The sequence below is a fragment of the Schistosoma mansoni genome, chromosome 2, assembly GCF_000237925.1.
Source record: "Schistosoma mansoni strain Puerto Rico chromosome 2, complete genome".
Classification (NCBI taxonomy): domain Eukaryota; kingdom Metazoa; phylum Platyhelminthes; class Trematoda; order Strigeidida; family Schistosomatidae; genus Schistosoma; species Schistosoma mansoni.
The window spans coordinates 20,644,351-20,716,439 of NC_031496.1; the positions used below are offsets into that span (position 1 = coordinate 20,644,351).

The window sequence follows — 72,089 nt, forward strand, 5'->3', positions numbered from 1 at the left end:
AAGTTGAAAGGCACATTGAATAACGCCATGAGTTGCAATAGTAATAATAATAATTTATTCTCAAATAACATTCTGTTACATGGAGCATGTCAGTTTACAGACAAGATCAAATTGTTACAAAAGATACAATCTTCACTGTGATGGGTTGCCCAGTTACTTCGATATTTTATAAGGTACGTTAATTATGAAATTATGGGGAACAACGATTCTCACATATGAGTGTAAATAATATTAGTAAGATTCGTATTGTCAGTATGACAGTGGGCACGCTTTATGGAGTTTGTGTTGGGACATGCAAATGATGGTTGGGAATAAATCCACGTAAAGTTGAGAGCTTTTAGAAACCGTGACCCCATATCCCTCTTGAACATCCGAAGCAATAATGATGGCGCAGGACGAAGTCATCTGTCCCACATGTGTTTTCAGTGACATATCTCGAGGGGGCTGAAAAAGAGGGTAAGAAAACGAAAGGACGAGAAGCGAAGCAGATAATGTTCATGCTGATTGAAGTTGAGTCATTTGTGGAGGAATAGTCAAGGTATGACTACTTATTCTAATTATTTGTTATTAGGACACATTTTAAGCAAGAGCATTTTATTAGGTTAAAGGAAATAAGCATAAATAAGGTATAAGTGTATAAAGAACAGTATGAATGGAGGTGGTTTAAAAAAAAGCTGAAAGCATAGGATTATGTGTAGTTTTGAAATATAGTACTGAAAACAGTACTCTGATACACAAATGTCTATCTTTCTCTTTTGTCGAAGCTATTTCAGCTCATTTTTATTTTTATTGATTTTATAGGGTCACGAGCAGGCTTCGTTTGTAGCAGATTGTCTATTTTTGCTTGTGATAATATTACTCGGTGGGAAGCGAAACCGGTTCAACGTTACAAACACGATTTAAAGAGGCATTTTGCATAACAAATTTGCATCGATACAATTGGTTCGTGACATACCACTTGACCATAAGGAGCCGTAATTTAATATGTTTCGCCCCACTGGCATGGGTGGACTGAAGCGATCTCCCATCATCATGTTTGCTGGTGGGCAACACCACCCTGTAAGATCCAAACCTAGATTCCAATAGGTCTGGATGTGGCCGAATAACGGGGGAATAGGTTTACAGACTCGTGACCCAAATCAAAATCAGAACAAAGTGTTTTGGGTAACAACGGTTCTAAATTTCATCATATATACAAATGTACAAATTTACCTAAACAAATATTACCACCCGGTTATTCAACCAAAAATTGATACCAAAATACTCAATCTTAATTACAATGAATAGCAAAGTGGTAAGAAATATATGAAAATTACCGAAAACACCGAAAGGTGAGTGTTATTCTATCCTTTCTGGATAGATCAAGTAAGATTCCCTTTGAGCGGCTATTTTATAACACAAAGTGTTTCAATATCTGGGAAAGTGCTCCAAATTACAAACAAAAATGCACGATCCCAGTCAAAATCAAACCGCACAATCAAAGAGCGTGCAGTCAATATGGCAGCCGCCAGAATAATAACAATTAAAACAAAGTAAATACAGTTCAGTAAGGAACATAGAGACTCAATAAAAACGATAATAAAACCAAGAAAATTAAACGTTACAGACTTAATTAGCATCAAAAAAGTTAACAATATATACAAATAAAGAAACCACAAGGAAGAAATCACAAATGTATGCATGGAGGGATTTTTACTTTCAAAATGGATCTAACACACCCTCCCTTCTTTTGTGATATTAGGCTCTCTTACGTTTGTAGTGTGTATGAATATTGCTTTAATCTAAGCTTCTTGTTGGAATATGCTGTCTCTACCGGTTCCATGTTACAAGCTAATGAGATGGTTAAGGCTGCTTTATTGTGGGTTAGATATCCATTTAGTATATCACACTGCTATGAAGATAACCAATGGTATGAGTTATAAAACATAGGTCAGATTATATGTGGTTTAAAGTTGGTAAAGATAAATAGCAGATCAAAGATTATGAAAGAGTCTAGAATTGCGAAATTTTCAGAGTAAGAAAACAAAACATTGAGCGACTTACAAGAATCTAGGACATTATGAGCTTCTTTTGATCGGCCATAGTTGACCAACATCTATGAGATTAGTGAGTTATCTGTCTACTTGTAATGGCAAAAACATGACACTTAGGAAGGATAATATAATTTTAACCACTAGAGATATTCAAAATCTGAAAGTGAGGGGTAGGAGCATAAGAGTATAACTAATAGTCAATGGATAGTGAGAGAAGGTAAACCGTGTGCTCTATGATTTGTATATATTCGTAATAATGACAATGGGGTCCATTATATTCAAGATCGGTTTGGATATTAGGCGGTCGATAATAAAGTGCCTCATCGGTTGGCGGAAGCTCAGGGGATAGTTGATGAAGCTCTTTAGTGTCTAGTGACAGTGTTATTAGTCTTTTGAATTTGTTGATAGCGTCACAGTTACGGGATATGTATTGGCGACCTATTCCATTAGTAAACTATACCGCACCGTAATGAAACTTACAACGCATTATTTTTCTATGTTTTAATGCAAGCTATGTATCTGCGTTGTTTTTCAGTCTGTAGACTGGGTCATGGACCATGGTTATGCAGAAGGTTAGAAATAAGAGAGAGAAATATCAGATCGTTCCTTAGCCGACGGTACCATAAAGGTTCTTTGAAGAGGTGCTTATACCTATCTGTGTAGTTGAGAGTGGAGTCATATACTGACACTTGGCGTGTGAAGCGTCTTTGAATATCTACTCTTATCTTGTTTGTGGTATTCATCTTTGGGTAGATAAAAGAGCTATATTCAAGTGAGGGTCGTATACATATTTTGCAAAAGGTAAGGTTAGACTTTGTTGTGCAGAAGTTTTTTATTATGAAACCTATTGGCCGTTTAGATTCAGAAATAATAAAAGAGTCATGCATAAGATCCAAACTAAGGTTTGGCTGAATAATAACTGTCTGGGTAGTTTGGACACTCATTATTACCCCTATGAAATCAGAACAAGGTGATTGGGGAAATAACGGTTCTAAAGTTCATTATAAATACAAATGTACATTATTACTTAAAAAAATATTACCACTCAGTTATTCAACCAATAATTTGTTTCCTCAATAATCAATCTAAATTACAATAAATAGACAAATTGACAAGGAATGTAAGAAAATTACCGAGCGCGCCTAACAATAGGTGTTATTCTATCCTCTCTGGATAGAACAAGTAGAAATCCGTTCAAAAGATAATGGTTTGTTACCTTGTAACATAGCGTTTCCAATTCTGGAAGAGTGCTTCAATTCGCAATCAAAATGCACAATCCCAGTCAACTGAAGAAACACAACCAAATAGGGACACAATCAATATGACTGCCGCAGAGATTAGGTATCAACTAGAACAACATAAACATAGATCTGAAAGAAACATAGAAACTCATTGAAGGTGAAAGAAAAATGAGAAAACTCTAATACAATAAAATATCACCATTTCAAATGACATCAAAAACACTGACAAAATGTACAACTAGAGAAACCAATAAGAACTAGTTGAGAATGCATGCATGGAAAGATTTTCACACTCAAAACCTTCAAATGGATCTTACGCCGGTTCACAAAATCCCTCCTTACTACACAAGCCAGTCCGATAACTTTGGTCATGGATCATTATACAGCACAGTCCACGCTAGAGAAACGAGTAGGACTTACAGCAGTACGCCTACCCAACCTACCTACGTTTTTATGACAAGTAACTAATTAGAATCTTCAGGGATACATACCTTACGTATATCCCTACTAATTATTCCGTTATTCGTACGAACGATTGCTTTCCTAATCTTTCCGTCGTCACCTGTTTCACAGCCTTCAACTATTCCTAACGATCACTTTCCACGGGTCGAAATGTCCGAAGCCACAATTACTACGTCTGTCTTCTCGGCTATAAAAGTAGTCTAACCGTCGTTGAATCAATTCCAGCTCAGCAATTTTGTTGGATAAATCGTGAGTAAGTTCGTCAGCACTGTTACAAGCTATCAACAGCTCAGACCACCGGTGACTAGCATCCTCGGCACTAAAGTTAGCTGATGACTCCAATAATCCGCGTGGGTACTCAAAGAATACCGCCATGAGTATGCGATACTAATCAAATCCAGAAGCGGTGGGGTCTCGAATTAGTCTAAGCTCCTCTGTTAATCGACTTTCGTATTCAGCTTGGAGGCATACTCCGACCGCTTTTTCAATGTATAAACCGTGTTCCACTAACTTTTCACATCCGTCAATTAATCGAGAGTGGAAATCCAACTGCTCTTTAAGACTGAGGATTTTGTTTTCCAAATCAGTTCGAAGCATTCTCGTTTCGTTTCTTTGAAACATTTTTCTAAAATATAGCAGTCATTAAGGAGAGTCTGGTAAGCATCATGATCTTGTCTATAGTTACTAAGTTCCATTTCAAGAATTTTTATCTTTATCTGTAAATTAAGATCCTTTTGACCTCGTTTGTTAGCTTTCATCTTCATGTCATTTGACTCGCCTCTTATATGCCTGGAATCTAGCTCGGTCGTGGTGTCGGTCCCTTGATAAATCATGTCATGTAGGTAAACCCCTGTAAACTTAGCGACACAATCAAAAACTACCTTCAGTTTCTCTGAATTTTTTTGGGTAGGACACTGCATGATGAGGTAAATACCAACGAGGGTGATAATCTGACTTCAACTGTATTTGAAGAACTTTCTCCTCATGGCCCGTAGTAGAGTTGCCTTAGTATACCTGGTGTGCAGACTGTCATCCTTCAACAACCTACGTCTGAAACTCTGTAGTCTACTGTTTGCTACTTCATGATTCCTGACTCTCATATTTAAATTCTTTTTCCACGGTATCGGAACTACAAAATAACCATTTTCGAAGCACGTGTCCCTTTTCACAATCTGTGTGGCCGCATTATTTCCTAATGATACTGATTCGTCACTTGAATGGACATCGACAAACTCCCCATCATAAGGCTTGCGTACTTGATCTTCTAATGTCTGTACTTTACTGGTATAGTTAACGACTCTTTTCTTTAGGTCGGGGCATGATGCAGGTTCAAACACAGCCCACCCTAACAACGATTTCGCAGCCTACGGGGTTTTCCTCCCACCCAAGCGCTGGCCAAACACCCAATCGGCCTCATGGTAGTCGCAGTCAGTCAGCGGTAGGACTTCTCCAGAATATAGACTATCTGATGGCACATCACCTAAATGCAGTCGGCCTATGCCCTGGTATACGAGACACAATCAGAGCTCCATCGATCGTAGCATGCTTGGACTGATCTAAGGAGTATACTTCAAAAGGCGCCTTAGTGACCTTGTGGCTCTGTTACCACCTACGGTCTGGACTACCACTGACGCCTGGTCCTCCTTCAGCTCGAGCGATCTCAAGCAGTCTGACATTATCAACTCTACATCAGAACCATTATCCAAAAGAACCTAACCCACAATTTCAGCATTTCCCGATCTCAACTGTATGGGGATCACTCCTAAACACATGTGATTACCTAGTGACCTAGTAAATCCACAGCAGTTTTCCGTACCAGGTTTATCCTTCGAGCTTCTGGCTGTCGAACCACTGTGCAATAGTGAGTGATGTTTCTTCGTACACCTGTCAACGGTACAGCTCTTCGTCATTCTACATTGATTAGCCTTATGTCCTTGCTTAAGACACACAAAGCAGATACCTTTTCCCTTTACGTGAGGCCATCGATCTTCCACCGTAAGCGCCAAGATATCGTGATCTCAAATATATTACGTCAAGGAATCATTTTTGTTATAATCGATGATTGAAGGTCCTTCTGGCAGGCGCTTCTTTCGAGTCTCAGCGTGTGGTTGAGCAATGCTGAAGTTTGGCATCGCTAATCCCACTGATGATTTTGAAATAGTAACAAAAGTCCCAAAGTCCTCTGTAGGTACAGTTGTTTTCCATATTTCGTTAGCGTAAAAGACATAAAACTTTGATTAAAAGTGGGAAGACCGGGAAGAAAAAATGCAAAAAGAAGACTGATGAGGATGATCAAGTTTTGAAGCCTGCATGGACTGATGACGATGATATTTCTCCACAAATATCAATCCGGTTTGTTCAGTCGTGTTAATTTATTCTTTAGGCCTCCACGGGCCTTAGACGTGTTTGCTAAATTAGATCAACTTAAGAACGTGAAATCAGTTGGCTCCGATGATGAAGGGGACTGTGTTTACGCTCGGAAATCTGCTGCATGTGATGAGAAAATCTCTGAAATACTTTCCTACGGAAAACAAATAGGCGTTAAAAGACTTAGTGATGTCAATCGTGAGAGAAGATCAATGGCTTCAATTGTATCGACTGAGTTCAATACACACCACCGTATGCTTTTAACTGCAAGCGTAGACAGTACTATGGCGTTTTTCAAGGTGATACTGACATACCATAGGCCTTTCATAACGTTTAAAACCACAACCAACTATTCTGTTTTAATTGTATTAATCTTTATTAGCTGACTGGGTATTCACGTATGATTTAATTGTTAGGTTATCAGCTGGCATAAGACATCAACTTAATCATTAGTTATAACTGGATTTGTTCTGACGTTTTTGACAGGTTTACTCAAGTTTTGGCGAATATCGTGTCAATATCGACACGCTTATAATACGTAACTTGTGTAGCTTCACTGGGTTTTATTTCATGAGGAAAATTTTATGTTAGCTCTATTATTTACGTAATACGTTGAGAACTTCATCTTGCAAAAGAAATGGTAAATTACTGGTTTCCAAACCTAAACCACATACTTTAAACAGCTGGTTGATGCGGTTAACCCTCTAAGTCTGGTTTGAAATCTGTATTTTGGGTTATAAGTTTATATTCACTTTTCATGTTTTAACTCCTTGGATGTTATCAGGTTGAAGTTATTCAAGCTCAGTTATCGACAATAAACTCGTTCCTTGTAATTACTTATTGATCTTTCGAATACTTCACCATTAGCCCTGGTACGGCCGAGAGGAGGGAGATTCAGCTCTCCCTCTCCAAATGCTCTCAAATGACCATGTGCATACAACCACTACTAGGAAAGTCCAATTCACTGACTTCTTGCGGTGGGGGTGTTGCTAATCTATTGCTCATATCTATATGGTGCCTCCTTGTACCAATGTTTGTGTTTAAATAAATGAATATAATACTTTACCAATGTTGAGAGTTTAAGTTCTACATAAAATATAGAGTAAAATCATGTGACTAAAAACATATATGGTGAACCAAACTGTATATTCAGTGCTGAATTTATAAGTATTGGTTGGGATACCTTTTGAGGCTCATATTTGTATGTGTATAGTTTGTTTTACAGAAACAAACTTAGCCTCTGTCGAAATAATAAGCATATATTACAGTTTCAGAAATTAAATTTATTTTCTTTTAACTCGTTTGAGCAAACCAGTCACTATGTATTTGATGTGTGGCTAGTGAAAGTAAATGTAGTTAACCACTGAGGGTGACAATCAGCTTGCTGACCGTCAATTATGTGATATGCTTGCTACATATTTCTGCTTTGAATTCACTGAGTATAAACCACCTATAATTGTGTTAAATAAAATATTTTGTAGTCTACGCTGGTTTTCTGTATTTGGTTGTGAATCGCATATCTGGCGTAACGTGACTCGTCTGTGTATAATAAAGCGATCGAGTACAATCTCGATCACCGGTCCCATTATCGTATAATAGTAGTTTAACGTAACAAGAAACATTTTTTTCCTCCGTTGTATCATTCATTATCAAATCGATTAGTAGGCCCCTAAATGCCCTGGTACGGCCGAGAGTGGGGAGAGTCTGCTCTCCCTCTCGAAATGCTCTCAGATGGCCACGCGAATATATAGCCTCTGCCAGGGAAGTCCTGCTCACTGCCTTCTCGTGGCGGGGGTGTTGTTCACAAAAGTGAGAGGACGAAAAGCGAATGTCTGGAGCTTTAACCGGGTTGGTGGACAAGGCGAGTCCACCTAGGGGAGTTGAAAAACCCTGATTCCAAACCAATGGTGCACATGGGCTCCAGTATCCTGAAGGAACAAATGGCGAATGAACCAGTTATTGGTCACCGGCTACCATGGGACTGCATCTCCTCACGATGCTCCACTGCCTTGTGGATCAGGTCTTTCGGTCAAAGGCTGCGGGTGTGGGCCCCTAAGAAAACCACCTGCTTCAGTTTGGGCACCTGGGCAGTATCACAGCCCTCACACAAATCGAATGAGATTTGTATGGCGCATATCTATCTGGTGCTTCCTTGTACCAATATTTATGTGTTTAAATAAATAAATAAATATATAAGTTCATACTGCTAGAAAATCAGCAGATATCTGTACAGCTCTCGCAAAGATATTGGGGAGACATATCATAGAGTAACATCATTTCTGGGATTCGAGTAGATCAATGCTTGAGTGGAGATTCAAGCACCCATTTGGTTTCGTAGTCCCATTATACCTGAGATTTAATCATAAAGGAACATCGACGTCTGCTTCGTGGCACACATCACCAAGACAGTCATTTTTAAAACGTTTTGGTTTCGTTATAAGAATCTACATTTTATTCTTTTAGTTTCACAGCCTGCATATGTGTAGATGGATATACATTTTTGCAGTAGTTTTGAGGCGCTTTTCTTAATCTTAGGTAAATTACTTCAGCTCGTCAGATTCAAGGTCTGCGTTCATATCTTCCCAAACCTTTGAATCGTTGAATTGATTATCGAGTTCCAGTTTTGAATACTGCGAATATTTATTACAAATTTTGTAAGTCATTTTCAGTGATTTTGCCGCTTAAATTATCAATGTTGCTGTACCTTATAGTAGTCTCCTTTGATTATGGTTTAATTACACGTTATAACCAGGGGATATCTAGTACTCCCAAATTCTAAGTGATTGCTGTCACCTTGATCTAATGGTTGAAGCAATATATCGTATTCATCGATTACTAAAATTCCATAATCCAACGAAGTTTAATTATCATTTATATTGTCCTGTTGAAATATAGGTTGATGGCTCGGAAAATGCCCTACTGCGTGATCGTGTGTATGAAAACTTTTCTCTTTCCTCAGCTAAGTTCACAGCTTGCGGTGATAAAGTTATTTTCACTGGGAATGTTGGTTCTTTTCGTGTAAGTAGGTTTTAATCTTAACTGTTTTAATTTTTCCTGGTTTTCTGGCCACATTAATTTTTTTTTGTTAATTTGTAGTTAAAAATCGGTTATTAGATGGATAGTGTCTGTGTTCTCCAACTTCCTCATACATATTTACTGAGACGTTTTGATCTGTTATTAATAAGTTACTTATACTAAGTAGAATATTGATTTCACTCCCAGCTGTTTATCGGTACAAATGAGCATTAAAATGAATATGCGCTACACAAATAAGGAAATGAGATAGTGAGGGAATAGGGGAAGGAAGATTATAGTCTAATAAATAGATGAATGGAAATATGTGGTCGAGGATAAATTATGATGAAAAAAAACAAATTAGTTGAAAAAATGGAACTAGGAAGAGTCCGTTTAGTTAAAAGGATTCCTTCCACTTCTACGGAAAATGTAAACGAAGATTACGGAAGGACTACCATTGACTTCTTTTTTGAGCCATGTCTAATAATGTCTCAAGTCACTGATTTGTACCATCTGTAGGATCCAATCAAGAAGTCATGATGGACCGACTGATGACAGTCCTACACAGCCTTAATTGATTCCCAGACTTCATGTCATAAACTGGGTAACACTGTACTTTCTTCAACCGGTTTCAGCGTTGGCAAATAAAGCATGATGTGAAAGTTGTTATAATATTGATAAGAAATGTCCAAGTCACTGAAGCCAGTGTTGAAAGATAGTGACATGAGGTGATTTATGGTCATTGTACGCGAACGTACGTTGGGGAACCTCAGCTTCAATGACACTATGTTTGCAGTGAATGTCAGCAATGTTTCGGAGACAACGATAATGAAAAATAGAGTCATTTAACATTTATGAACTTGGATATTCTATGTTTGGAAAATTTGGAGGAAATACTGATCTCACTGTTGTGTTGTAGTTTGGATGCTTTACATAATCCCATAATACAGTCCTATGTGATGCATATGTATTTGGTGTCTCTTTTTACCAATATTTATGTGTTCAAATGAATAAATAAAATACAGTCCTGCTCAATGAGTTGAGAAACAAAAATTGTTTGCTTGGAATAAGTATGATGATGTTTAAATATTTGTTGGAGTGTGAAGACCGGATCAATACATTCACGACCGAAAACATAAAGCAACCCTCTTCTAACGAATTAGTCTTTTGCTGGCTTTGAACAGTTTGAACATTGTGATGGAAGTCAATCATTTGGACACAATCGGAAGTACTATTTTTTGTGGAGTAGTTAAGTTAGGTGTTTTCAATGTACACGCCTCACTGTCAATCCAGTAAACTACTCCTTTTGGTGAATTTTTCTAAAATTTTACAGCATTATTTAATACGACCTGTAGCATACTACTGACTATTGTTACCTAATTTTATGGTGATACCTTATATTATACACTCGTTTTATGGTATCAGTGTTTTACTAGAAATACTACACAAATTCTTCTTATCAAGCTGGTGTTCGACCGAATTAGACTTAAAGAAATCTATTTACTGTACCGTTTATTTCTTGTCTTTTCAAAATGAGTTTTTTGTTTGTTATCTGCATATTTGATAGATTTATAATTTAGAAACTGGGAGTGAAAGTCGTGCAAGACGATTTATTGGTTCATCGATAGACGAAACAATTACTAAATGTTTTATTTCACCAGCTCATCCAAATTTGGTAGCTCTGGGAACCAACGGAAGTGCTGTGTATCTGGCCGATTTACGAGTTAGTTTATGACTAGTTTAAACTACTTATTTCAAAATAGTAACCTTTTCTCTAAAGAAAGTAAACCATTTTCTATGCTAACTAAATGTGACATTATTAAGTTGGTTATCTAGTAATCCTATTGAGTCCTCCTAAGATGAAAGATGATTTGCTTTTCTGTATAAAAAGCGGGTCGATTATCTAAGCAAAGCTGTGGGTTGGTGTTCATAACATTTAACTAGTAGATCATAGTCTCAAACCCTATTCCACGTACTACGATTTAGGCAGCCGGATAATATCACTAGCCATCATAAAAACAATGTGACTCATGGCCGAGTGGATAAAATCTGTACTTGATAAATGAGTTACATTAATAATTTGATTCTGTTCATGTGCACGTATTCAAACTACTGATATATGAGTTCAACAAATCATAATTTTCTTGTTTCTTGTTAAATATTAGTTCGATTGGTATATCTGTGTACATAGATATATAAATATTATCCGATCTATACCTGTGGTATATTTTTTAAATTCTCAACAAAGTGTTGACAATATAGGTTGTGTGTAAGTTGTCTTTGATTTTTTTCTTTGGAAACATCAGTGCATGATATATTACAAATTTCGTTATTCATTCATCTAAGTATGACTATCAACTTGATTTGAAAACTAACACTTATTACTTAAAAGAACTAAAAATCATTAATTTTTATCATATTTCTGCATATATTGTTGTTTACCACTCACTACTATCCGTAAGACGCTTTCGTATGAAGGAAAGCTATCAGTGTTGTTAATTTTACCTTCAGGATAAAACAGTTTTCTTTCAGATAACATTGATAATAAAGTTTGTACCATTTAATAAGTAGTTGAAGATTTAAGCTCAACCTGTCTACTATCATACTGTTTATCTCTTGTGCATCATCAGTTCATTTTACTTATACATGTAGCTCATATTTTTGTCCACACGAGTTGATCGTGTCTCCTCTACAAGGGTCTGAAAATAACGGTGATTACATTTAAAGTACAATGAAATAAAGTCCGTTCATAAGTTAGAAAATGATCATCCTAAAAAGAATAAGTCTGTCTTGTTTCTCGTCATTATTTTTACAGAGCTTAGAAAAAATTTCAGTTATGAGAGCAAGTGGTTTAACCAATTCAATTTGTTTCACTCAAGATGGAACATTTTTGAATACTTATGGCGGTAAGTTTCAAAACAAAGCTTTACATTGAATAGTTTGTTTAATTTTATTTGCAAATTCCTTTGAGTAATGAAAAAGAAAAAAGAACAATATGATGTGTGTTCTTGTATATTGATTATTTAATATCAAATTGTTTCGCATAATTTGCAGTGTAAATGGTGCAACTCGCATACGCTAGGATGCAGGTATTTGGTTAACAACTACCGTGCTCATATGTAATTTCATTCTTCGATCTCATTCTTTTGAACTGTTTTTAGTGTTTTCGGAATTATTCACTGTCTCATACTTTTCTTGTTGTTCATTTCCTCTGTGTGTGTTGATATAAAGCGTCCCAGACCTTACATTGATGACTGTCTGGTTGGAACAAATGTGCAACTAATATCAGTACAATCCAGTTAGTCAAATGGTAGGTTGAATGAGTTTCAACCAGAGGGAAAGTTGAACACATAAATTGTTGGGTTAACGTTTCCACGAATTTTCATCTATACTTGTAGCATGATTTATATGGAGCCATCTTTTCTGATCGTCACTGTTATTAAAATTTAATAAAGATACTGAAGAGACAGACAGAAGTAATCATCATTGGACCTGATACAAATATGCATCTGTTCGCGTTGTCAAAGTTCATACCACCAAAAAAACAAATTGACAGAGTAGGAAATAAAATAATAGTAGTGTTCAGCTAAATAGATGCGAGTTGTACAAAGCGCACAAAATCATGAAATGTAAAATATTGTCATGCTCAGTACTTTGGTGAATTTAAAAAATGAATAGATGGTTTTCGATAAGGATGTTCTCGAACTATATCCCCTAAGTTCGCTGACCATAGATTACAGATATCCTACGAATCCTAACTGAGAAGTTTAAACCTCAACTGATTAAGAGAGTGAGTGTCATAATAAGAGCTCTTGCTAATCGGTGCTTCATTGTAATAATGATGTTTTATGTCCTATTTACCCTTTATAATTCATATAATCAATGATAACCGTTTACTACCTCATTTTAAATCCGCAATTTACTTTCGTTAGTTTTAATAGTTTTCTCATCTGGTTAATTTTAGCTGAAGGTTCTATCTATGTATTTGACCTACGAGTTAATAAAGCTAGAATTATTCATCGTTGGTTTGATCAAGCCAGTACAAATGGTTTATCTATCTCTTCTTCACCCAATTCACAATGGATTGCTTGTGGGTAAGATAATTGATCTTAACTAATCGTCTACTAATGATCAAAATCATATGAAAATTGGTCATCATTAGCAAATGTTATACTAATTGTCGAGTTATGTCTCTACCTTATAACTTCAGATGAACAACACTTTGTGTGAATTTAATTCAATACATCTTAAATATTTATTTATTGTCAAGTGTTTTGTTAAGGCATTGCTGTTGTTAGTTAATTAGTCATAGAAACTATAATAACTACATGTTGCATTTTCCTGATAACTAATTCACATAATCTATCTATAATTATTTTCCTCAATATCTGTCCAATTGTTAAACAGGCTGACTATACTATGAATCTATCTTGACTGAGATGATTGAAATGTAGATAACAGATGTCTGACCACTGTCTATTTTGATGTTTTGTACTAAGCAGTGTATGGGAGTAAGTTGGAAAAAAGATTGGAAGCAATGAGACTATGATAGAACATCAATCTACGAATTCATTAACTATTAACCTTGCTATGTTTTTGAGGTTTAAATATATATTAATCGTTGTCACTAAAATAACTGTAATTAATGGTTGGATGACTAGAAGTGGTTATATCACGAGATCAGTCGAAGTGGTTTAGATACATTTATTGCTTATCATTTAATTCTTAAACATAATACTACTTCTTATACATATTCAGTAATATAACGTTTCTATACTCTGTTTGTGTACTATTTTGATGAAGTTGCAAAGTGGATTTTAATCCTCACATATTTACTCTCTTAGAAATACTTTTCACCTCAAATAATTTCATATTATAGGGGTATAAATCACTCATTGATTCTATTCCTTTTCGCCAGTACAGATGATTTTATCAGAACATCTTGTATGTTGACATTAAACAGTGAACTAACTGTTGTGTAAAATTAAATTCTATTGTATAGCGTTTCTTCATCTATAACTTACTTACTTACTTACTTACGCCTGTTACTCCCAATGGAGCATAGGCCGCCGACCAGCTTTCTCCAATCCACTCTGTCCTGGACCTTCTTTTCTAGTTCTATCCAGTTCTTGTTCATTCTTCTCATGTCTGTCTCTATTTCTCGGCGTAATGTGTTCTTTGGTCTTCCTCTTCTCCTTTGACCTTCAGGATTCCATGTGAGGGCTTGTCTTGTGACGCAGTTGGGTGATTTCCTCAATGTGTGTCCTATCCACTTCCAGCGATTCTTCCTCCACTGAAATCTGGTTTGTTCTCTCCCACAGTAGGTTGTTGCTGATAGTGTCTGGCCAACGGATCCGAAGTATCTTGCGTAGACAACTGTTAATAAACACTTATATCTTCTGGATGATGGCTTTCGTAGTCCTCCTCGTCTCCGCCACATACAGTAGAACTGTCTTGACATTTGTACTGAAAATTCTGATCTTGGTGTTGGTTGACAACTGTTTTGAGTCCCAGATGTTCTTCAGTTGTAAATATGCTGCTCTTGTTTTACCGATCCTCGCCCTCACATCTGCATCAGATCCACCGTGTTCATCAATGATGTTGCCCAGTTATGTAAGGGTTTATACGTCCTCCAAAGTTTCTCCGTCAAGTGTAATTTGATTGGTGCATGCTGTATTGTATCGGAGAGCCTTGCTTTTCCCTTTGTGTATATTGAGACCTACTGCTGCTGAGACTACTGCTACACTGGTCGTCTTCTCCTGCATTTGTTGTCGCGTGTGCGATAGAAGAGCCAGATCATCCGCGAAGTCTAAATCGTCAAGCTGCATCCTAACTATCCATTGTATCCCGTGCTTCCCTCCAGATGTTGACGTCTCCAAGACCCAGTCGATCACCAGGAGAAAGAGAAAGGGTGAGAGCAAGCAACCTTGCCTAACACCGGTCTTTACCTCGAATGAGTCAGTGAGTTGTCCACCATGAACGATTTGGCAGTTTAATCCATCATAGGAATTCCGTATGATATTGACTATATTCTCAGGTACGCCGTAGTGTCGAAGAAGCCTCCATAGTGTTGTCCTGTCCACGCTATCAAATGCTTTCTTGTAGTCAATGAAGTCGATGTAGAGTGATGAATTCCATTCAGTTGATTGTTCCACAATGATCCGTAGAGTTGCTACTTGGTCTGTACACGATCGATCCTCACGGAATCCAGCCTGTTGATCTGGAAGTTGGGCGTCCACGGAATCCTTCATCCTGTTTAACAATACTCTGTTGAAGACTTTTCCTGGTATTGAGAGAAGAGTGATGCCCCTGTAGTTGTCGCACTTGCTGAGATCGCCTTTCTTTGGTATCTTGATCAGAAGTCCTTTTTTCCAGTCTTTTGGTACTTGTTCTTCATCCCAAATCTTACTGAAGAGGATGTGGAGTATCTTGGCAGTTGCTGCTACATTTGCTTCCAGTGCCTCTGCCGGGATGTTGTCTGGTCCCGCTGCTTTGCCGCTCTTGATTTGTCTAATGGCCATGCTGATCTCTTCAATTGTTGGTGGGCCAACATCGATTGGGAGGTCCGTGGGTGCTGCTTCGATGTTGGGTGGGTTCAGTGGAGCTGGTCGATTCAAGAGTTTTTTGAAGTGTTCTACCCACCTGTTTCGTTGTTCTTCAATATCGGTGATTACTTTGCCTTCCTTGCTTTTCACTGGTCTTTCTGGCTTACGGTAATTTCCAGCAAGTTTCTTTGTTGTATCATACAGTTGTCTCATGTTTCCCTCTCTTGCAGCCTTTTCCGCTGTCATCGCTAAATCTTCCACATATTTACGTTTGTCGGTTCTGATGCTCCTCTTCACTTGCTTGTTGGCCTCTGTGTATTCGGTTTGTGCCTTGGCTTTTTCCGCTCTGGTTCGGCTGATATTGATTGCTGCCTTCTTGTTCCTCCTTTCTTCAATTTTATCCAGTGTACCAACAGTGCTGAGGTCAGGTAGCAAAACTAAATTTATCTACTTAAGTGTTATTGATATGTTGAAACGATTGCCTCCTTGATACCTTTCCAGTTGCTCTCCATGGTAGTCCCCTCTCCCATTGAGTAGATCATGAAAGGCCTAAAACCTGTTGCTGAGGGCTATGTTGAATTTGTTGAGTTTGTCAGAATCTCGAAGAAAAGCCCGTATTAAACTTTTGTGATGTTGTCCGCACCGTTGTCCAGTGCTTCTTGAGTTTTAGTTTCATCTTGGCGACCAGCAAATGATGATCGGATGCTATATCAGCTCCTTTTCTGGTTCTCAAATCTTCCATCGTCCTCCTGAACTTTTTGTTGATGCAGATATGGTCGATTTGATTCTGTGTAGTGTGATCCAGTGAAATCCAAGTGGCTTTGTGTATGTTTTTGTGTGGGAATATGGTGCCACCTATGACCAGTTTATTGAAGGCACATAGGTTTGCAAATCTCTCACCTTTCTCCCAGTCCATGTTGTCCCATGACGTCTTCGTATCCAGTGTTGTCCATTCCAACCTTAGCATTGAGATCTCCCATCAGAATGGTCAGGTCCTTGGTTGGGCACTTCTCGAAGATCGACTGCAGCCTATCGTAGAATTGGTCTTTAGCGTCTTCATCGTAGTCGTTGGTAGGCGCATAGCATTGGATGACGTTCATTGTAATGCCCTCTCTCTTTGTTTTGAAGGAGGCTTTGATGATCCTTGGTCCATGAGATTCCCATCCTATAAGTGCATTTTATGCTTTTCTGGACAGCATCAATGCAACTCCTTGTGTATGTGGGGCATTTTCTTCTTCATGACCGGAGTATAACAGAAGTTCTCCTGAAGACAGTCGTTGTTGTTCAACCTGCGTCCAATGTTTTTCGCTGATTCCAAGCACCTCCAAGTTGTATTTTCTCATTTTTGCAGCAATTTGAAAGACTCTTCCGGTCTCCCACATTGTTCGGACATTCCATGTACCTATAAAAATTGTCGCTCTGGTTGTTTGAAGGTGCATCGGCCTCATGACTTCCGAAGGAACTCGGCTTTCATCATGAGACGTCATAATTATTCCTTCTACTCCCAGGGCAGAATTTAAATGGTTTGAATAATTTTTTCTGGTTAGCGTTTTTTTTTCTTCATCTATAACTTAATGAATAAATATTACTTGATACGCACTACCGGCTCTTGAATATTGAACAGCAAATTATAAAAGCTTTAGTTAACACAGTGACTTCATGATACGATCTTTAGAATCCATTTTTTTTGTATTATTATTATTATTGTTATTATTATTAATACTATAGTGAACAACCGACTCTGTTATTCACTAGACTGAACCACCTGATTCCTAACCATTAATCAACAAATACAGACTCACTAATTAGACTAATATTATTGTTGATTGTTATAGATTAAAAATAAATCTATGGACTTGAATAATTATAATTTTCTGTATTGTAGTTATTCTGGTCTAGTTAATTCTTAAGTAGTCCGAAATTTTACCTAGCTGTCGAAACCAAGTTTAGATGTGATGGTTTGAAAATATTTAGGTGCTGGGTAACAGAAATATATATATAACATATAGTTAAGGATTCATTTGATTTAAAAGTCAAAATAGCAAACCAGAAATTTGACGAAGGTGCAATTATTGTGAGCAATGATGTGAACTCTCTTTATAATAGCACTCCTATTGTCGAAGGTTTTGATATCAGTCATCATTCTATCAAAAAGATGTACACTGAACACCAGCTAGGTAATCAGAGCCTTAAACTTCGGCTTCGAAATAAATTACTGTATATTTGGAGGAAGCTTATATCGACAAACAACTAGAGTAGCGAAACGGTCACCTGCATCATCTTTAGTTGTAAATCTTCATGAATAATGTATGCAGGTGTACATTCGGTGTATTCCTAAACATACTTAAACTAGAAATATACCTAAAAACACACTGATGCTATCGTCGTATTATACACTACTCATTCTTGGAGAAACTGAACATTGAATCACCCAGTTTTAAGTTTACTTCAGATTAAGAGTCAGGTAGTACTGAGTCGCCTAGTTAAACGTGAAGAAAATCGATATTTCAGTATGACTTCAGTAAGAAAATAAACTTGGGCGAATATCTTGATTTTTAACCGTTACACTTCACAAGTTGTTTCTATTCTTCTAAGAAGAACACACACTTTGATAACAAACGTCAAGGAAAATGGACTAACGAACCATCGAAGAAATTTTCTTCACAAAATAGGAAAAAATGTAAAGCGTAACCGGAAAAATACTCCGAAATCATGAACGACAACAATCATCATTCCATACAGAACACAGCTGAAATTTCAACAAATGCAACCTCAGGGTATTCTTTAAAACTATTAGATACTATAAGGCAAATTTGTTCTTCCGAATATCAAAATACCGTAGAATTCACCATTTAATCGTATTTGTAAAATAAGATGTTCAGGGTGTGACTCAATATACATTGGGTAAAATTCTCGAGAAATCTGTCAAAAATATATATCGTATAGCTTCTGTTCGATCGCTGAGAAATCCAATTAAACTTGGATATTGAAAAACCAGCTATAGGTTTACTTGCTATAATATCAGACCACAAGACTGACTCGAACCACATTGAAACCGTTCAGAGAAATGTCAAAAATCACAGGGAACGTCTCATAGGAGTCTTCTGGTTAAGAGTAAGGGGATAAGGCAAACTTTGAACCGGTTGCAGAACACTCCTTCCACAAGCGAACTTTGTGAATATGGATATGATGAGGATTTTTCATCGCGCTAACACATGATGTTTCTTATATTTTTTACATTTACCAAATCTGACAATATACACCTGTCTGTTTTCCTTATTAATTCAGTCGCTCTACAACGCAGAATTACTTCGTAATAAGTATAATATATGAGCTGAGATGCTTTTAAATTCTAGTTGACTGGTACATTGATAAAACTATTATCAATAAATAGGACATCAGTACAAAGAATTTCGTTTTGTTTTCCACTCATTGGACAATTCAAATATCTATTTTGGGGATGCTAGATCCCCAGAAATCATTTGGTAAACGTCTTATTTTGGAAATTTGAATTTCTAAATTTTCTCGACGAAAGCGCCTACTTCTACATTCGATTTGTATTTCCCACTTGAAGGACCTTGAACAACATTCGTTCGTTCCCTCTTTTAGTATGCTATTTTGTGGCGTTTTCCAAGGATGTTCTTGTACTAGATATATACGCATGAGTTGTGGAATATACATTTTCCTCTGCTGAATTTGGTCTTGTCTCTCTAATTAGCAGGGCTGGCGCGTAGTGGAATAACATAGCTTGTCCTGTTGTAGTGTTGCTGTTCTCCGGTTTTAGGTGATGTGTTGATCTTTTCAAACGTAGCAATCTAGTAATACTAAGTAATCTAAATACTCGATTAAAAATGTAAAGTTTTAAAAATTTTTGTTATGATCTTCCAATTTATTTGTTTCTCATGTTTTATTCACTTTCAGTGTTGAATTTTTGTTTATTTAATAGATGAATATTAAACTAATATAAGGCATTATTTACCGAATAGTTTCATTCATTTCTTCTTTCTTTTCTTCTCACTTTTTCCTTATTTCTTTAAAATAGAATTTATCTAATCCGTAGAGTTTAATTATTTCTTAGTATAATCATTTTAAAAATATCGTTTTCAGGGCTAAACAAATTCACTTTTGAGAGATATTGTGATATTTTTCAAATATTGAAAACTCATTCTTGTTATTCATCTGTCCATTGTTTACATTAAATTCTAAAATCAAAATGAACATTGCGTGTATGGTACTTTCGTCTTTTGAATCTTTTTATTTCCATGTGATTTCTAAATATTAATCTCTACTCGATTCAATTTATTTGCGCTGTCGCGCATTTGTTTGTTTGTGTATTTGTGTAAATCTAAATCAAAAATTCTGGTCAATTAGATTAAATCTTTATGGTTTATTAAAGGGATTATCAGAAATCTCCTTATTTGATAGACTATCGATGTAGGTTTGCGATTTCGAAAGGACTATTTGTCTTGGTTAATTTTACAGTTTAATGTCTGAAATTGGTCGAATTTTAGCTATATTTTAAGTCCGGTTTGTTTGGGCAGTATTTCTATCTATACTGACCTTGTAAACAGGAGAAATATGCAGTAATTTACATGTAACAGTTTGTTACTTGCTTTTGAGTTGCGATTTCGGTAGTTAACTATCATAACATTTACTCATGCACAACTTGTGTAAATCAACTTAGTACATAAACCTGCAAGCTCGTGCTTACTAAATGTAATATTGCAGGAGATAAACTTGTCATCTCGATTCAGATTAACTACTATTTTTCGGGATAGACAATATTCCAAACCGTTTGATTGTGAAAAACCACTGATCAGGTTGATTGATGTGAACTAATTACTTGATTTGATGTAGTGTGGTTAAAGTAAAGCTAGAAGATAGATAAGAGTTAAGAAGTCGTAAGATGACACTAGCACATCTTTAAAATATTCGTTCTGAACTACACATTTTGTCCATCAGAATGTTCTTTTCTTGTTATAATTAGCATAGCCATTATTGTAAGTTTGATTCTTTGAGTATGAATTTATCAGAAAGCTGTTTGCTTTGTCTAACTAGTTCTAATACAATCATTCATACACAGGGAAGTTCTATTTTATGTTTGTTTACTATAATTTCATTTATCCTACCTTTTATGTTCTTTTATTCAACAGGGCAGATAGCGGTTATGTGAATGTTTACAAATGGTCATCTACAATGAATACAGAGAATCCACTGCCTGATAAAGCTATTGGTAATTTGGTTACCGGTGTTAATTCGCTTTGTTTTCACCCCTCTAATGAAATTCTTTGTCTGGCTTCTTCACAACGTCCGGATGCTGTTCGACTTGTATGTTTTTCTAATAGCTATAATATTTGGATAATTTATTAAAGTATCATGTGGCGGTTAAAACATTCGACTTTCACGGACTAAGTTCCAGGTTTGAACCCCGCTCTACCAATTCCGGCCTAGGCAACCGAGTGGTATCGGTAGCCCGCACACTTTGAACGTGGTTCATACCCAAGTACCTGATGAATAGGTTAATTTATTAGCTGCATTAAATTTTTTATGCAAATAATTACATAAGTCGTCAATGAAGCTGACAGAGTATACAATTATATTTTTGATGGAGACTACACAGAATACTTGAGTTTTATAAGAGTCTTAGTAATGTACCTGTCTAATAAAGGGTTAATTGATGAACTAAAGTTAATGTATTTGTTAAATCAGTATACAGGCACTGTTATCAGTGCAATTCAGTGTAAATTATTACTGTCATTTGAAGGTCAGAAGAATACTTCGACTGGTTTGAAAGGTCAACACAGATTTTTGAGATAATGAAAATAAATGGTCGTTGAATTAAAAACTACTTTTAGGATCTTACGGCCTTCCTCGTTGGCTGTTGGTGTGCGATAACAATTTGATCTGGTTCATGAATTTATTCCCATGTCAGTGGTTATCAAAGCACTAATTGTGATCCCTTTCCCCCACAAACGTGTGCGTAGGCACCTGTCTACTACTTATAAAACTATCGTATTCTGCCGGATCTCCGTCAAAAATATCTAGGCGTATATTCTCGAAGTTTAAACCATGTCCTATCCTGATAAACTAACATATCTGATGGATTCTCAACCTCTGTCATATGATACAGTCTTTTGTTCAATCATGGCGAAATTATTATTGTTATAGAATAAACGGATTCTGATTCAATTAAAAAACTGTTGATGGTATTTGTACATATGCTTCATTGAGAAAAATACTGACGTATTTTTTTGTTGATTATTAGGCACCGACAATAACTTGCCCTTTATAACTATATAGAAGTTTAAATTATAAAATATTGATTTCTGGTTCGTCAGTTTTATGTAAACTTCAAATGTCATTAAATTCAGTGTATAACACTACCTAATTGAACAAATGCACATATTACTACTAATTTTAGCATGTATTACAGCGTCTTTCCGAGTTAATGAATCACCTATATCCATAGAAATCATCCCTAATCTATGAACGTATAACTAATTTTGAAGTGTATCATTTAGTTGTATTATTGTCTCTTTACATTTTTGAGTTTCAAGTGGCTTGTGGGTGCTTGGGGTTTAGAAGTTAATTCAAACAGCAATGTTTGATTATTGCCATGAAAATGTCTTATCTCTCTCTCCCTTTGGGGTGATAAAAAGTGGTTTACATATTGCCGTTGAACTAATATCTCAGTTGATCAGTGACCTTTGAAATATTACCTTATTCATACTTGGATTTTAACACGTCCTAACTTTTTAGAATTTATTTTAATTCATATTTATAATGGTAGGTTTTCATATAGCTTATAAGTGTGCTTGGTGTTCAGTAATAGATTTTTGTCATATTAATAATCAGAAGGGGTTTTATGGATATTATAGTAATTTCAGTAGTTGAGATCATGAGTCAATTGAAGCTAGATCACCATGGAAAACCTGGAAGCACTGGATGACAGTTTCGTCCTATTGTGGGACTCAACAGTGCGCATCAACGATCCCGCCTCGCGAGATTTGAACCTAGAACCTATCAGTCCGGATTAACGATGGAGTCTATTTCAAAAAAGTGGTTGATTATAATACTAGGATAATTAAGGTTTTCTTTAAACCTTCATCATCACTTGTGTTATTCAATTAAAAATGTCTAATTATTTTATGTAACAAGATTTTATTAAGATTAGGTTTAATGCATTTGGACACTAAAATTCAACGATCAACCTTTTCTTCATCTATCAATAGATTGATCGATTTTGCCATTTTTCTTCCTATTTGATCTCTTTTTGTACATATTTATCTACAGTATGATGTAAACGAAAGTATAATTTTTGAAAACTTTCCCGCTGGTGTTGGTACTTTGAACAAACCCACATCAATTGGATTTAGTCCCGGTGGGCGATTTCTTTGTGTTGGACAGTGTAATGGTCGCGCTGCTCTTTATGCTTTGAGTCATTACAAGGACTATTGATCTGAATCTGTTACCATTGTACATAGGTACTTTGTATTTAATTTTGTTCTCAAGATTTATGTACACACCAAATTGTTTAAAATAAAATAAAGTTTTATGATTATTCGATATTTTTTTCCACTCAAGAAAATGGTCATATTATTGACCAGTACTTTTTTTCTTACTGAGAAGTATGGAGGCGAATTTAGTTCTTTGTAAAATTAACTTGGATTTTGGACAGTTTCCTGATGGACAGATAAGCTTTTTTTATTTTTATTTATTTGAAAAAAGATATATATGTCTGATAAAATCTCAAGTCACTGATTTGCACCATCTGTAGGACCCAATCAAGAAGTCATGATGGACCGACTGATGACAGTCCTACACAGCCTTAATTGATTCCCAGACTTCATGTCATAAACTGGGTAACACTGTACTTTCTTCAACCGGTTTCAGCGTTGGCAAATAAAGCATGATGTGAAAGTTGTTATAATATTGATAAGAAATGTCCAAGTCACTGAAGCCAGTGTTGAAAGATAGTGACATGAGGTGATTTATGGTCATTGTACGCGAACGTACGTTGGGGAACCTCAGCTTCAATGACACTATGTTTGCAGTGGATGTCGGCAATGCTTCGGAAACATCGATAATGAAAAATAGAGTCGTTTAACATTTATGAACTTGGATAGTCTAGGTTTGAAAAGTATGAAGGAAATACTGATTTTTGGTTGAGATCATGAGTCGATGAATTTTAGACCACCGTTAAAATCTGGAAGCACTGGACGGCCATTTCGTCCCAATATGGGACTCCTCAGCAGTGCACATGCATGATCTCGCTCGCGGGATTCCAACCTAGGATTTTTGGTCTTGTGCGCGAACTCTCAACCTTTAGACCACTGAATTGACATTCAACGGTGTTAATGTCTAACTTCAACCAATCCGCGAGATTATGCGACGCCATCATGGGTATTCACCGCTGATGAGTCTCATACTAGGACGAAACGGTCGTCCAATAATCCCAGGTTTTCATTGATTTCATTCATTGATTCATGATCTGAATTAAAAACTTAACAATTTTCATAACCCCACGCTGAGAAATACTGATTTCACTGATGTGTTGAAGTTTGGATGTTTTACAGCCAGACTAACATGATAACTTTGCTAAAAGTGACCTAAGCCGTCATGAGCTGTTCTGACTTTCACTATGTGTAGATTTATATCACAGCCATGTTATAACCAGCACACATGAATATCGAGATACACATATTTTTCGGCTATTAACGGCTCACCACGAATTGTTAGTACAAACAGAAGTTTCTATTAGTGTTGGGAAGGGCAAAAGTACTTGAGATGCAGACACTTGCTGCTGATTTACTAAGTGCTTGTCGGATTGCTTGAGTACCATTGTATAGTAAGGTAATATCATCCGAGTACTAAAAATCAAAGAACCTTTCCCCTTTTAACAAATCCACACCACCACCACTACTTATTTCTATAATTTCATCGGTGGAAAAGTTGGAGCGAAATAGTGAGACTGAACAACCCTACTTGATCTCTACTGAATGGGGTTATGCTCTGCTGTCTAATAAGAATAATGAGATGGTGAAGATTTGTAGCTAAGGTGGATGATGTAGGTGGAGTTTTGTTCTCTGAACTGGATGGTTCGGTCGTGGACCTTTCATCGTTCTTGTGGATGATCTCATCTGCACAATCGTCAGATAGGAGTCAAGTGTTCGAATTTCTCCACATATAACTTACAGCTTGTCTTGTCAATCTTGATCTTAGTTGGTTATTGTTGACCTTTAACCTTTCATTGTCTACTTTATTTTGATTGTATTTCCCATTGGTTTGATGTAATATGCCTTAGTTTTATGAGATTACTTCTAGAATATCAAAAAATATTTAACTTTTATTAGTATCATTTTGACATTAATTATAACATAACTGTTAACCAATGTTTATATCAAATAAATTTATTGGCATAACTAAAACAAAACGGTGCACAGTAATGGTAGAAGATCAATATAAACAAAATAGGATCTGACGCAAACATGTATTAATTCATTTAGTGCATTTATCATTCTATACATATCTATTCAGCAAGTTATAGTCAGTACCAGTAAAAAGCAACGAAGTGAAAATAATAGTAATACCCGTAATAATAATAAATTTAAAACCAATTAAGTGGTAAAATTGCTTGTTGTGGAATGTTACATAAGCTTGACTTTCTGCATAGCGAAATGTCACTAGAAAGGAATCAGTAAGAGGAAAATAGTAATTGAAAAAAATGGCTTAAAAATCGAAATACCAAGGTTGTGTGATAAGTGGATGCAAATCGGTGTTTCGTTCATCAGTAACGGATATCAATTAGAGGACAATTGAGTACTGAAGAACATTGAGCAGCTGGTTTGCTTTAGTTTGGGACTCATATATAGTGTAGATTTATGCAGCTGTGATTCAGTGACTTGATAAATCACGAGATTTTTTAGATCCAAGTTTCAATTGCATTTTATGCTTTTCTATATTAGTTAATCCACCTAACCGCCGTAAAATAAATCGTTGGTAATTTTTTACTTCTCCGAATTCGTATATATATGTGTGTTGATATTAGCGACCACCTACCTAATAACTGGTAACACTTCAGATCTCAGATGTATTCTCACGATGAACAACTAGAGGTTTATTATCATTTAAGGATAATTTTACTACGAGCTAAGGTCAGTTGGAATACCGTTAAAATATAGAGATTACTAAGTATTTGTTTTGTTTTGTTTGAGACTCTTCATCATAACAAAGCTACAGGAGACCAGACCCTATTTATCTTTTAAAGTTAGTTGGGAGAGATTTATTCAACTATTCAATGCTCATAACATAGTTTTTACTATTGTAACTTGTTCTATCAATAATTGAATCAATTAATGTCAAAATCCTACTTTCTAAAATTATTATTTTTGAAAAAAATTTACTGCACTCACTCTCAGTCACACTCATATAATTAGTTTCACAAGTCAACAATCGACATATACTCGCATATTTGAGAAACAATAAGTATTAACATACAACGTTAGGAATAAAGTAGGTTCTTTTATTCAAAATATAACTAATACTGCTGTTAGTGGAAAGCTTCAACAAAAGTGTGAAAGGAACAATACCAAATAATTGAAGTGAATAAGTGTTTTAATAGAAATGCGATCGACATATTAATGGTTGAGTTAAAGTATGATGCTGAATTTGAGTGATTTCTAGATTAATCTTGGCAAAGTTTTGATCCCCTTTCGGCCAATAGGAGAAGTACAAAGGGTTAAGTTATAATACAAAATGAAGGAATTTACAAAGTATGTGTATTTTTTTGGGTGGTCAGTGAATATTTCTAGATTGCTTATCAGTTTTCCTGCCTTGAATTAAAAAACATCCGATTTAGGTATTTATTTATATGACTATATGCCGTTCTACCTTGGGTACTTTTAAAAAGTTTTAAGCACAGTTACATAAAAGAATTACACATCCGGTGTCTTTTACGTATTATGGCTTTTACCATATTAACAACCATGCTGTCACCATCATAAGACAATGGTAGTCGTATTGTCTGGTTCTGACACATTTGTCAAAGAAGCTTTAGCTGTAAGCAGGATCTTTATTATCCAATACATTATCAAGGTTTTAATTGTCCTAATATTAAATTAGAACGAGAGAAAAAAGACTCGCTGCAGATCGACTTCCTGTCCCACCTGACCTCACAATGGAATATCACTACATTTTGTAATCCTTTCGATTCCTTGGTAGCAATTTTATCTCATTCGCAGACGAGTGTTTTTCTTAGCAATGCGGATTCTTGTGCTTGATCATGCGCACCTCATTAAAATGAGTCAATGTTATCAGGATCATGATGTGATATGTTCACCATCACCTTGAAACCACTTTCTTGACTCCGGTTTGGCATTACGCTCAAATTTAACCACAACTGAAATTGGGCGTCTGTAATTGAACCCATATCCAAATACCTGTGAATCAGTAAATATTCGATCAGTACGTTTAAGTCCAGGCCTAAAACTAGCCTGATTTTCTCACATTTACCGTTTGTGAGTGTCAGTTAAGCTTTGAGTGATTATCGATGCTATTATCTTGGATCACAACATTAGCCAGACTGATTCCTTTGTGATCATTATCGGAATATTTGTTTTTACAAACAGACATTCCATGGTTGCAGTCAAAACAAGATATTGTAAATTTTTACAGAACCCGAACAGAATTTCAAATTTGAATATGTAGGTTTTCGTATTGTAAGGAAATTTATAAGATAACTCTAGGTATTGAATCAGTTACCCAGACTTCCAACTATGATTTTAATCAGTTCTTGTATTCATTTTACACACGACAAAACGGTGACTTGCAATTAACACCTCATTGTGACATTAACTGGAGAACTATTTCTGTCCAACGCACGATCAGTAACGAGTTTGGACTATTTATGATCCCTACTCTCATCCGGCTTGTTGGTTACCGTATACATTTATAAAACTGTTTAATTTATCGTTTTACCCTTTAGAGTTATCAGTTGAAAATCACTTCATTATGACATCATATCAAACATTAAAACATTTAGTAAATTATTTATAATTTTCCTTAAATATAATTTAATTCACCAAGATCACCTTTATAGATAGTCTTTTAAAATGGTAAATGGCTTGATAGATAAAAAAATCATTTTTTGACTTATTTTAACTAAAATCAAATTATTTCACTGTATGAAATTAGTTCTCTTGTAATTTGATCCTTTGGATAAATGTCAAGGTGTATGTATATAGTTTTGTTTCATCATAAAATTACATTTGAAAAGAAGAATAAATTAGGAATAACATTTATTTTCAAAGATGGATAATGGCTAGCAGTGGAATCCAGGACGTGCATTTCGTTCTATTTGGGACTCGTCAGCTGGATGTACCTGCATCTCAGTTGATGTTCACTCTGGGACTCGAACCCAGTACCGTTCGCTTCTAACACCGTCGCGTTATCCACTAAGCTACTGAGTCCTGATAGCCACTTGCTTGTGCAATGGGGTGAAGTTATATTCACATTTATTTTATTATTTATTTATTTATATAAACACATAAATATTGGTACAAAAGGGCACCATTGGGAATGAGAGGCTGACATGAAAAAGATGAATAGTATCTAGAAAGAACTGAGAAGAATTGCCCAAGACAGGGTCGGATGGAAAATGCTAGTGAGCGGATTATGCTCCTCAAGAAGTGGTAACAGGAGTAAGTAACTAAGATATAGTGTAAATACACAGGTGAGTGTAAGCGGTTTTTATTTTGAAGTTAATAACCAAACAGGATTGACTCTGTTAGATTAGAATATAAATATAGTTGAAACACCAATTAAGTTTGAATACTACTTACTGTCCACACAAAAACTATTTACGCCCAAATTGAAATTTGAAATTACTAAATCATAAACCTGTGAGCCAAGAAATCGTGTTAGCTGAAAAATTTACGAAAAAAGTGATTTGTTAAGAGAAATTTGATTTCTTTAAAGATATACACTAAAACTGACTGTTCATTTTCCACAAATTTATAACTGGAATATAGTTAGTAGTGACTTTACTACTACCAACAATATGGAGAGTGATGACCATATTACTAATAAAAATGTTCGAGACATCAGTATTGTTACAATATGAGCGGGTGATATTAGGGAATTTACTTCGAATTCTTGGCAAGGATAAAATTTAAATGAAGCTTACATTCACAGTCCTATTCAAAGACCATCTTTCTCAAATTTTATTAACTCTAAAGTCAGATAAATAGGTTGGAGGTCTTTGTCAGGCTTTTGAAGATTTACAAAATATATAAACTTTGATAAGTTCAATCGTTGGAAGCATTTGACTAATTTAAAATTTCGACGTATTTACATTTTCTCTTAATCTAATTGATCAATTACAGAAAGCCCAAGTAATTTTTGTTGTTTTTTTTCTTTAAGTTTATTACCCTAAGATAACTTGTAGCAACAGGATAATTCTTCTGTTGTTCTCCTCCATTAAACTTATCTTGAACTAAAGTTTTCCTTTACATGTTTGTTCAGGGTTAAGTTAAGTAAGAAGTCAACATCACATGACGTTGGTTTTGTATTAATTTAACTCATTTTGTATTTTATCAAAGTTGATTATTGTCTTATTGAGTTGAAAATTTGACAAATGGTCTATCTGTTAAGTGCTCTGGTGCCAGACTGGTAGGTTCTGGGTTCGAATCTCGCGAGGCGGGATTGCGGATGCGCACTGCTGAGTAGTCCCACAATAAAACGAAACGGCCGTCCAATGCTTCCAGACTTTCCATGGCGGTCTATCTTCAATTAACTCATGATCTCAACTATATAAAATAGTCTATTTATTCATCGGATAAATTTCTTTTTTTTTTAAAGCAAATAATCTAACAGAAAATATTTGTAAGACTAGTAAATAGAATTTTAACTTAGTTATTTTTAGAAATTTACTCTTAATTGTTTTTAATAGAAGCTTTACATATCATGATTTATTTGACTGATTACATTACATAATGGTTTAATTTAAAGTATAATTCATTTCATCATGTTAGAAATTTTTAGAAAACTAGAGAAGATCAAATATGTCTGTTGTTTCAGTATTGTATTATTTTAATATTATGTAGGAGTTGTAATCGGAAGGAGCTACTGTAATACTTGAAGCTGGAAACCATTTCATTATAGATACAAAAATTGACTGAAGGACAATATTTATTTCGATCTTGGAAACACAAGTTAACTCTAAATAAAATGATGAACTCATTTATATACTGATTTTTACACATATGTTATGATTAATTTGCAACTACCCTGTCTAGTGAAAATACATTGAATTATTGCAAAATGCACAGTGTATTTGTTGTTGGACAAAGTTCATATTGAACCGATACAATGAAATATCGTATTGAATAAATATTACATTGAAAATGAAATTAATATTATACTAGGCAAAATGGTACATGAAAATTAAAATGTTATATTATATTGAAAAGAAACGAATTTTATAGTGAGTGTTATATCTTGAGCCAGCCTATTAGACAACAGTGAATCATCGATCGGCCAATGACACACGAAACCCAAACGAGCAGTCTAGAGTACTTATCAGTCCTGCTAACTACCTAGCCCAGCGAGTTAAGTCCAGAACAGCCTCTGCAATATGAATCATTATTCTCAAACATACTGGATTTATACACCAAACAGACAGACCACATTGTACCGTAAAATAAGAAACAACATTTGTACAAAATTCAGCCAAGTGTGGCTGTGAGTAGGGGAGCAGTAGTTAATAGACTGGGTATAACTCAGGAACAGTAAATCGTACAGTAATAGTCTACGGGTCAAAATAAAGCTCATAATAAAAGGAACATGAATATGAATAGTTAAGTTACTCAACAATTAAAAAATAGGAAATATACACACCATATTGGTCCATAAATAGTTCTCAAAAGTTACCATTCATAATTCACTTCGGGATATAATAGTGAGTAGCTATCAAACTGAATTAAAAATGAAACTAACATTGAATAAAAGTTATACTAAGTTACGAAATATATCTTACCTTTTATCCTCTTCTAACAATAGTATATTCATCTATTGTTAAACTACTTCACATACAGATTTATATTTCTGTTACGTAATTAATTGATTTAAAGATGAAAAAACAGGTGTTTGGTGGAGATTTCTAGTAATTTTATCGGGTTGAGATCATGAATCACTTGAAGCTAGACCACCATGAAAAACATGAAAGCACTGGACGGCCGTTTTGTCCTATTGCTGGACTCCTCAGTGGCAGTGCGCATCCACGATCATGCCTCACGAGATTCGAACCCAGAACCTACCAGTCTCGCACCAGAGCACTTAACTGAAGGATGTGCACTTCTGAGGAGTCCCACAATGGGACAAAACGGCCGTCCAGTGCTCCTAGGTTTTCCATGGTGGTCTAGCTTCAATTGATTCATGATCTCAACTCGATAAAAAAATGTTAATTAAGTAACTAGTGATTTCGTCTTCATCAATAATGAATTATGAGCATCATTGAATAATTTTCATAATATCTAAGTGATTACAAATAAATATTGACCAATTTCAAAACAAAAAAATATTCTTCTTTTATCATATTAGTTTATCATTAAACAGTACCAATGAACTGACAATTTGTTTACATAAATATCTATTTCTAATAAATAAAGATTTATCATTTTTTACTTGAGAAAAAAAGAGAAAAGAAAAAAAAAGAAGAAAAATCAACTTTGAATATATCAACATAATAAAGGTCAGTGAATCATGATAAAAAAAAACACAAGAGTAAATGTACTTTTAAGGCAAAATGATAAATTGAGGGTTTTAATTTTATTCCCACAATAAGTTTTGTAATAAATTACTAAAATTAATGTAGAGAAAAGAAGAGAGAATTTTCTTTTATAAATAAGTTTGTCCTTATATATACATGCATAAATATTTTTCTCACTTGTTTTCTTCATGTTGAAATTTATCCCATTTTTCAGTTTACTTTATTTATTTATTTACTTAAAAAACATAAATATTGGTACAAATGGGCACCAGATATATATGAGACACACAAATCTCATTTGATTTGTGTGAGGGCTGTGATACTGCCCAGGTGCCCAAACTGAAGCAGGTGGTTTTCTTAGGGGGTCACACTCTGAGCCTTTGATCTAAAGATCTGATCCACAAGGCAGTGGAGCATCGTAAGGAGATGCAGTCCTATGGTAGCCGGTGACCAACGATTGATTTATACGCCATTGGTTCCCTTAGGACACTGGAGTTCATGTGCACCACTGGTTTGGAATCAGGGTTTCCCAACTCCCCTAGGTGAAATTTCCGTGTCCACCAACCCGGTTAAAGCGCCGGACATTCGCTTTTCGTCCTCTCACTTTCGTAAACAACACTGGTGCCACGAGAAGGCAGTGAGTAGGACTTCCCTTGTAGAGGCTATATACACGTGGCCATGTGAGAGCATTTCGAGAGGGAGGGCGGACTCCCCCCACTCTCAACCGTACCAGGACATTTGGAAGCTTTCAGTTTATTTGTATCTATATATCTATCTATCGAAATTGGGCGCATTAAAAAACATTATAGAAAAGTAAATTGTTATTTAAATCTTGATTTAAAAAATTAAAAAAAATTTTTTTTCTTTCACAGAACCAGTATTCACTAACAGTGTAACACTGTTTTAATTGAGATTCTACATTCAGATATTTGGAAAAAAAGTTTGGTTACAAACTTGGAACACTGTAGAATATATTGAGGAATTAGAAACAGTCGTTAGGAATTCGTAAACTTGGGTGTTTTTCTAAACAACACTCATTAACAATGCTCATCTACAATCTTGATAGAAATAGTTTTTCTAGAGTTAGATTTGAATCCATACAATCAAGTGTTATAGTCAGTAATATTAGAATTGAACTAGATTTATACATGTATGGCGATTTCTTCCAATAATTTAGAACCAAAATATAATGCATCACAATGTCAATTCATTTAGACTATTAAGATTGTTACAACTTGATTGATGCAAACTAATCAGCACTACAGATTAAACATTACATTATCTGTTCATGACAATTAAAAATCAAAGTATAGATTACATAATTAAGTGTTGAATTTGTAAAATTATGAATGGAAGAGAGAAAAAACAGTCGATTCTAAAGAAATATAAAAAATATCAGCGTTCTTACTAAGTTTGGTTTAAATTTGAAATAATTCTAAGTTGTTTCACTGTTAAAAGTTATGCCAAGATTGTTGTGTCCGAAAAAGATTAAGTTATGGGTAACTATTTATGAACTGTTATTATATGTATATTCTAATTGTGTAACTAGTAAGTAACTAGATGATAGATATTTATATTTCTCTTACCATAAACTTTTATTTGACTTATTTGCTACTATTATGCGATTTACTATTCTTAGGTTATTCCCAATCACTTAGTTACAGTCTCTCAAATTCACAACTACGTTCAGCTAAATCTGATATAATTATTATTTTTCACTTTATGATGTGTATAAACCAAGTATATCCGAAATATACAATTCATTCACTAGAAGCTAAGATTGTGTTCTGGACTCAGAGGGCTGGGCAAAGCAAGAAGAATCAATAGGAATTCAGGGTTGATTCTAAGCTGCTTGTACTGGTTAACTCGTCATTGGCTTGGCACAGGGTCAAGGTTGTGTAAGTTAGGGTTTGGGTTGGCGATTTTGATAGTCAAATAAGTGTCTCAGTTCTATAAATCCTTAGTATTTATCATAAACTGCTGCAGAAATCGATAGTTATTTCAAAAATGATATTTCATACAAGAATGATCAAAACGTTTTTTCTCGTTACTAGTGCGGTGTGGGTTGCTTAAATCCACATAAGTAGTATATGACAGAACAGAAACGAAGCGCGATTGTTATGAAAATGCATGAACAATAACAATCGGAGACTATGGACTGATATTTGCAGAAGAAATGGTCAAGATTGAGATAATTGATTGATAATTTGCAACTTGTTTAAAGATCCCCATCGTATTAAAAGACTAATATTTGAACGAAGAACATTCTTTTCGATAAATTCTCCTCAGGTTCTACAATTATATATCCAAATTAATAATCCGAAAAAATGGCCAGGTTAAAGGCAGAGTACATCATTTGAAGCATGTAAATTTGCAAATTAACTATTTACTGCATGGTTGCTAGATTTTAATGAGATCGTCTGTAATTTTCGTATCAAATACATTCGATTGTCCCCACTCGTATTCTGTTCACTACACTAGGACTAATACTTTTTGAAATTTTCACGAATGTATTATAATATCATTCAAAGAAAATCAACATTTTTTTTGAACGATTTTATCAGAATTTTGATTTCAAATTGACTGTTAAATTATCTTATTTTATATAGTTGAGAACATGAGTCAATTGAAGCTAGACCACCATGGAAAACCTGAAAGCACTGGACGGCCTTTTCGTCCTATTGTGGGACTCCTCAGTGGCAGGACTTATCAGTCTTGTTTTGTTTATTTTTTCCTTTAAAAAAAGAAGTAATTGAAGATTGTATTTTCTCTTCATTATTTTAAAACATTTATAACTAAATTAGGAAATAATACAGTAACTTTAAAATTAAAAAAAATAATGCCTAAAATAACACTTTTCTAACCAAATAAAACAAACATTATTTACAAATGATTTTGAGATGGTGGAGAAGATTTGTAGTTAAGGTGAATGATTTTGATGAATTTTTGTCCTGTGAACTGGATAGTTTGGTCATGGAGCTTTGATGGTTCTTTTGATGTCGTTCAGAAGAACAATGAAAACTCCACGACCAAACCATCCAGTTCAGAGAACAAAACTCCATCAAAATTGTTTATAAAATTTAATTTTTATTTTCAGTAATTTTAATCAAAATAATGTAAATGTTTACAAATTAACTAACAACAATAATAATCTTGTCAAAAAAAGAAAAAGAAAAAAAAAGAAAAATACCGAATAGAAATTTATAAGTTAATTTCTACTTAAATAAGTAGTAGTTCTCATTTATACTAATTGCTTGTTGTTTCTTGTTTTTTTTTTGTAATTTAATTCAATCAACATTTTATCACCTGTCAAAATGATTAGAAATTTAATTAGTTTTCTTTCTTGTTTTTTTTTGTTGTCAATAAGACTTAACCAAGAGTAAGAAGAAAGAAGAAAGAATTAGGTAACTGTTCAAGAGAACGTAGCATATAAGGCAAGAGATGACATAATGAATATTAAAAAAACAATAACAATAACATATCAACAATACAGTTCCATATAAAGTAAAAAATACTTTATTATTATGTTATTGAGAATAGGTTAATGAAATCTGATTACATGAAAACTACTTATTGATTGTTTGTATTTACAAAACAATGTTACTTACTTACTTTTTCTGGTTAGCGTTTTTTTGGCGAGTTGGTTTTCTACAGGATAGGGTCGTTAACCCCATGCACAACCCCAACAGGAGGAATTACAAAACAATGTATTATGTACTATTTGTTTAAATGAATTTTCTGTCAAGATTTATTTATATTGGTTTATAAAAATAATCTAAATAATGATAATAACATATAGTACTAGAAATTTGTTCAAGAAAATATATGTTAAAAACTAGGAGAAACGAAAATCGTGAATATTTATTGAAAAAGTGTTTTAGGAAGGAGAATACACAAATTTTTGTTCTTTGATATAAGTAAATAAAAAGAATTGAACCATCATCATCATCATTATCATCATCATCATCATCATCATCATCATCATCATCATCATCATCATCATCATCGGGTACATTGATAATAATTTAGTTGGTGTGACTAATTTACAATCCCATCCTATATGGCTTGGATATGTGTTGTGTTTGTCGTCACATTGGGTTTCATACTATATATAATTTCCCGACTGTACAACTAAGTGAAGAAAAACAAAGTTTTGGATAGTCTACGGTGTTGAACAGTGACATGAAAGATAGGTGTATGGAGCTGATAACTGTTGATTTTTCGTGACTAAAATCCTAGAGATCATGTAATTTAATGTCTTGAGACGTTATCAGTCGCAGCTTAGAACAGAAGTGAGTGGTGATCGTGCTATGGTTTCCTGTTATCTTCTTCATCAAGGTAAAATGAGCGTTCTTATTTGGATGGAGTCTATATTGGTTTTATCATTATTCAAACAACTTTCATTCAATGTCATTTTTGTTCATTTACGTATTAACAATAAAGGCTTTTGATTTTTTGTTTTTTTTTAAGTGAAATTATTTAATTTTCTGTGACTATTTATTTTAGTATCCAATTATATCAAACGCTTTGTGTTTTAGTGATAAAAATAAAATGTGATCATTTCTAGATTTCTGAACGTACATGCTATTTATCTAGAGAATACAACTGAAGATTTCTATCAACTTGTCCGAAGGTTATGAAGGAATTTCAAAGATAGTACAGTCAAATATTAGCTAGATATAAAAGTAGACACCAATGTGATCAATGGTATTAGATTGTTATTTATACATTGACTTGAGAGCTTCCAATAAAAGAACTTGATTCAGATACTTAAAACATACAGCTTCTTAGTAGGAGATTTTAACAACTTAATAGTTAACATTGACTCTAGTGTTAAAGTTCCAGACTGATTGAACCCATACCTTTGGTTTTTCTGAAACATTTTTAGTTTGATTTTGTTTTCTATACGGGCTTTTATATTTTCATTCCATGTAGATGATTTTACGTCTAAGAAGCAATTTTTGTCTCCTATTGTGAACAAAATCATTCGTATTTTTTGTAAAGTAATTTTTATAGAGTGTTCAGAAGTTTTCATTCTCCATGAGTGAGTATTATTAGAACACATAATATCACTTATAGAATGATTGGTAATATATTCCAGTAGCAGTAAAATTAAGCTGAAATTAGATCATCAGTATTTAGAATTCGTAAATTTCACTATACCGTCAAATGAAGACCATATTTCATTTGAGTTTTGAGTGTTTGACGACTGGGAGGTTAACTGATTGATGATATCCACAAATATGGATCAGATTCAAATGAAGGATATAGATACTTTTTACATAAATATGACAAGGTTATGTAATTATATCAAAAAATAGTGATTCTATTGAAGCATAAATTTCGTTCAAACATAAGTTCATGTTTTAGGAAAAAGTTGAACCAATCAAAGTGAGGGATATCTGAAATTCAATTAGCATAAATTAGTTTGAATGCTTTTAAAATTTCAAAAACTAGGTCATATTGAGTTTTGGGTTATTTTATAAAAATAACCTCTGCATTTTTCCCATTTTTGGTATAAAAATTCAACAAAATTTGATTCACACAAGTGGTTTATTAATTTAGCTTTCAAGTGAATTTTATTAGTTGGAAATACCTGTAACCACGAATTAACATCAGCTATAAAATATTTGGAAACTATTGACCATTAGATAGCCTTGTTCTAGCTCAGGAATCTGAAGCAGTCAACTTCCGCGACCATTCACAAGATTGTATCCATGACCTTCAAATCTCATAAAAAGTACAATGGGATCTAATCAGTCAAATGAAACCTACGGGACTCAATTTACAAATTTTTTCGATAGGTGACGGAGGCAGATTTCCATTCAGTCACCCTAATCTCTATTCAATTACTTTAATTTCTGTGACCATTTAGGATTGCCATAACTATAAATGTAATGTAAGCATAAACATAGATAGTTTTACTACTGATCACTAAGATATTTAATCAGCTTGTGAATAGAAGTCTTAGTTCATGTAACTCATATATCAGTGGGCATTGATCAGTTTCGCCCTGAATATTTGGAATAGGGTGCATCGATAAAACTCAAACAATGAACCATACTTATTTTATTATCTTTGTTCAAGGCAAAAATTGCCAATGTTTACTTACATAATAATCTAGTTAAGTGTTCAGATAAAATAGTTTATAAAAATTAATTTGCTCGCTGAATTGATAATAATAATATTATTATTATAATCAAAAAAGGTTTTGTGAAGATTGTAGTAATTTAATAGTTGAATTCATCAATTGATTAAAACTAGACCACCTTGGAAAAGATGGATGGCCGTTTCGTCTTATTATAAGACTCATCAGCAGTTCATATTCACGATCCTGCATGTGGAACTTGAACCCTGGACCTTCAATCTCGCGCGCGAGCACTTAACCTGTAGACCAATGAGTGGGGATTCAATGTGTTAATGTCTAACTTCAACCACTCCATGGAATTGCGCCACCATCCGCCATCGTCTTCAGTGAGTTACTATCTCACAACAGACACGGTTGAACTCCACTGGTCACGGCTTCTCACTAGAACTCTAGGAAATACTTCTTGGAGATCGTCACTAGTGAGCATATGGTTATTATTATTATCAGAAGGGGTTTTGTGGAGATTGTAGTAATTTGATAGTTGAATTTATGAGTCGATTAAAGCTAGACCACTATGGAAAACCTGGAAGCATTAGACGGCCGTTTCATCCTAGCATACTCGATTCCGTGGATTGTTTGGGGTTAGACATTAACACCGTTGGATGCCGGCTCAGTAATCTACAGGTTAAGCGTTCCTTTGCGAGGTCGAAGGTCTTGGGTTCGAATCCCGTTAGTGGGATCGTGGATTTACACTTCTGATGAGTCCCATATAAGCAGGAAACAACCGTCTAGTGCTTCCAGGTGTTCTAGCTATAATCAATTCAAAAAATTCAACTATTAAATAATAACAATAATTAAAAAAACACATCTTTCTTACGTTGTCTTATTTAATTACACCATTACCACATATGATAATATTTAACATTATTTCAATATAATTCATTGAATGATGAAAATGTAGAAGAAGAAAAAGAAAAGGATAACAACTTATGTATATGTTGTTTAACCTAAGCAAATCATTTATTCATTAGATTAATCTTGAATTATTTTTTCCTTATCAATATTATTTAACTATTCAGGTCAATAAGAACAATTTCATAATGTAAACAACAATTATAACCAAAAGTAAATGTATTTTCTTATAACAATTAATTATGTTGACTACTTTAAAATACCATATTACAATTATATATATGTATACACACATTATAAATGAATCATTGGCAGTTTACATATGTAACAACATTACACATTACTTACTTACTTACTTACACTTGTTACTCCCAATGGAGCATAGACCGCCGACCAACATTCTACATGAAAGTTGAATATTTCACAGCAAAAAAAACATTTTAACAAATGACTTGTTCATTAATGATTGTGTTTTTATATGAAGAATTTGTTGATAGGTGATTTGATATTTATATTCATTTATAAATAGGCTTACTTACATTTTTCTGGTTAGTGTTTTTTTAGCGAGTTGGTTTTCTACGGGATGTGGTCGCTAACCCCATTCCAAACCCTCCTCCCTTATTCGGGCTTGGGACCGGCAGTAACCCCCGAAGGAGCTACAGGCGGAGTATATATAAGTAGGGATAATTATTCAATAAGTAATTTTCTGTTAAATAATTCTGTACACATATAAAAGTAATAATAATATAATAGGTAATAATGAAATGATAATATAATTAATCAAGTTCATAGTCAATGACAAAATAATTGAAAATCGACATAGAATATCAAATCATTTAAGAAGTAGTAACATAAATTTGTCAACAAACACCAAGATCACAATTTTCAATACAAATGTCAAGACAGTTCCACTGTATGGGGCGGAAACTTGGAGAACTAGGAAAGCCATCATCTAGAAGATAAAAGTGTTAGTTAACAGTTGTCTACGTAAAATACTTCGGATCCGTTGGACAGACACTATCAACAACAACCTACTATGGGAGAGAACAAATCAGATTTCAGTGGAGGAAGGATCGCTGGAAGTGGATGGGACACACATTGAGGAAATCGCCCAACTGCGTCACAAGGCAAGTCCTCACATGGAATCCTCAAGGCTAAAGGAAAAGAGGAAGACCAAAGAACACACGACGCCGAGAAATGGAGACAGATATGAGAAGAATGAACGAAAATTGGATAGAACTAGAAAGGAGGACCGATGACAGAGTGGGTTGAAGAATAATGGTCGGTGGCCTATGTTTCATTGGGAGTCACAGGCATAAGTAAGTAAGTAAGTAACATAATTAAAATAATTTAGATTGATAGGAAAAAGGTAAAGCTTTTTTTGTTTTTGTGTGTAGTTATTGGAGAGGAGATACAATATTGTGTGAATTCAATAACATGAGATATTAACTGGTCCTATTGAAAATTGTCTTAATGATCTGAACTAATAAGGATTAGTTCTATTTTTTTTGTATATTTACAGTTTATATGAAGTTATTTAATGAGTTATTCATGATCCCATAAAAAACCAATGGAGACATATGATTTCACTAGTACATATGCTCAGATGTGTAAATAGAAAACGAACAAACAAAACATTTATGAACATTGAATAATTTATAAATCATGTTAACATTTATGAACTTATAAACTTTATTATTTTTTTTTAGCAATCAATTGCTAATTTAATCTATTTGCTCTTTGGTTAAAATGTATCAGATCACCTGAAGAATCAACTTACTAATTAGAGTAAACGGCCTTTAATTCAAAATAATAAACAGTGAGGTTTGAAGATATGATTTGTATAAAGGAATTATCATTAGTATAAAGGGATTTGTGGCGTCTGTACAATTTTCATGGATTGAAATACCAACTGATCCTAGCAATACCATCACTGATAACTTGGAAGCACTGGACCATTAGAGGTCCAATGAGAAGCCATGACCAGTGGAGTTCAACCATGTCAGTCGTGAGACAGTTATTCACCTTAGGGAATAGACATGTCTGGCACTGAAGGCCAGATAAGTGGTCTGGAGATCAAGGATTTTTACAAGAGACCAAAGGTCGTGGGTTCGACTCCCGGATTCGGGGCCGTGGGTGTATACTTCTGAGGAGTGCTATGCTTGGACCAAACGGTTGCTCGGTGCTTCCAGGTCTTCAATGATAGTCATGCTAAAGTCAGTTCACGTTGAAACTACAGAAATAAAGGGATTAGTTTACGGAGAAACTAGCATGAACTAATCAGTCAGTAAAAGCTTGTTTGGAGAAGGGAGTATCTTTGAACTACACATATACTCATATTCCAATACAAAATATCTTCGAAATGAAATACTTTTGAAGTATTAAGTAACGCCCTAAATTTTTATAAATGCCAAATAAATTTGTTCTAGTAACTTTCACTGTGATTACCAGTCATCAGAAACTATTCTTCTTGTGTGTGTTTATATTTGTGTAAAGCTGATTTGATAAGTTCATTTCTGACGTTGGATATTTGACCTTTTTGTATATAAAATTGGTAGTTTGCGTAAACAATAAAAAGTATATTGAGTGCCAAACAATATGAACGGAAGATTTTCAGATGTCTTGAAGTATCCGTATAGTTTCCTTTAGATTAAAATTTATTCATTTTTCAAATCAAATGTTAAATCATAATTTCTTACCTGCATATTAGATCGTTCAACTATTGAGTTACATTGATAGATATATAAGAAGGGAAAATATACAGTGGATTCAACCCATCACCTATCATGATCAAAATGGTTTTACTATTCGTTTGTGTTTTTCTCTCATGTAACACAGATGAAAGTGATCATAACTGGTTGTGAATGACCTTAATTTAATTAGGACTGGAAGTTCAAGTGGAAGGTTTTACAGCATATGATAATACGCTGATTCGATTTCTTACATCTCTAAGGTTAGTGGGACAGTCAGTTTTCTGAAAAACGATGAAATGTTTAATAAAGTAGGGAATAATGTATCGAGCCTCAAATTTGTAGATATCAATGCCAAGATTGGACTTTATAGTCTCAAGTAGATTGAGTATTGGTACATAATTAATAATAAATATATTTTTCATTATATTCCAATGAATAGAAAAAATTGTATTTCCGAAGTTTTGTGACTTAATATAAGCCACTTCTTCAGAGTATATAATTGACCGAAATAAATTAACACGAGTTTAAATAGTACTATTTAAGTTACAAAACGTCAGAAATACAATTTTTTTTACTCGGTGGGATATAACAAGAAATACAATGATCACTATATCTGTAGAGCTACGATCAAGTTTATTAAATATAGTTAATAGTACTCAATAGAAATTTCTAAAATGTAAGTCCGTGTTTGAGATACTATTGTGGTCTACATATATCCTCATAAGTAGTATATGGTAATGGTCAGACATAGAATGTATTTCGGCAGAAGACCGATAAGGAAGGAACTGAAATGAAACGCGATTGGTAGAAAAATGCATAAACAATGAAATTAGAGAAGATGGATTGATATTTACAGGAGGAACAGTGAAGATTGAGACAATTGGTTGTTATTTTGCAAATTAACTGTCTGCTGTATAGTTATCAGATCTTAGTAAGATAGAGCTTAAATACACTCCATTGTTCCCACACGTGTTTTGTTCACTACACTATAGTTTAGCTAAAGTATGTATTTTCTTTTACCACTTGATTGAATGAACTTTCGAAACCAATCATTTGTCCTAAAACAATCTAAGAAAGACTGGTACTTAAAACAGCAACAACAACAAAAACAAACAAACTGCGATTTGTACAACGGATGGAAGAAGACAAAAATAGATGGCAGATAAAGATTTCGGTTACCCTTTTAAATAAAACAACAATAATAACTTTAATCAACGAATATCATGGAGGAAAATTGTTGTATCTAGAGCTTTGATCCTTACTATGCCGCATACTACTTGAACGATCGAACCCTCAACGTCGTAAGAGAGAAGATAGAAATTTAGTAAGTAGGAAATTTCATTTCCCAAAACAGTGTCAAATATGGTCCAAAAATCTCATGTATTTGTAGTCTTTGGCTGAAAGTAAATCATCATTTCGGACAGCCAATAGGCATATAGAGGGGTCATTCTTGTCCATCCAATAGGGAAGCTACACGTCGACATTCTAGAATATTCCCCTAGCAGTGATTGGATGGAATGTCTGCGTCTCTTTCTGGGCTTCTTGAATCTTCTTAGAGTTTGCCAACGAGCCATCCTTACAAAAATAATGAAAATGCAAAAATTGTTTTTTTTCTTTTTACAATAAATGATTATGTAATAAATGTTGTATGTTCTACTAAAAGAATATTGTACTCAATGAATGCGAAAATATATTTTATTGAATAGATATCACGCTAAAATTAAAACAATTATAACATTGACCAAAATTATATTGAATTATGAATAAAACAAATGATTATAATGAATAGATATGATACTTAATCTATATAGAAACATAAATATTATGATGATAAATAATTGGTACATTCGTGACTTGTAATTCTTTCGATTTGTATAGTTATTTCTGTTTCTGTTTTGATTGGTGTATAGTTTGATTGTTATACTGTTTAGGATTACTTTTCATATGAAAATGTTTGATAATATTATATTTTGAAAATATAGTCATACTTTTATAAATATGATATGGGAATTATACGGCAAATTGTAGATGAAAAACATGGTACAGACACTAGAGTATAATATTTTTACATTTTTGATTAAAATCATGTGAGATCATTATTGAAAACCTGGAAGCATTAGACGGCCGTTTCGTTGTAAATGGTCGAATTCGTGGATTGGTTGAAGTTAGACATTAACACTATTGGATGCCGGCTCAGTGATCTAGAGGTTAAGCGTCCTCGTGCGAGGTCGATGGTCTTAAGTTCGAATCTCGCCGTCGGGATCGTGGATGTGCACTGCTGATGAGTCCTATACTAGGAGGGAAGGGTCGTCCAATACCCCCATGTGTTCCAGCTTTAATTGGCTCATGAATACAACTATTAAAGTAAATTGTTTGCTGATTTATATTAGGACTAGATTTAAAATTCAATGTAATATTTTGAGATTAAAATATTTTCTTATATAATAGCGACTGTATAAAATGATTCAAAGTACCATACATATGATATTTTAGTTAAGTTATACAAAGTTGAAATATTTTATCTATCTATACAAGAAATAATTTCCAAGTATATAATATGTAATACTCATATAAAAAGTAACATAATTTATGAATTATACTGATATTTATGGAGTAAAATATAATTTTCTGTCCATCAATACCGAATTCAGAATTTTCAATACAAATGTCAAGATAGTTCTACTGTATGGGACGAAAACTTAGACAGTTAAAAAAGCCATCATCCAGAAGATAAAAGTGTTAATTAACAGTTGTCTACGCAAAATACTTCGGATCCGTTGGACAGACACTATCAGCAACATTCTACTGTGGGAGACAACAAATTAGATTCCAGTGGAGGAAGAAATCAGGAAGAAGCGCTGGAAGTGGATAAGACATACATTGAGGAAATCATCCAACTGAGTCACAAGACAAGCCCTCAGATGGAATTCTGAAGGTCAAAGGAGAAGAGGAAGACCAAGGAACACATTGCGCCGAGAAACGGAGACAGATATGTGAAGAATGAACAAAAATGGTATAGAACTAGAGAGGAAGGCGGATGACAGAGTGGGTTGGAGAATGCTGGTCGGCGGCCTATGCTATATTAGGGGTAACAGGCGTAAGTAAGTAAGTAAAATATAATTTTTCATCCCATACAATCAAACACTCAAAAAAGTTGTCATTATCCGGTGAACAAATTATTTAATATCTAATTTTGTTCATTAAACGTATTGGGAAGTTATGAACGATGAAAGTGAGATTATTGTACATTGAATAATTTATTAAATCAATAGTACTGAACTTTGGATAAATCAGTTAAGCTTCTTTTTTAATATCAGAGTACATTTAAATGTTACAAGAAAGTATATATTTTTGATGAGACTATAAATAATGAACGAACCAATCAGATTAAAGATAACATATCTTGGATTTTGACGCGAAATTCATTCATCCAATCGGCTAAATAGCGTTTAGGTATTATAGCTGATGTCAGTTAATGATGAAAACCCTTAATCTAATTCCTGACCTCAACTAACAACTGTATATTCTAATTCTAATCCTTCACACTGGTTTATAACTCTCATTCGGTCCAAGTTATTAGGTGGACACTCTCAAGTTCACTCTAGCGTCGTTCAAAGATCGTCCATAAATTATACTCTCATCAAACATGATTTCAAGTGTGAATTTATCATATTTTGTTATAAATATTATTTTTTGCTAGTTATTATCATAACAAATGACATTATGGATAACTTTAGAGTATCACTTTGACAAGTGTTTTTTAAAGTCTACTAGTATATTTGTAAAATAAACAAAAAATATATTTTAATAGTTGAGATCATGAATCGCTTGAAGCTAGACCACCATGGAAAACCTGGAAGCACTGGACAGCCGTTTCATCCTATTGTGGTTAAGCGCTCACGCGCGAAACTGATAGGTCCTGGGTTCGAATCTCGCGAGACGGGATCGTGGATGAGCGCTGCGGAAGAGCCTCACAATAGGACGAAACGACCGTTCAGTGCTTCCAGGTTTTCCAAGGTGGTCAGCTTAAAGTGATTCATGATCTCAAGTATTGAAATTACTATAATATCTACAAAACCCCTTCTGATAAGAAATATATTTGTAAAAAAAGGGAAACGTTTCAGTAAAAAAATCTACTCTCGGTAAGATCATTTTTTAAACTGTCCAATCGTAGTTATAGGTAGTTTTTATAATTAGTAGTTTAGTAAAACAGAAAAGTGTTACAAAATTACCAAAGATAATCAAACTTATTCAAGCATATGATATCAAAGTCTATGAAAATGAAGTGGTGTTGCACTATTCAGTGAAGTAATTAACGATTATCACAAAATTGTGAGTATTGAATAAAACGGGGGGTTGTAACATTTAGTAAAGTAATAAAATTACCAGAAGATAAAATTACGTAATAGTTTAGACGTAATAAGACATAATAATTTATATGATAAACATAAAGGCAACTGTTTACTTTACTAAAAAAAATAATGTAAATAATAAAATAATAATTTGCACATACAACTAGTAAAATTAGGATAGGTGCTAAAAATAGAGGATTGACCGTGACTATTTTGAATACAGAGTTTAGTTTTGAAGTGGTGAATTGCTATAGCCTCAATTGTGTACAAATTACTCATCCAAATATTTTTTGAGCCAATTCTTCCTACTTTATAGGAGATTTTGAATAAAGTTAGGGTGTGACCAGAATTAATCATATAATCAAGGATTGAACTGTTGATTGATTTGTATTCCTTTTTAGATAAACGTACGGGGTAGTGCTCGGATATTTGTTTACCAAGTGCACGCTTTGTACGGCCAATATAACCCGTTCTACAAAAGCAAGTAGATTAGTAAATGTATATTGAGGTGGCCCAAAGTAGCAGTTTACCCTTGAAACTTTCTTGAATGAGTTTCCTACTGAAAAATAAACTGAAATTATACCCACTTACATATTATCACATGCACTACTTGGAAAAGTGTAATAATTTTTTATTATCTCATTGGATGGTGCAACACCAATTCATTTTCATGGACTTTGATATCATATATTTGAATAAGTTTGATTATCTTTGGTAATTTTGTAACACATCTCTATTTTACTATAGACTGATAATTGTAAAAACTATCTATAACTACGATTGTACAGCTTAAAAAATGATCTCGAAAAGAAATATTTTGACTGAAACGTCTTCATTCATTTTTTTGATCAACCAATAAGTTTCTTTAGTTATTATAAAAATTATATCGTTAGATTCTTTTTGAGAAGTTCAATAGGAAGATAGCTTTTATGAGAAATGGATGTATTGTAAAAACTGTCAGAGAAACACTAACACAAGTCAAAGGTTTCACATCACGTTTGGTATTCGTCACCAGTATGAATTTAATACCTTCCAGGGATATAGTGAGAATTTGTAGGTATTTTTTATAAACACTATTTAAGTTTATTTCTGTAGTACTTAACGTTTTGAGTTTTTACTGGAACTATTGGGATTACCCCTCAAAAGTAGTCACTAGTGGACACAAGAGCTCGACCGAGTCGTTTATTAAGCATTTACCAGCTGATATCATTTGAAAATATTAGCTAAGTATCACGAACTGACTCGAGTCAGGTACGTAAACCGTTAGATACCGGCTTGGTGGTTAAAAGACTAAGCGCTGGCCACAAGAACTAAAGATCCCAAGTTTTATTCCCAGTTTGGCTGTGGGTGCGAACTACTGAGTGGTTTCATATTTCAGCAAAACAGCTTTCCAGTGTTTCCTGGTTATTACCGGTTGCTTAACTAAGGTCAGTCTGTGATTCGAACTATGAAGAACCTCAACGATTTATTAATGTTTACTGTTTGCGAATATTGTTTAAAAATAGTTGGATAGTTCTATTTTCTATGTTCACTTAATGACAATATGTTGTCAGATGTTATCATATCATTAGTCAATATGTAAAAAACATAAACGACTAATGTAAAGCATGTTGATACACTATTGAGATAATTTATAGCTCAAGTAATTAAAAATACAAAGTCTATCAGTTGTAGTCTTTAGGACCTTATTCAGATTGTTGAATTAACAAAGATGTGTGGAAATTATATGTGATGGATAAACTCTGGAAACTATATGCTGTAACCCTTTTACCTTCTTCCAAAACCACTCTGCATTTACATGAAATAAATCTTGATCGTAAACACAGTATGGTTCTAATGACTTAATTAGCCAATTAATAATTATGATCATCTGAGTATTTTGAAATATAACAGTTTTGACGACTAAAAAGTGAACAAAATCAAAACAAAGTTTGTAAGATAGTTTCTTCCAGTTAGCACGCTTACAGCCAAACGTATAAAATAATAACACTATTTAAAAATCAATGTCGGTATTTCGTTAGAGCTAGAGTGAGTTATTCAACTGGTGACAATTATAAGAGATCATTCAATGTTAGACCACCACTAAAAACCTGAAAGCACTGCACGACCGTTCCGTCCTAGTATGGGGCTCCTCAGAAGCGCGCATCCGCGATCTCGTACGCGGGATTTAAACCCAGGACTTTCCAGGTTTTCAAAGATAGTCTCACTTTGATCGATTCATGATCCTGATCAAAACTTAAAAACCTCCACAACCTTATACTGATATAAGAAATCTAGTGAGTCCGACTTTCTGTTTTTGAACAACCGTTGTCTTTTACTGATTCCAATTTGAATTATTTTGTTTATAGAGTATTTATCTAATCATTCTACATGTAAACACGTTAATAGATTACTTTTACAACTTTATATGCATTTTATAGTCAATGTGCAGGAAAACATGAACCTATCATCATTACTTTCAAGTAAATTTCTTGTTAATTAGGTAAAAGCATAAACACTTTTTATTCATTTTATATCCAAAAAAATATTTTAAATTCTCTGTAGGTGTTAACCTGCTTGTATTACTTCTATTTTAGTGTTTTTCTTAGGCTAATAAGGTTATTAAAAAGGCAATTTATATATTATTATGGACTGTTTAGTTGTCTTGATGACTGTTTTATTTTATAAAAGAAAATTGTTTGTATAGAAATTTTAAAGTTCAGAATTCTTTTAAATTCACCTGGTGTTATTTGCTTGTATCTTCCCATTGTTGTTTAGGACTGCAATTGAGCAATTTCTTGTTTATATATATGTGAACATCAACTCTGGGATACAGGTACATCCAGCTGACGAGTTCCAAAAAGGACGAAATGCCCATTCTGGATTCCACTGCTAGCCACCATCCATCTTTGTCCACAAGAATTCTATTGCCCATATGAAATTTATTTTAAGTTAGAAAAGTATTAGTTCATAAGTTTGTTAAAAAAAACTTTATACTAACAGAGAAATGAGAAAAAGGGTCAAGTATCCATTTATCATTGTAAAATATAAATAAGAAAAGATTCTATATTAAATCCCTGTAGCAGAAGTAAATTCCCGTCCAATAGATCATCAGTTTTAAATTTTTATTTAACTAAACTCAATCTATAAAGTAGGTTATTTGTTTTTTTTCTTATCTATACAAACTATCCTTTTTAGGGAAAAGATTACCGAGTTCAATAAAGTATACATTGAAACGTTGGATAAATGAGTATATTGATACTGATAATCTAATAAGTAACTGAAAATATTGAACTTGGTTAAATCTTTGAATTCACTTGGTATTGTTTGTTTGAATCTTCCCATTGATATTTAGGACTGCAATTGATCAGTCTCTTGTTGGCATATGTGCATCCTGTGCGTATTGCCTCGATATAGCCTTAATTCACAAGCATTATAAGCAAAGATAGATAGTGGCTAGCAGTGGAATCCAGAATGGGCATTTCGTCCTATTTGGGACTGGTCAGCTGGATGTGCCTGCATCCCAGAGTTGATGTTCACTCTGGAAATTCCACTGCTAGCCACTGTTCATCTTCGCTTATAATTAGTTAAATCTTTGTTTTAAATTCTGATAAACATGTTTAAAAGTTGATCTGGTTAGCTCATATTTCATTTTAAGGTTTAATTCAGGAAGTCAATTAAGCTTATTGCAAAAACTCATATTTTGATTTGATCAATTGGTCAATGTTTGCATTTAGTAATTCTAATCCAATGTAGCCATTAAATATTTCATTTTATTATGTGATATGTTAAAATAGAAGAACAAGTCAGAAGTCAACTACTAATAACTCATATTAGCTCAATGTCAATTATATTATGGTCAGTATATGATGTGTAGCATACAGTTATTAAAACACTATGTGGTTATTCGAAGCTACGTGTGTTCTTTTTTCTAATGTGAAAACCATATTCATAAAATGAATAACACATTGTGATGTTGTACTATGGGTTTCTCATTATTATAATCAAGTTAGAATAGTTGAAACAGCCCATTAGTTGTCAGTTAAAAAATTCTTGTTCTAGAGTTTTATATGGAATGTAACTTTGGTTCTTTATATTCGATTGGTAAACGACAAATGTTTACCAGAATAATGTTTCTTGTCGCCTATCTTGACTTGGCATCAAATCGAATATTGTATGAATTGATGAATGTTATTTTAAAGTTGAACTGGAAATGATAACGATAATTACGACTCATGATTTCAACTATGAAAATACTAAATTCTCCACAAAACCCCTTCTGACCTATAATCATATGCTCACTAGTGACTGACTTCAAGAAATATTTCCTTGAGTTCTAGTGGGAAGCAGTGACCAGTGGAGTCTTACCAAGTATGTTGTAGAGATATCAACTCACTGAAGAAATTTGGTGAACGGTTGTTCAAAATCGTGGATTGGTTGAAGTTAGACATTAACACTGTTGGATGCCGGCTCAGTGGTCTATCGGTTAAGTGCTCGCGCGCGAAACTGGTAGGTCCTGAGTTCGAATCTCGCGAGTGCGGGATCGTGGGTGCGCACTGCAGAGGAGTCCCATAATAGGATGAAACGGCCGTCCAGGTTTTCCCTGGTGGTCTAGCTTCGATTGACTCACGCTTTCAACTATGAAAATACTAAATTTTCCACAAAATTCTCCACAAAACCCCTTCTGATTTATTGGAAATTCTCAAAACAAAAGTACATGCGTATTTTAAACTCTACACTTAATCAATACTAGAAACAGTTATGGATTAAAAGAAAACATAGGTAGCAAAATATAAAATGAATCTATTCTATTTAAAAGGTACTGTTCAGTTGCTTATGAATAAAACCGTACTAATCCCTTCTGATGAATTAAAAATAATCAAATATATTTATAATAGGATTTTAAACCATTAATAGAATGAGAGGAAAGAGATCTGGCTGGTAGAATCGATTAACTGATAGTAGCATTTATGGAATGACCAGGTATGTACTCCAAAAAGGGAATATGAAGTTCGAAATTGAAAGATTAATACTTACTAGAAGTCATAAAATCATATTATAAATAATGATGAACTAACAAATGATTAGTGTATTTATAATAGCTTTTATGAAAGACAATATGAACAAGATACAAAATTAGGGTATTAAAGTGAATTGAAATCAATAAAGATATAAATAACAAATGATGGTATTACATAATCATAGACTAAAATATATTAAAAGATAAAATTGTCGTAATTGACTGAATTCAATAACTTTGAATATTGGAACCTTGTAAAAAATGACTTTCAGTGACTCGAACATGGTTTATTATTTGCTTTGACATCAATGTATACATTTCAAAGAACATTCTTAATAAGACTTTTTTTTACTTTCTATTACTTTAACCAACTGTCTTTTTCTAAACAGGAATACTAGTGTGACGTGTGTTACTGATGTCGATAGATATAAAAAGTACGTACCATCAATCGAAAGTGAAATGCCTGATGGCAGAAGGTTAAGAAGATCAAAGAAAAGAGAACGAGAACAAAGAATGATTGATGTGGAAATGAAAGAACAATGAAGTCTGAGATAGTTGATTGACATTTTGCAAATGAAGAATTTACTATATCGTTTTGAGATTTTACTAAGATATTCTGTAATTTTGTGTCGAAATACATTCAATTGTCCCCACTTGTGTTCTCGTTCGCAACACTAGTTTGTAAGACATAATTTAACTTTATTTTGTCATTCAATTATGATTATTTCATCATTTCAAAAGAAATTTTGGAAGAAAAGATCTCCAGTCATATGTATTTCGGTCACTTCGTTTCCATTTCTTTTAGAATACTTTCTGATAAATCTCATATACATTTTTTTTGATAGTAGATAGTACTTTATAACATTTTTCATCGAAATAAAACTTAATAGTATTTTAAACAAGTCTATTTTTTTGATTGAGTTCATGAATTGATTGATGTTGGAAGATGGTCACGCAACTTCGCGGGTTGGTTGAGGTTAGACATTAACACCGTTGGATGCCGGCTCAGTGATTTAGAGGTCGAAGGTCCTGACTTCGAATCCCCCTAGTGCGATCGTGGATGTGCACTGCTGATGAGTCCCATACAAGGAGGAAACGGCCGTGTAATGCTTCCAAATTAAGTTAAACTGAGCAAATGTTCATTTAAAATTCAATTACAAAACTTAAAATATACACATTCATTTTGTTAATTCTATTAAAACTTGTTTGTCTGGGTATATTTATTGTATTTCACTGAACTGTAGAATTAATTATACTACTAATAAAACAATAAAATTTTCACTTAAGTGGTAAAGCATTAACAACAACTATACATTTCATTAATTATATTACTACTGACAAGTAATGATAATACCAACAAACAGCATGTAGTAGGCAGATAGTTTTTCGTACTAATTGAGTATAAACTATGATTCGTATATGTAGTTAGTTTTTTGTCATATTAAACATTTATTAAGAGAAAATCGAAAAAAAAATATTTGTACATTCAATTAACATGTTTATGAAGAACAGTACTTGAAAAGAATAATAGTCGGTATCTGTATGTTCAGAAATTCATTGTAATTCGTTTTGCACAAGCTAGTGGCTATCTGGACTTAGTATATAAGTAAATAACACGGTGGGGTTTGGAGCGGATGTTACTGGGTTCAAGTCCCGGAGTGAACATCAACTCTGGGATGTAGATACATCTAAATAACGAGTCCAAAATAGAACGAAACGCGCATCCTGGATTCGAGTGCTAGCCACAATTCATTTCTGCTTATAATTCACTGAAATTTTTATTTAAATTCGACAATTTAACCTTCAGTCTTAAATTTCCCTCTTGTTCATTTTGCCTCACACATCGTAGGAAATTTTATTTAAGATGGTGTATTTACTTAATATTGAATTGTAACATCAGTTTTTATGCCTCATAAATCAGTGGGTATTTTTAATAACATTTTTCTGAAAATTTCTGCTTAATAAAATATCTGATTGGTACATCGCTATCTGAAGATAAATAACAACTCTCTAACCGGAATTAGCTTAAAATTCAAATTTAGTTTGTTGTTATATAACAGTAAAATGACAATCACTTTGGTAACATTTCTATCCGCTATGAACGTATACCAAAGTATATATTTTTAAAAGTCTATAAAATGTTTATCAGGTAGACTGAAGATAGTTTTAAGCGCCCATTGAGATCTAATGGAACATTGCTAAAAAGAAAGATTAGAGAAAGAATATAATTTTTCAATGAATGTAACAATTGCTCAATGATGATCTGAAAATATTCTTTTGACACTAAATTGTATATGGAGTGGATTTTACTTATATTCCTCAAGTTTAACAATCACAGCAAACATATATTCTCATAAGACAGATAGTGTATATCTTAGGTGAGGTTTTTTTCTAAACTAGTTTTTCCACTTATCAATACATTAGGTATCAAATAAAAGTATGTTCCCAACAAAAACCATGTAGGTAATTGTTAAAGATTACTTTCTCATTATTGTTCATATACAGTACATATTTCATAAACGATTAACTTTCATGGTGGTTATTTAAGAGAAAAGAAAAAAAGGAAAAGGAAAGTGGTACGTTTTCTAAATGAATATTGATGAATTATTATATGTGAAGTTGTATTTGAACATTAAATTTCTCATGTTTTTAAACAAAGAAAATTCTCAACTGGAATGAAAAAAAGACATTTAAAATATAGTTTTATTTCAAAATGATACTAATTACAAATATGGATGCACACTGCTGAAGAGTCCCACAATAGGATGAAACGGCCGTCCAGTGCTTCCAGGTTTTCCATGGTGGTCTAGCTACAATTGACTAATGATTTCAACTATATATAAATAACTACAATGTTAAACAATATGGGGATTAATATGAATGAAGTAAAAGTTTATCTTCAGTTTTGTAATTTTCTCACTCTTTGTATCTTGGGAAAATTTCAATGTATATTACTGGATCATAATTTAATTATTATTCATTTGACAGTTAGGTGTTTTTAATTTATGGATATGATATTAGCATCATATATTTGGAAACATGTATTATATGCATTCAAGAGTTAAACATTTATGCTTGATTCGATATTATTAAATAGCTTTATAGATTCATCATTTTGTTACTATGTTTACTTAGAATAATCTTGATCGATAAACTCGGATGTTACATAGAAACTAAGTAAACTTTAAGAGTTACTGAGTATTTATTTGTTTAGAATATAATACTTCGGAACTATTGCATAATTATTGATGAAAACTATAAAAAAAGAAACAATACAGGCATGAGATGAATATTTCAACTGTTCAATGTGAATATCTCATTCAATAACTCAGATTATATTTTGTAGATTTTAAGACATTATTTTAAATGATAAATATAATAATGTTTACAATTTATAAAATACTTTATCCCTGTGGTAATTAAATTATTTTTAAAATGTTATAAGTATTTGTCTATTCTGTTCGAACAATAAATTATACAGATAAGCAAAGATGAATAGTGGCTAGCAGTGGATTCCAGGACACGTATTTTGTCCTATTCTGGACACGGCAACTGGATCTACCTGCATCTCAAAGTTGATGTTCACTCGAGGACTCGAACCCAGTACCTTTCGCTCCAAACGCCATCGCGTTATCCACTTAACTACTGAGTCCTGATAGCCACTAGCTTGTGCAATGAGGTGAAGTTATATTCACTCGTTTTTGTTAACTTGTATCTTCCCATCGGGTTCGAGTCTTAGAGTGAACATTAACTTTGAGATGCAGGTACGTCCAGCTGATGAGTTCAAAATAGGACGAAACGCACTTTCTGGATTCCAGTGTTAGCCACTATCCGTCTTTGCTTAATAAGCTCGTGACTTTAGTTAATATCGATGCAGTTGGCACAGGATGCACATATGCCAACAAGAGATTGTTCAATTGCAGTCCTTAATAACAATGGGAAGATACAGATAAATAACAACAAGTGAATTATGACACATTTTTACGATATTCCATCTTTTATTTTTTACTTTTATATGTAATACAGATATACGATACGTTAACCAATAGTTGTCAATCATTTGGAAATAAAACAATTTCTTTTTTTAGCCCATGTTCATAATAATGATTAAATGATGGATGGATTAAAAAAAAGTAACTTTTTAATAGTTTAAACACTTTAACCACCAGTGAAGTTGTGAGAAGTAGAGTGTTTTCCCCTTTGATGATAATCACCTGTTGAGAAATGTTTTTATTGCTTAAGGAGTTGAATCTAGTATTAATTTTTACAATAATATAATAAACATATAAAGTTACATCTTATCATATTTGTTGAAAATATATATGATTAAATATTGAGTCATTAATCGGAATAGAAATGATCGACTACAATTAATATTCTGAAAATGATGAATTCCGTCAATTCTACAGTCATTTGAGTTCATTAGTTGAGGTATATGCATGTTAATGATGCTACGGTATTGTTACTTTCATACAGCTCCAAAAGAAAAAAATAACATTTGACATAACAGGTGTTTTTTGTGGAAATGGTAGTAATTTAATGGTTGATTTTATGAGTCAATTAAAGCTAGACCACCTTACAAAACCTGGGTGCAGTGGACGGCCGTTTCATCCTAGTATGGAACTCCTCAACAGTGCATGTGATCGAAGGTCCTGGGTTTGAATCTCGTGGGCGAGATCGTGGATGTGCACTACTGAGGAGCCCATACTAGGACGAAACAGCTATCCAGTGCTTCCAAGTTTTCCATGGTGGTCTAGCTTTAATTGACATATGAACTCAACTATTTAACTTAACATAACGTTTAATATTTGTATGAATTCTGTACAGAAAACATATGTTCATTATTTCTTCTACAGAAAGGAGCTAAATCTAGTCTACTTAGTGAATTAAGAAATCGCTAGATACTATGTTTGTTTGTTGTTATTTTTTTAGAGTAAAAACGTAGGAATATAACTATAAATGATTTCATTCATATATAGACATACATACTTATCAACAAACGGATAACAACTGCAAACATAACTAGAATAAATTAGGATAAATAATTTTAGAGATGGATAATAATGGATGGAAAAGCTTAAAAGACTCATATATAATATAATGTTGTGTATAATATTCTTTTTATATTAAAAATTTTATTTTTTTTTTTTACGGAATCTTTTCAATACAAAAAGACTTAGCAGTTAGTATTTCCATACAGTATGTGCAAATATAGTAATTTAATCCAGTTTTTCTCATCATATGTTATAATAAAATAACAATGAGAACCCAAGTGGAACAATATAATTTTATTGATGTGATGGATTTTCTTCTGAGTTACCGACAGTTTTAAATTATTGTATTAAGTAATTGAACAATAGTATTTGGGGCATTATGTATTGAGTAACGATGAAGAGCGAATAAGACACAGAGGTATATTAGTAAAAGGTAATATATATATATATATATATAGTAGAATGTGTGAATGTTTTCGGTAACGTTCAGTATTTAAAGAAAAAGTGGACAAATATTATTGAAGATGTAGCTTACGTAATTTCAACTACAAATGTCATGAAGAAGTAGGACAAAATAATCATATTTGACTCTTAAACCAACCAAAGTTAAATTTGATTGAGGGCCTGAAATGGGATATTATCCAACTAACTTGTAATAAATGAGCTTACAGTAATAATGTTTTTTGCATAGATTTAGTTTAGATTTCATCAAATTACGGTAAATCTGAGATCGCTTGCTTATTGTTAATTTGAAAAATCTTCGTTATGTGTATTATTGGTCAACAGACCTCTTCGCTCCCTACATATCTTAAATCTCTCTTTTGGATTATTTAAGTGAATACTATAAATACTCAATTTATGAGCCATTTTTTATCACATCTGTTATTTTCCACTAATCTATCTCTCTTACATGTCCAACCTCTACTTAAACTTCTGTATAAACGTGATTTAAAGTGTGTAGATGGTCTTTTGTAAGTATTGATTACTATGCTTATGGAATGCAAGCAACTCAGAAGTTAAATAAATAGATATATAACTAAAGTCATATAGTGATCTAAGTTAGACCACCATGAAAAACCTCAAGTTTGGCACGGCTTCGCACGATTTGTCACGGCGTTTCACTAAAACTCTGGAAATTTCCTCTGAGGAATCGCATTGTAGAACAAAACGATCATCCGATGCTTCCCGGTTATCAATGGTGGTCTGACTTAGATCGGTTCATGATTTCAGTGAAGTTGAAAAGCCTTAACAACCTCTTAATGGAAATTACCATGTGCTCAATAGTGAATAGTTACGAGAGGAAATTTCTAGAGTTCCAGTAAAAAGCTGTGACCAGTGGAGTTCAATCATATAGGGTATGGGTCTCTCAATGTCGTGAATTGATTGTGGTTAGACGCTAACACTGTTGGATACCGGCTCAGGGGTTGAGCGGTTAAGCGTAAGCACCCGAACCTGAAGTTCCTGGGTTTCATTCTTGCGTGCAGGATTGTTGGTAGGTACCCCTGAGAAGTCCTATACTTCGACGAAAAGGCCGATCAGTCTTTCCAGGCTTTAAATGATTATCTAACTTGGGTCGGTTCATGGTTTAAATGAAATTCAACAATCGCCACAACCACACACCTTAAGCGGATATATATTATTGTGCTATGATTTCATATTTTTATTTTTAATACTAGGCATTAATTGAAAATTGTAGTGAAACACAATATTTATGTGTGACTAAGAGTATAATATTGAGTCATATACGAATAAAATATCACCAAATTATTGGATGAAAATACAATGTACATAGCATATTTAAAGTCAACCATGAACGTATAAAAAGGAAACTATTTTGCGGTTAACTAACAGAACTTTCATTCAACTGGAAAATTTCAAATTACACATTTATATCAACTTCAAAAGTTGATTTTCGCCTCTGGATATACATATAAAAAAGTGAATACATATTTTATAAGCTACACTGTTCCCATTACAATCTGTCGAAAATTCATTATACGTCAAGTTAGAATGATTACGTTATCGGAGTTATTATAAAGGTATAGATGACCTGCTTCAATGAGCCTATAACTGAAATAGATTAAAGTTTAAAAACAATAATACATTCTGTGGACAATAATATTATATTCTGAAAAAAGTTATAGAATCCGTACGAGTTTACAAGGATATTCAGATTAACACAAAAGGGAGGCGAAATTTAGAAAAATGAATGCATATTATTTGAAAAGATGAGATCAATAGATTATTTTAACTGAATGCTTGTTAGGGAAATATCAATAATATAAGGCATAATATACCTACTAAACATATATTCGTAGGGTACATCATTTTAGAGTATCGTGTTATTTTTATAATGCATAATGTTATAGCCATCAATCTTGTAAATAAGGGGTTGTCTTTAATAAGTGATAAGTGAACAACAGTACTACTCTAAGGAAGTAGAGTAATGGTAATGTTACAAGCGTTTTGTAAAGATAGACATCAAATTCTGGACATGGAATTTATATTGAACAGTTTACGCATTAGCGTTACTGTATAATGTTTCACAACCATTTCCTTTTAGAACTTATTCGGGACTATGGTTACTGTTTAGGTCCTTAGTGAACTGAGTGACTAAATAATGTTCTTGTTTTGTAGAAGAAATAATAATTCGCTGATTTAAAGCACGTGATTATTTACAACGGGGTTATCACACCATACCTAGATATATAATTCACTTGTTGATTCTTCCTAGTCATAAGATAACTTATTTAGCATCTAATGCTTCCCGTATAGGAAAACTGAAAGTTCAACTTGAAAAGGAGAGATATCGGTAGCGTTAGGTGATTATAGTCCAGTGTTTATATATCCACCTAAGACTAGAAGGGGCAAAGCAAAAGTAGTTACTACTGGACAAAATGAAGTCCTCCTAATAGACCTTTCTTGATTGTCCTCTAACTTACTGATTTGTTGAGATTTCATAAAATTGATCTTATATTCTGTATACCATTAAAATCATAAACCGATCAATGTTATATCATCACTAGAAACCTGAAATAATTGGTCGGCCGTTTCATCGTAGTATGGGAATTCTCTGTAATGCAAATTCACGATCCTGGAGATGCAGTTCGAATCCGACATTCTCTGTCTGGAGCACGAACGCTTAATGTCTAGACCACTGAGCGCGGATCCAGTGGTGTCAATGTCTAACTTCAAATAATTTACGATGTCTCGCGAGGATTCCCATACTAGGACGAAACGGCCGTCCAATACATCCAGGTTTTCAGTGATGGTCTAACATTGATCAATTCATGAGTTCAATGTAATTTAACAATCTCCACAATCCCACACTAAAAATATTCTGTAACCATCGTAAAATTAATGACGTGAATTGTACTTATAGGTTAGAGCTTATGGTAATCAGGTATAACTTATAGGATGTATGATAAAAATAAAAGCAGAACATCTCAGTATGAGGGAAAGATTTTAAAGTACGTTGAATAATAACAGTGTTTACTGATTTGGTGTCCCCATTATTTTACTAGTGGATTATTTGCTTATTGGTGTAAGCAATTTTAAGTCAGGATTGAGAGAAAATGTTCTATGTATTATACATAAATACAAGTTTGTTTTAAACTTGTCTTAATAAAAATATAGGCAGTCAATGATTGTTTGTTTATCTTTTTATTAATTTCAGGTAAACACATTTTACATAGGATTATTTAATACTTGATGCCAAAATGGGTAACTGAGTAACTTTATAGTCAACCTTTAAAATCTGAGTTAACTAAAATCTTCAGTTGCGATTTGTAGCTTATTATAAACTCAATATTCATAGTTGAAAGCGTGAGCCAATTAAAGCGAGAACACCATGGAAAACCTGGAAGCATTGGACGGCCGTTTCGTCCTGTTGTGGGGCTCCTCAGCGGTGCGCATCAACGACCTCGCCTCGCGAGATTCGAACCCAGGACCTACCAGTCTCGCGCCAGATCACTTAGCCGATAGACCACTGAGCCGGCATCCGATGGTGTTTATGTCTAACTCCAACCAATCCACGAAGTCGAGCAACCATTCACCAATTGTTTTCAGTGAGTTCCTATCTCACAACAGACGTGGTTTGAAATCCACTGGTCACAGCTTCTCACTAGAACTCCAGGATTTGCTCCCCTATCTTCAATGGACTCACGCTTTCAACTATGAAAATACTAAATCTCCACAAAACCCCTTCTGATAATAAAAACTCAATATTCATTTAGAATGTTAGGCTAAACTAAGTCTATAAATACATAATCATTTGTATGTTTTAGAGTAAAATAATTTTTCTAATGGACAATTATTACATATATTACATATTACATAATTATTCCATTATTTCGGCTATTTTATCGTTGTCATATATTCATAAATCATTTATTGTAACTGTTGTTCTCATGTTATATTTGTTTTATGGAAGTTAGCATTTGTTTTAATAAATGGAAATTCTGAAAAACCACCTATTCAGAATGTACTAGTATTACATAACATTTCAATTGGAAGATGCTTATATGATTAACACAAGGGTAATCAGTAATAAATATACATTATTACGCTGATAGTAGCTAGTAAGTATAAACCATAGAAATGAGGTAGTGAGACAAGAGTTTCAAAGAAATGTTTTTTGCAAAATTTCAATAATACAAGGTTACGCTTTTACTGTTGTTGATGTTCAGGACCAGAAATAATCGGTTACTTCTGACATATGTACTTTTTAAGTGAATTCGTTGGAGTATTGTGTTTTACAAGACCAGTTTTCTTCAAATGATGATTATGATTGAAGCTAAAGTTCATAGAACTGAAGCTTTTCAAGAAGATAATGCATTAGATCTAATCAATCTTAGGTCATATATATTTTAAAATCAAAGACCTTACTATAAAATACAGTACCAAACTATATTTGGCTGGTTTGGAATATTTTAAATGGATTTTCAAGTTTACTAAAAATTCTGATTCTTATCACAGGCTGACACCGATTGTAAATCCTTTTAAAAATCATTAGAAAGTGAATAGATGCATCGTTACAGTTTGTGACACCTCCAGATTACATGAAAACATGGCCGCAATCTCAACTGAATTGATTACTCTGAACCATAATTTCATTAAAAAAACTAAGAAGTCTAGTTGTTAGTATATTATGTCTTCTCATGTTATTATGGGAATCATGTATTGTAATCGGTAACTTTCTCGCTTCTGATTTTATAAACTTTAAATACCCTTCTGACTTCGGTATATCAATCCTAAAAGATGTCACGAATGTTTACACAGTTATTACTTGTGTAGATACTTTAGATGGATCTATTTCATTCAGTGATAGATTTAGTCACTGATTCATCACCCTTAGTGGTATAAGATACAGAGTAAAAAAACAGTCTTAGTCTGTTTTCAATTTTTCACTGCTTCCTGTACTTATGTCAATTCATAATCAGTATCATAGATGTCTTACTACATTACATTTTTTGATTATCGTGTTTGTTATGTCATCACAATCAATCAATGTTATAAATACTGACAGAATTACTTGTATGTAACAATGCGGAAAATGAAATTACTGTATTTATTACATAGAAAAATGAAAATTTTGTGAAATAGGGGAAACAGCTTTTATATTAATACACAATTAATGAACTTTTAGTTGAATTCAATTTCGAAGAACTTGCAAATTTTCAGACTAATCTCACCAAGGAAAAGTTCCAGAATGTCTTAAAAAGCTGTTTTGATACATTGTATTGATGTTTCAAGCGAGGGTACCAGGTTCGAGTCCCAGTGTGAACATCAACTCTGAGATGCAGGTACATCCAGATGACGAGTCCCAAATAGGACGAAACACGCGTTCTGTATTCCACTGCTAGCCACTATCCATCTTTGATTAGAACGAATAGTTTGACAAAAATCGGGAGCCGAGTATAGAGAAGTCATTGTATATGGAAATTATATTTGAAATAATAGCAACGATTGAAGTTTAAATTATTCCAACATTTCGTCCAGCAAACTTGTCTGCACTTCTTCAGGATAATAATCATATGTTTTACTCATCTAGTAAAAAGTATTTCAGAAGTAGTAATGACTATTATTATGAACTGAATCAAAAGCATAAAGATTATGAATATCTTTTATGTTGTGCTTAAAAATGTTGTAGATGTACATTAAGAACATAATCTATCAATAAAATGACATTATTCATTATTCTTCATTTTAATGAGAATAAGCAATAACAACTCTGAATATATGTTAATGACATCTTCAAAAATATAAATTTATTCAAACACAATTATATGAACAAAGAGTATTCTTTTGAATAATTTCGAATCAGGTTCTACAATTATAAATCCAAATTAATAATTCATAAAAAAATTGACCAAGTTTAAGGCAGAGTACATCATTTAAGAAACTGTAACGTGTTGTTTGTCGCATAAAATAAAATCGAATCGTTAATGTTGGGATGACTAATATGTAGTGTTAACTTGAATCAGTTTATAAGTGAAATAAAATAGTAAGATAAATGATCAGAATATATATATAGTTGACATGGTGTGAGATAGAACAATGGGATTACAAATCAGAAATTACGTATTATGTAGAATTATATGAATTAGGCAAGAATTAGTAGATAGGGGTGGATGTTGAATAAACTCAAAAAGGTTAGCAAGTGTAATAATAATTCTATGATAATAATAATAATAATGGTAAGATGTGTGTATAAGTTCAAGATATAAAAATGGATTATTAACTAGTTGGGGCTGAAGTTGGCCAATGTAAAAGGAGCGGCTGACCATATTTCTTTCGGATGTAAAGCTCTGTTTTTTTTGATCTGAATAGCAATTGATTCAGCCGTCTGCAGGTTTAACAGTCTAATGGAATTAGGTAGACTGTCACTCACATGATATTTAATTGTGAACGATTGTTCCATATTGGCTGTATGTACTGTTTGAAATAAATGAGCGAGAATGGATCTGTTAACAGTTTCAAATACATCTTTGCGTAACCACACTGCGAGGTGCTCACAAGCTCGAATATACAAATTCCTGGAACATTTGCCAATATAACTTGCTCCACAGAAACAGTTGAATTGATAGATATAGAAAGAAGTGGCTAGTCTATGCAATTTATCTTTCGACCTCGGAATGATCATCGGATGTATAGAAATTGTGAATTGTAGTTTACCTGCATTGACAGTTCCTTAAATTGATTTTCCTAATTTTTTCTTAAAAGTAGTTTATTTTTTTCAATTATTTACTAAACTACATATAATTTCGTGGATGCGCACTGCTGAGGCGTCACACAATAGGACGAAACGGCCGTTCAATGTATCCAGATTTTCCATGGTGGTCTAGCTTCGATTGACTAATGAATTCAATTATTGAATTCACTAAAACCTCCACAAAACCCCGTTTTTTAAATACTTACCAAGCTAAAGATATCAGATAAATTATTTGGAATACTGAAGAGTAAATTTTATTTTCAACAGTTTAAATGTCAAATCTATTGTAACTAAACAGTTAAAATCAGATTAACCTATTCAAAATAAACTAATTGATGAACTTCAATTACCTGTGTAGTTCTTTACAAAATGTCCTTTTTACTTTCATACTAGTTAGAACAACCGTTTCAGTTCATATGTAAATATATTTTCATATAATTCATATTAACTCTTATGGTCATTTTGTTTACTGGTATTGTACTCCCTGTGGATTTATAATTAAGAAATACATTTTTTTTCAATAATATAACAGATATATCTGTACTCATGTACACAATTTATCCTTCTATTTAACCATTCAGTTGCTCTACATTACCTAAATTATGTTAACTCCATTAAAATCTTGTTTCTATTCAATAAGTGGATGCGCACTGCTGAGGAGTCCTATAATAGAATGAAACGGCCGTCCAGTACTTCCAGGTTTTCCATGGTGCTCTAGCTTCAATTGATTCATGATTTCAATTATACATAAAAATTACTAAAAATTTCCACAAACAACCCCCAATAAGTAAATATTTGAAGTTGTAAGTAGTTAGCGATAAATAATAGATTTACAATTCATTATTCTCAATATGTTTAATAATTCGAATGTAAATAGTCAGTTAGTTTACTGAAAGAATTGTCAATTTATAAAAGTTCATTTTAATTGTTGTTTGTTAATTATAAAACTTGTTATATTAACTATTTTCTATAAAGTTAATGAGTATAAATAAGAAAAGTCAAGTAAAAATTCAAATATCCTGAATAATTTGGATTACAAAATAGAATAAATACATTTTTATGAAGAGATATTCTAATCCTTATTAGTAAGATCATGATCTGTATAGTTTTAATGCAGTCAGTCTTATTCATAATTTCAAGTTTGCTCATGAAAGATATATATGATACCAAAGTGTTATATACAAAATTAAATATGTGATCTGTTCTTATGTCTAGATGTGACTGATGTATTTTTATTTCAATCAGAGAAGGGTATCATGGATATTATAGTAATTTAATAGTTGAATTCATGAGTCAATGTAAGCTAGACAACCGTGGAAAATCTGGAAGCATTGGACGGCCGTTTCTACTTGGTATGGGACTCCTCAGTAATGTCCATCCATGATCCCGCATGTAGGACTTGAATCCAGGATCTATCGGTCCTAAAGAATAAATTACTTCTAATACAACTTAGTATTCAGTAACACAGATTCTTTGAAACATCTTATATTGATCCATATTTAAAATGTTTTAAAATATAAAATGATAAAAAAGTATAAATATTTTGAACAATATATTTCAAGCATTGTAAGAAAAGATGGATAGTGGCTAGCAGTGGAATTCAGGACGCGCGTTTTGTCCTATTTGGTTTTATGTAATAAGCAAAGAAAAAAGAGAAGTATTTCTATAAGATTTACTTTGATCTTTACAAGTCATATCATTTTAAGAAATCTATTCTTACTAAGGAAATACCAAACATAATTGATGGAAACTAAACAACAGGTATTTATTTTGTTATCATTAATTCATAGAAACTATTTACCATTTATCAAATCCTAAAAATGAAATCATATAACAAGAAAAGATCTTTATGAATTGTCTTAGTTCATTAAGAAGAGATTAATCAAAGTGGGTTATGTAAACAACTATTAATGTTGTGCGTTAAAAAAAAACAAATAAATCTATGAAAGTAAGAAATGATGCTGTAAACATTCATGTTATTCCTAATGAAATCATGAAGTTTATGATGAACATCTAATAAATAAATTGAATACAAATGGTATATCAACTGAATTTGGATACAATGAATTAAAGTTGAATTACCTTAGAAAAAAGGCCCAGGACAGAGTAGGTTGGAGAATACTGGTCGGCAGCCTATGCTCCATTGGGAGTAACAGGCGTAAGTAGGTAAGTACCTTAAAATTGACAAAAAAATGACTTGAATAGGACATGATGTAATGAGATGAGAAAATTAATTTTAAATGATTGACTAGAACGATGAACGGTAATACACGAGCTTTTATTGTAAAAAACCGGAAGAGATTAGAGTTATTTTATTTGTTGATCATAACAAGTGATTTCAAAAAAAATGCATGGAATTGAAATTCTCTTGTCATTTAAATACATAAAAAATGAGAGCAATGAAGTAATAATGTCTCCAGTTGTATCATATTTAAGAAACAATAGTATTTTTTCTAAGCATAGAAATTCTTGGCTAAATTATCAATATTTTAATCAAAGATGGATGGTGGCTAGCAGTGGAATCTGAGACGCATGATTCTTCCTATTTTGAACTCGTTATCTGGATGTACATGCATCTCACAGTTGATGTCTACTCCAGGACTCAAACCCAGTATTGTTCGCTTCGAACACCATAGCATCACCCACTCAGCTACTGAGTCCTGATAGCCACTAGCTTATGTAATGGGGTCAATTTAAATTCACTTGGTATTGTTTATTTGAATCCTCCCATTGATGTTCAGGAAGGCAATTCATTGAGGCGATGCGCACAGTATCCACATATGCCAATAAAAGACTGATCAACTGGAGTTCTAAACATCGATCCGAAGATTCAAGTAAACAATACCAAGTGAATTTAAATTATCAATACTTATAAACTTGGATATCTTGTTTAGAACTTTACTAGTTAATCTCATTCCTTAAAATGATCTTGAAAATAATTTAACAAACTTTGTTTTATTTAGTTAAATTGTAATATAGAATGAAAAGCCCATTTATCATTATAATAGTAAAAATTACGTACTCGGAGGGAATATGAGCGAAATCAGTTATGATAGATTCACATATTCCATAAAAAAATTAATTAAATTTTTATTTGGACTTTATTCTACGTCAATTATATAAATCAGAATGGGGGTTTGCGGAGATTGCAGTAATTTTAATAGTTGAATTCTGATCCTAATAATCATGTGCTCACTAGTGATGGGTTTCCTTGAGTTCTCGTGAGAAGCTGTGACCAGTGGAGTCCAATCCGTGTCAGGTAGAGACAGGTATCTACCTCAGACAATAGGTGAAGGTTTGAGCAAGATCATGAAGTTAGACGTTAATACCTTTGGATCCTTGCTTAGTGGTCTAGACGTTAAGCGTTCGCGCGCGAGACCCAAGGTGCTGGCTTCAAGTCCCACATGCGGGATCGTGGATGGGCATTGTTGAGGGGTCCCATACCAAGTAGAAACGGCCGTCCAATGCTTCCAGGTTTTCAATGGTGGTCTAGCTTACATTGACTCATGAATTCAACTATTAAAATTACATAAATATCTGATCACTTTTATTTTTTGTTCTTTTTTCACTGAATTTATTTACGTGCCAATTCTCTTTGTGATAATTTACTATATGAATGAATTTATTATTAACTTTAGTATAATTTAGTATAATTAACTTTAGTATAATTACATTAGTGAAACCTGATTGTTTCTCTGATGCCATGGTTTATAAAAAGAGCACTAATGTGGTTTTCGAATTAGTAAACTGTATAGTCATTCAGTCAGAAGCATAATGAAAAGTAATTGTTGAAACATTTGTTGGTCATTTTGTTGGAAAGGTGCATGAGCCAGGGATTGACTTAAGTTTAGCAGTAACCGGGCATCAGAACTGAAACGCTATTTCTTTTTTGTATTTAACAACTTAGCAATGCATATTTATGATTCTCAAAGTGATTGAACTCAAGTAATACTTGTTTCTCTCGTTATTAAACTTCGCTATAATGGTGAACAAGCGGTTTGTAATTTTGAAAAGTCTAAAGTACAAATTATCGAACTTCAATCTATTATTTCAACTACAACACACTTCTCATAAAGCTTTAAGACAGGTTCAAACTGTAACTGGGTGTACATTGTCAAGCAATTCCAAACTGGGACAAAATAGCTCTTCAGTAATCTATTGCTTTTAAAAGTTGTCCAAGTGAACCCAATCTTATTTATCTTCATTTTTATTTATTCACCATGGGAATAAAATGTTCCAATTCATTCAGGAAAAAAAAAATTTGCTTTAATTAAAAAAGTAACGATGGAAAAATCAAAGAATTTTCTTTTTTTTTCTTATTCAAAGCAATTTCATTTAATCTATACATTTATATTAAAGAAAGTTGAACAATCTATGTAGAAGAGAACTTGATTTGTATATATTCTCTCTTTTAGAAAATGAAACAAAAGGGATTAGATACGGAGAGATAACAGTTAGAGAAAATCTACATACAGAACAACTTTCACAGAGTTAAACAAATATATAGTCAGTGGATTGAAAACAGGGTTTAGATAATAACTTTCATGAAATCACGTAGATAATTGTAGAATTCAAAAAAAAGTATTTACTTTCAATATATCGGTAAGAATATTTCGGAAGATAACTACGGAATGTAGACGTTTGAGATTTGTGTGAAATAAAAATATAGCTACTTATTGGTAGTAAGCTGTAAAATTTTGCAGGATTAAAATAAAGTTGAGTATCAATAGGAAGGTGTGAAAAAGCAGTCAAAATTTGAACGAACTCATCAATCAGCAAATCGTCTGGAAGGGAGAATTTAGATCGATTTACGATCAATCATCCCTGATTAATACAAAAAATAGATATAAACCGATACATTTAAAACCATAACAATTATTAATTATTAAGAAGAGGTGCCAATGATACAAACTGTCATCTTATTGTTTTTCATTTTGGATCTTACTGTTCTATTGATGATATGTTCACGATTATTGTTTAAGTAAACCAAACTACTTACTGTTGTCTTTACTCTTTCTGCAGGTGGTTGACTGGATTATGAAGACTTCCACATCTCAGAGGAATTACGGAATACAATGGACAGGTTGGATGCAATTAAACGATTTGGACTTCATAGATGATCTAGCTATTCTATTCCATACACACTAACAAATTCAGGTGAAGACAATCACTGTAGCAGCACCCTCTGAATCAGTAGGCATCAACACACACAAAGGAAAAACCAAGATCTTCAAATACAACACGGAGGGCAACTTCGAGAACTTCGAGAAAATAATAGCGGCCTGTTTAAACATCTGGGCTACTTGTTCCTGTCATCTAGATATTTCAACAAGTTATCTAATTTTGTTTGTTTTAATACATCATTATGCCTATTAATCGCACAACCTATTCAGTTGCGTTTCTGAAAAGTGTAAGACCTTTCGCTGTAAAGGTTACAGAAGGCCTAATCAGAGATATCGTGGTTGCTGGCGATATGCAGCGAGAAGAATGTGCATTATCCAGATGTCGGTTGACTGGGCTGCTAACTTCTAACTGGCGATCACTCAATATTTATCATCAGGAAGGACGAAGAAGTAAGAAACGGAAACTTGTTGAAGTACTTTGTGCTGAGAATTCTATATTGTACCAAAAATGCAATATTGTGAATAAAGCTAATAATAATAACTTCTGCAACGAACTTTGCTTAATAAGCTTATAACTTCAAGCAATATCGAAGCAGTCCGCACAGGATGAACATATGTCAACAAGAGACTGATCAATTGCAGTCCTAAATAACAATATGAAGATACAAGTAAACAACACCAAAAGAATAGAGATGAATTAGATCTATTTTAATAAGAATAATCTGAATACTTGACAACCTCAAGGAATCTAAAATAGAAAAAAAGAACAGTACTGTTTCGCTCTATTTAATGACAACTTATATGTTCATGAAGGTTTATTTATATTCATCTTTATTTTCCATCCGTTTTAAATAAATAAATAAATGATTCAGATATTTATTGATATACATATACTCATGATTTAAAGAGAAATATATTAATGAAAGGCATCCTATATAATGGATATTTGATGGGTTATTATTCATTTGTTTACTCTTTGTCAATTCTGTCATATTATTTATTTTAAAAAAGTCTTCTTGAATAATCATAAACATTAATAAATTGTAAGGAACGATGGATAGTGGCTAGCAGTGGAATCTAGAATGTGCGTTTCGTCCTGTTTGGGACTCTTCAGCTGGATGCACCTGCATCTCAGAGTTGTGGTTCACTCTGGGACTCGAAAACAATACTAAGTGAATTATTAAATTGTGTTCACAATCTCATAAATTGGATTTTATAAGTATCTAAACTATTTTACTTACATTGTTCATACGTTGGATTAAGATAAAGTTCTAAATTGATGATGTATAAACTGTTTAGAACGATTGGGAAGGGAATGGTAGTGCAGAATTTTTACTTAGAGGAAGACATTTTAACCGCGAGTACGCCATGATACTTTCTTACTGTAATAAATATTCAAGCTGCCTAAATCGCACTTATTCAATTCTGGATCGGTGTCCGTGATTATGCCATGTACGAAGAGCTATAAAACTCTTACTTCCAGTACAGGAATCCATGAGGAGAAGGAAGGTGCACCATTTTTAGTCCCGACACACCCTTTTATTTATATAATTAGCGTCGCCGAAGATACCGGTCATATGTGGTAAACATCTTATTGTCACCATATCACAAAATAATCAGCAGTACAACATCTTCGGAGCTTGAACCTGATGCTTCTATTCCAAACGGTTTGCAAATGAAGTACCTGATTTGGAATTTCAATCAGAGGATAGAACTGGTATTATTGCTAAATATTTGAAAAATACGATGGAAGATGGTGAAAAATATTTAATAAGAACATAGAAGTTATATGAATCTTTAAAATAAAATAGTGGAAATAATTTATCATTATATAGCTTAGAATTATTATTCTCATCTTGAAAATACTCTTATTGTTCTATAAATCTTATGATAACTTAGGCTCATATATGAAGTCGATGTTTTTGAAAAAAATCACAAGACTTTCAACTAGTTTAATACACAGACACCTAGGAGGGGGTTGAAGATAAACGTTAGAAATTTCATTTTAGTATGGAAATCATCGTTATCGGGACAAAAAGCGTTTTCTGTAAGTAAACGTGGTATTACATTGGCGAAATAAGACAATTCATGAATTCTAGATATATTTTTACTTTTGAATGTTTCTTTGAAAAAAAAATTTCAGACCACTGCTAGCTACCATCGATTTTTGCTTACAATGCTTGTGACTTGTGGCACTATCGAGGCAGTCCGTACAGGATACATATATGCCAATAAGTGACTGATCAATTGGAGTCCTAAACATCAATGGGAAGGTTTAAACAAACAGTACAAAATGAATTTGAACTTTGCCCAATTACACAAGCTGGTGACTATCAGAACTCAATAGCTAAGTGGATAGCACGATGGCGTTTGAAGCGAAAGTCACTGGGTTCAAGTCCCAGAGTGAACATCAACTCTGAGATGCGGGTACATCAAGCTGACGAGTCCCAATTAGGACGAAACACGCGTTCTGGATTCCACTGCTAGCCACCACCCACCTTTGAATACAAATGGTTTATTGAAAATTTGTTACTACACAGCGAAATAACGTATGGATGGATACATGACGCTATTTCACCATTTTTCATTTAATCACTGTTCTGTTAGCAAAAATTGATAATTTCTGGAACTGTTTTTTCTACGGTAAGAGTCTACTTGTGATTTTGCTTATCCTAACAGTTATTTTGTAAGGCAAGTAGGTTTAAAAAGAATAAAAAACATTAAATTAAGATTTGGCGGTGCTTCTACAAGAGAAAGAATACTGTGGTATTATAGACAAATAGCTCCTGAGGATATACGCCTGTCAGTTCAAATAGTTTATGCTTAAAGAATAAACTACAAGTAAACGAACTTCCATTATTTTAACAACGTAAGAACGTGAATACAAAATACATAAAACTAAAATATTATATAGCGGTTATAAAGTTATTAAGTAAGAAGCCTAACAATTCGTGATTATTATTTTTATCTGATTAACTCATTCTATTCATGTTATCTAAATTGAATATTTATATGCTAATACCTGGAGCGTAGGTTGCTGGTCGGAGGTCTATGCTCCATTGGAAGTAACAGGCGTAAGTAAGTAATGTTAATATTATATATCAATGCAAACGTACCTTTGTTTTACTGAATACCTCTATCTTCTGGCATTTATATATTCCTCGATTAAAACTCAACTGATGAACTATGTATTAGTGTTTATTGCTCTGTCATATTTACATAATTTGATAATCAATTCAACTAATTAAGTCAGAGAATACTATACAATAAAAGTTTCGTCTTGTTTTACAAATCTTTATCACATTTGAAACTGCATTATTATATATAATGTATGGAATCAGTTTTCATTTTAACTGTGCTACTAAGTTTCATATTAACATTTGATAGTCATATATTTTAGTTCTAATGATGATGGTATTGAAGTTTTTATCCAATAGTTTATTATATACATTATTTGGATACGATATAAATAAACAGATTAGACCGAGCACTATAAAACGACATCGAATAGACCTTCAATCTTTTTTTCTAACACAGAAGAGTCGGATATAATCTTTTGAAAAATAGATGGTTAGATAAATGATTGCGTCTATAGTTCTCTGTTAACAAGTAAATGACAGCACATCCTAGTATGTTTTTAAACAAGCTGTTGGGAAGTTGTCGGGGTTTCTCTTTCCTTAAAGTCTGGTTTCTTTTTGATCAAAAGATCAACCAATAAACAGACTTAAATATTATTTATAGGATTAGTCCAAATCTTTCATGACTTCTCTGTTTTCTAACTTATTAAATCAACAACAGAATAACCATCCTTTAGATTAAACCTGAACATAGTCTTCTAAAGAAACATTCTCCTTTTATTTTCTCTTGTTTTAAGAAATTATTATTTTAATTAACTTATTTCTCATATTTATCAATGTTCTGTTGTACTATTTAGACTTGGATTAATTTTGATTTGGTTAATTATTCTCTGAAGAAGCAGCTTACACTGAGTCACGAAACATTAGAAAATCTAACTTTTCTACTCATTAGGATAATACAAATATTTATTTATTTATGTTCTTATTCTTTGCTATTCCTTTCACTATTTTACATCTAATTTTGTTTTGGTATTATTTGACTTATTCCTTCTAATACGTTAATGTTTAATTAGTCAGATAAAAATCCTTCTAATTACCTTATCTCATTCATATTATAATACAATTGTAATGTTTCACGTTTAATGCTTCTGTTACCCAAATGTTGTAGATTAAATAGAACTGTTTATCACTATCATTTAGATAAGTATG

General features: G+C 33.2%; 2 protein-coding genes across 2 annotated transcripts; one reads left to right on the forward strand and one right to left on the reverse strand.

Annotated features, from left to right (window-relative positions):
• Positions 1 to 4,123: 4,123 nt before the first annotated feature.
• On the reverse strand, positions 4,124 to 4,357 carry Smp_147200 (hypothetical protein; the record flags this gene model as incomplete). The annotated part of the gene is made up of 1 exon (XM_018796039.1): positions 4,124 to 4,357. The coding sequence occupies one exon, from the start codon at positions 4,355 to 4,357 to the stop codon at positions 4,124 to 4,126; it is 234 nt and encodes a 77-aa protein (XP_018650292.1).
• Positions 4,358 to 5,851: 1,494 nt separating this feature from the next.
• On the forward strand, positions 5,852 to 23,223 carry Smp_046680 (hypothetical protein; the record flags this gene model as incomplete). The annotated part of the gene is made up of 9 exons (XM_018796040.1): positions 5,852 to 5,920; positions 5,952 to 6,088; positions 6,120 to 6,402; positions 8,999 to 9,121; positions 10,686 to 10,841; positions 11,934 to 12,024; positions 13,083 to 13,212; positions 20,817 to 20,991; positions 22,957 to 23,223. 9 exons carry the CDS (start codon positions 5,852 to 5,854, stop codon positions 23,119 to 23,121), a joined length of 1,329 nt encoding a protein of 442 aa, XP_018650293.1. The 3' UTR covers positions 23,122 to 23,223.
• Between the last annotated feature and the right edge of the window lie 48,866 nt (positions 23,224 to 72,089).